Here is a 72,089-nt window from a genome sequence, read left to right as displayed (position 1 = left end):
ACTGATTGACAGATTATGTGCCATCAAATCATTTTTGATTGCTAGCAACTACATAGATATTCTTCCTGACAATCTATCCCAATCACCAACTATTATTTCTCTTTGTCTTCTTAAAGGGGAAATGGTACATTTCCCATCCTAACTTTTAATCTATAATTTTTCCTCGCCTTGTACATATATATATATCCCAACTAGACTGCGTTGTTTCTCTGTGTCATATAATATATATGGGTATATACATAATTTTGTATTTATTTATTTTGTCATGTTTATGTAGTGTATATTGGAGGTGGTGACCCTTTGAGAGCTATATGCAACGAAATTTCATTTTATTGTATGCTGACTAGTATACATTCAAAGTGACAATAAAGTTATTAGTCTCTTCTATTTTCTATTCTATTCTAGTATTTATTCTTCTATTATAAAATGCTAAGACCTCTTCTAACTTCCAGTGGTACATAATATATTCTTTGTGTCCTACTACTCTTTATTACTGTTATCAATTGCACTTGTACCTTTCCTAACTTTCCTTTTGGAGATTTGTAAACTATTCTAGTGCTTCATTTCTTGGATGGAAATCTTCATACTTTTGAAGTGTGGACATTAATTGCTTCAGTTTGTTGCCTTTGTTGTTGTTTTTTCTTAAGGATTAGGTTTTGTAAGTGTGAGCAACTGCAAATATACGCCAGGATGTACTTCAGGGAAAAAACCACAAACATGCCACAAGCATTGCTGGTCATTGATTCATCTTCTTGGATCATCACTAGTATAAAATCTTATTTTTCTTCTTGTTTACTTTTGTCTCTTCTGTTAGCCAAGTATAAGCAATTAATTTAGAACATTTTATCAGGACTGCAAGTCTCTTACCAAGCTCTACAAATAGACTCCAGGTAAATGTCCCTATTTGCTTGTTTTGTAAGGGTTTTTCCCCTATTGATACCAATCTATCTTGTATTCCTCTTACCATCTTTGTTTTTTTTTTTATTGCAAAAGTTTTACAATTACATTTTCACCCCTTTCCCCCCCCCCCCTCAACCCACCCCAACCTTCCCAACCGCCCTAACCCTCCCTAACCCTCCCCTCCCCCCGGACTTCCACACAGTATACTCATATCAAGTAAAAAAAAAAAACCCTTTGTATAAAACTTATATAAAACTTGAACCCCTCCCTCCCCCTTATAATTTTCTTCTTTTATCTTCATTACATTAACATTCAACACAAACCTCAAAATTGTCATACTGGATTCATTTATTTAAACCAGAATGTTTTACACACAGCTAGACTTTTAACTATGAACACTACCACATGTCACATTTGCATCACTCCTGGATTAGCTTTTCATCCATGTGAACCCATATTCCATTCTTTTTCTTTGGCAGCTGAGTTGATTCACTTTGGACCCAGTTGCAATGTAAAGAAATGACTTTTAAGTCAGTTTTCTCCTAGAAATGCTTGACCCTGAGGGATTTTATTTCTCTATTAAAGATAACTATTTCTTCCAGGCTTTTAAATCAAGCTACCTAGCAGGTTCTGTTAGAAAAGATGAATTTTCTTGGTATTCTCCTGTGGTGACAAAAGTTCCTTGTGATGTCACAAAGTGACAGTCATGGTTTTTGAAAAGAATCAGTTAGTGACTTCTTCTGAAGAAAAGTATATACACACAGCTGAAGAGGAGGCAGAGCAATAGTTAGCAGACTCCTCTGAAAAACCTGGGACAGTCTCAATGGATCCAGAAAACAGTCTACATTTTGGTATTAAGACCATTAGAAATAATGACAATAAAAAAGAAAGCTATGGAAGGGCATGAATCATTCCCCTCCCCATTTCTGTAATGATCAACTATAATTGGAATTTGGGACACGTGAAGACAAAATTTTCAGGAAAAAGTAAAGAGTATGTTTGAGCTTAGTGCTTTATGCATTTAAGTGGCAGTAAATTTCATGTGACTTGATACTCACACAGTATGCTCAATCAATTAAGATCAATTAAGAAGTGATAGCCACATTTATAAACACACTAGGTTAATGTTGGTTTTTTTGTATCTTAATCTAGTGGAAAATCTAGTCCAGTGGATGAATTATGGTTCGACTTATTGTGTAGATCCAAAAACATGTTAATTCAATCATCAAGTTAAGCATGGAGGCAGCCTTATACAATTCTGACCCCTCTCTTCAGAAATTCTTATGATGCCAAATAAAATTGGGTTAGGGTTAAAAATTAACAACTGGTTGAACATGATGGGTTCCTAATTCCAATTCTCATCTGCATATTGTTCACAAATGTTTGAAAAGTAGAAATGCAAGTTTTAATCATTTTTAAACCTTCAACTGTCATATGAAAACTGACACACCTTCCTCAGTTATTAGTTGTTGCTTAGGGAGAAAGGACAGTGGCTGAATTTTCTTTTTGTCTGACTTGCACAATTCCTGAAGTATTGAGTAATTCTCATAGATATAATCATAAGTTAAAACCCCTTTGTGTAATTACTGTTTAAAAGATGAAAAACTGCTGTAAGGGGTGTTGGGTTATGGTAATACTTGTAGACACCATCTTGATAGCCAATATCTGGAAGTGGAAGCTAGTGAACAGAAGGTATATTCCTATATTTTGTCCACACACATAACATATGTGTATTGTACTTCTGCTTTTCCCATACTCTTGTTCCGACTCTTTAAAGCACTACATAGCCCAATACTTTAAACAAAAAGTGTGCAGAAAAAAAGTCAGAGGTAAACTGAATTTACTTTTCTACTGCTATTGAATGCATATCAGACACCAAACACACAGCAGCAATTGATTTCCTATCAACACCATTTCTGAATGTTTAAATTAATTATCTGCCCTCAGAACTGAGACCTTCTTGTGTTTCAATATGAGTTATTGATTGTTTTTCACAGGAAAGATGTCAGGGCAGAATTATGCCTTATGTAGAGAAGATGATGACTACCTCTTTCAAAACCGAATTAAAAGAAAAAATTGTACTTCTGCTTTTCACATACTCCTGTTCTGACTCTCTAAAGCATGTGTTTCTCTGATGATGTGTGGGTTTTAACCATTTCGAAACATCATACTTGTAAATAATTTGTCTGGAAATAAATCTCCAATTTGATCCCTCAGGACATTAAGTATAAGCAAATAGCAATATAGGATATCCCAATCTGGGTGACATCTGTATTGCATAAGAAAGAATTTAAATATTTTGCCCTTCCTTGAGTTCTTGACCTGCAGGAGGTCTAGTATACTCACAACTTGCATGGGGGGGGGACATCCTCTCACAGTAAAGCATATTAGAGATTTTTGTCTACTTTAAATTGCAAACAAGTGGAGGCAACAGGATCCCCCCCCCCCCCCACTTAAAAGTCTTGATTTGGATCCAACCTTTAGTCCCTGAACTTTAATGCCTTGTATGTTGGGCAAAAAGAGTAGCTTACTCCTTCATCACTTGAAAATCGTGACATAAATAATTAGTACATTAATATTGTGAGTATACTAGATGAGCCATAGTTGGAGGTTCCCTAATGCTGAGGAAATGAACATTAGCTATTTTCAGTTCAACATGGCAGTTAATGTAGTGCTTTACCAGTTTCTGATTTCTTTCTCCATGGATAAATTTCTTAGTATTCTTTTTGGCAATAATCACTACAATGATGAATTGTACCTTAAAGAGGATGTAAAATATCAAAAGATAAAGTCAACAATGTACTACAATATTTTGGTTGTATAGTAAATGATGGGAACAGGACAATTAAATGCTCACTAAAAGAGAAGTCAATGATTTAATTAGAAGGAAATTTCTAGTGATAGAGATTGTGGCCCTGAAAGGACTTTAGAGACCAACAAGTAGTACTGTATCTGGTAGTATCACAACTGCGCTATTGAAATTCCAGAGTAAATTACTAACATTGAAGTAACCCTTGAATACTGGGGCTCAGTTTGCCCTAAACTGCCCTCACAGAATTGCCGAAGAATGAAACTATTGAAAAATTCTACAGATCTGGTAAAAATGCATCAATTATTAAAGGACTTATTTACCATTATTTCTGATCATGTGCAGAAATGCAAGATACACCTAACATTTTGGAGGAGTCATTATTGGAGTCCATTGTAAAGGAGTCACCAATGATAGCAAGTTTTCTTACTACAGGGTCTGGTGGTGATGAAAGCAATATGGTAAGTTTTTCTATCGTGTGCTTAAAAATGAAAAGAAAGTGATGAATATTTTAGGGCTGTTAGAAAATAATGGATTATACATATTACTTGATCCTCAGTTGATTGGTTCTTCCAGATGAATACAGATATAATAAGGGACTGAGATGACTCCCTCACTGACTGGATAACCCCATGACCAGGCTCTTATTATTCCAATACTTTGTAGCATGTCCCCATATTGGTTGCAATTTATTTAAGGACATCCTGTTTCCTACAGTGAATGCTGAAATAGCAAAAATCTTGCTTTAGTTTCCAATGTGAGATCTATGCCAATATCTATATACTATACTGTATGCTATGTCACCCAATATCCAATTCCTAAGATCTGGCTACATTAAATCTATAAATCTATATATTAAATAGGATAAGAAACTTCTAAGACAGTGGATACACTAGCAGGTCAATTTTTTTTATTACAGATAGTCCTCAACTTACAACCACAACTGAGCCCCAAATTTCTGTTGTTCAGTGAAACATTTGTTAAATGAGTTTTGCCCCATTTTATGACCTTTCTTGCCACAGTTGTTAAGTGAATCACTACAGTGGATAGGTTAGTGACAGGGTTTATAAGTGAATCTGGCTTTCCCATTGACTTTCCTTGTCAGAAGATCACAAAAGGTAACCTTGGAATTACAGCAACGGTCATAAGTATGAACTAGTTGCCAAGCATCTGAATTTTGATCACATGATCATGGGAATGCTGCAACTGTTGTGTGAAAAATGATTATAAGTCACTTTCTTCAGTGCCGTTGTAACTTTGCCACTAATTGAGCTGTTGTAAGTTGAGGATTAGCTGTATTATAAATTCTATCAATACAATGATGAGAAAGACAAACTGACAAGGGGTGGCCTTTTCCAGAGCAGCATACATTAAAATAATACATTTCTAGAATCTTGCAATGCACCTATCTTCAATATCCTTTTTTTCTGGAGTATTAGGACTTATTATTGGTCCCACAGGCATTCTTAGGAAATTAAATTTCTAAATGACTACATAGCCCAATACTTTAAACCAGTGGTTCTCAACCTTCCTAACGCTGCGACCCATTAATACAGTTCCTCATGTTGTGGTGACCCCCAACCAGGGGTGGGTTCTAAAATTTTTTACTATCGGTTCTGTGGGTGTGGCTTATTTTGTGGGCGTGGCTTGGAGGTTATGTGACTGGGTGGCCATGGCTAGCTGGTCATGTGACCGGGTGGCCATGGCTATGTGTATAGGGACTACTCAGAGGGCTGAAAAAAGTCATTTCTGACAGATCCTCGCACTTTTGACTGGTCCTCACACTTATGACCATCCTCACATTTATGCCCGTGCAGCATTCCATGTGCACAAAAGGACTACCCAGAGGGCTGAAAAAAGTGATTTCTGACAGGTCCTCACACTTTTGACCGGTCTTCGCACTTATGACTGGTCATCATGCCCATTGTAGCATTCTTAACAACCGTGTCACTCATTTCACAACTGCTTCTCTTCACCATGGTGACAAGATAGGGCAAAAACGTAAAATGTGAGGACAGTCGTAAGTTCGAGGACTGGTCAAAAGTGCGAGGACCAGTCAAAAATAACTTTTTCAGCCCTCTGAGTAGTCCATATGCATAAAAGGATACAGCAATAGAGAGGGATGAAGGAAGGGAAGGGTAATTAGAGTAGGAGTGAGGGTAAGAGAGGGAGGAAGAGAGGAGGAGGAGAAAGGAAGAGGAAGGAGGAAGGAGAAGAGGGAGGGAAGAGAAAGTAAGAAGGAAAGAAAAGAGAGAGGTGGTAGGTTTGAGGAGAAAGATTGCTGTACAATAAAAAAGATGAAAGGGAAGAAAACCAACCCCAAACAAATATAAAGATATTAAGATAAAGAATGAATTATTAAACTTTAAAGAATAAAAGAGAACAAATATGAATAATTAGCAATAATTAGAATCACACATACAACGTATTTTCTTTGAACAGAGTATTTGGCCGGTTCACAAATTTAAACAGTGTTTAGTCATTTCAATTAAATTTACAATTTCTATATTTTCTTTTTGCCATATTTATTCCTCATCTATTTTTTTAAAAAACCAATATTATCCTTCATCCTTATCTCTAATCTTAATCAAATTCAATTTTTCCCTTCTATTCTATATTATACCCCTTCTCATTGTCATCTATTTTTATATCCATCCTTACATTGGTTAATTATGTAATTATGTAATACAGTTGTTTAATACAAATTCAACATTTTTTTTAATTGAAAAAGTTTTTCAAATACAATTTTTCCCCCCTTTTCCCCCCCCTCCTCCCTAACCCCCCTCCCCCTCCCCTTCCCCTTTGACTTCTTCATAGTAAAACCCAAATTCATAACAGATTATATCATACTTTACCATCCACTTACTCCATCTCCATATGCTGACCCTTTCTTTCTAATAAAATTATCATATCCCCCTTATACTATACTATAATATACATTTCAAAGTGACATTCTATTATAACATTGTCTAATAACTCCTAATTTAACATAATATTATTATATCTCCCAATTTAACGATTTCCGCTCATGATCTACCCTTTTACTACCCCCCATACGATATAACATTTCAGAACATACTTCCACTATAAGACTATACAATAAATCCTAATTTAACATTTATTCAGTTCAGCTACCCATTTCCTTCCCCCCCATCATTATGTCTCTTAGCTCAAATCTTTTACATATATTCACATCTAAACATAATATCCCTTTTTTTTTAAACTAAACAATCAATAACCTAACCTGTCTCCACCCACTTTCCTACAAAACTACCATGATTGTTCTTAATATCTTTATTCTTCTGCCCACTCCACTAGAAAAATATTCCCTTATATAAATAAAATCCTAAAAGAAAAAAACTTTAGACTTGTAATCCATATAATATCTTCTGTAATGTCTTTCAACTGGATAATAAACTCCATCGCCCATGTTAGGGTAACATCGCATCCTAATTCCAACAGTATTTTCAGTATCTTCAATTACCATCTGCCCCCATCAGTAACAAATATCTTCATATTGCAAAAAGAAAAAAAAAAAGAACACAACAACCACCCGAGTGACTTTATATTTATATTCCATATAATGTCTATAGAGGTGTCTTTTATCCAGATTATTAATTCCAACCACCATAATAGGGTAACAACCAGATCTTCTGCGTGCCCCAATCCAGTAGATCTCTTGCCATATAACTCAGCATACACGTAATATATTTATCAAGAAATCCAAAAAACAAACAAGATATTTCCAACCATTCAATTTAAGGCCTTTTTCACATCCCAAAAAATTCAGCACTGCAGAGATCTGTCACTCTCCTCAGGATAAAATAAACCAATACTTTGCCCATTATCTTTTCGTATATTCAGTCCTCTCATAAGTAACTGGCATTACACTGTTGTTTAGTTTAAAAGTTTTTGTTTTTGTGAGACCTACTTCTTCTTTTCTTGACTTTTTGTGGGTTGGATCTCCATCCTAAATTTCTTTCTGTAGATTGTGTATCGACTATTTGGTTTTCATGCTGATCTATAACTTGATCTTGTTGGTTTTGTTTTTGTGGCTGAAATCTTTCTGGTTCTGTAAATTGTATATCGACTGATTGACTTCCATGCTGGTTTGTGGCTTGATAAATCATTGCGTTAGGGTCCGGAACCACCTCTCTTATATTAAATAATCCATCTGAGACCTCTGAGAGAGAATCCAAAAGCGGCTCATCTGTGGAGACCTCTATAACTTGTTGTTTCTTCATTACTTCCATCTCCTTCTGCTTTTCTTGAGTTTCTGACTCTTGTTGATTTTGCTTTTTAAGGACCTTGTAGTAAAATTCTTCCGCTTTTTCAACAGTATTTAACTGATATCTTACTCCTTGATATCTCAATATTATACCCACTGGGACATCCCACCTGAATAAAATATTTTGTTTTCTTAGCTCAGTCACCAAAAGTCCAAATTTCTTTCTATCTCTTAACATCTTAGGCGGCAATTCTTTATATATCCAAATTTTTCTCCCATACAGTTGTAGAATAGAATTAAAGGATTTTTGCACGATGTCATTTCTTATTTCTTTATCTATAAAATAAATCACCACATCTCTAGGCAGTTGCCTTTGCTTTGCAATCCAAGAATTTACTCTATAGGCCTTATCAATTTTACAGAATACCTCTTCAGGATGAACCTTTAAGATCCCAGCCAGAACTTGAGCAGATGTTTTTCTTAGATCATCACTGTTATTTTCCTGTAAACCTCTGATTCTGATTGCAAATTCTGTCAGCCTGTATTGCATCATTACAACTTCTCTTTCAATTCCTTGCTTTATATCTTCTGCATTATAAGTCTCGTGACCAGCTTCCTCTTTAGACTTTATTTCTAAACTATTGTCTTGAATATTTATTAAATCCTTTTCAATTCTTAATATTTTATTGTCCAAATTATAAATCTTATCATCAATTTTCTCCATTTTAGACTCTAGCACTTTAATATTTGTATCCAACTTTATAACAACTTCTGAAAAACCATTAGTCACTGTTACAATCTTTTGTTGCAAGTTATCATACTTTAGTTGTATCATTTCTTTAATTTCCTGCCTTAATTTTTCAAATTTCTGGTTCACAGTCTCATGATATTTTGCCATTTCCTCCTGAATAAATTCTTTTAAATTAAAACCATTCTGCAGAGTCTGTAAGCTCAGAGCTTGTTCAAACAGTTGTGAGTGGGGGAGCACCCCCCCCTTTCTTGTCTATCAGGCTTTATTAGTAACGCCATCCTGCCAGCAAACTTTTTTTTTCCCCAAACAAGATCAAGTACAAATCTCCAAGAAGAGAGGAACTTAAAATAACTAATTTTCTTCCAAATTGTAGCCAGCACTATATATTCCGCTACTTTGAATCTGTTATGGAAGGACTCTCACTTTCGGCTTTCTTCTACTTCCCAAGCCTCAGCGGTCGCCATTTTAAATTTTTTTTTTCTCTTTCACTCTGAAATGCTTATAAATTCATTAAGGATACTTGCAATTTAGGGTCCCAAGTCCAAGTCTCATCTTTTTTAATAAATCCATCTGTTAGGTTCGTTGATTAATCCGGTTCCAGCGCCTAGCTCTGCAAAAAGGCAGAGTGCGCCCGATGCCCGGAGCAACGGCGAGGGGAAATAGGGAGCCTCAACCTGCTTGTCCCCAAGAGTTAAAAAAAACCTCTGGGGACTTCGCAGAGGGCTCTACCTGCCCTCGCCTGCTCAGACTCACATTTCTGTCAAGAAATGGAGTTTTTCGAGCCGCCTTTCAGGTGTAAAGGCGGCTCTTTACAGGCAACGGGGCGGCGGTCATGGAGGACCGTTTGGCGGCGCCGGAAGCCAGACAGGAAGTCAAATTCAACATTTTAATATAAATCAATTAGTTATATAACTATCTTTTTTATATATCAATCAATATGAACATGAATATTCCAATTATTTCCATGCAATCCAATTTCTTACAAATCAATTAATTATATTTACCAATAATAATAAACCAAATAATTTCCCCATATATTCCTCCAAACCACAACTTAACCATTTCTGCTTTCAACACAATATGCAATTAATAGTATCTCAATTATTACAATTCCCTAGTTAAATAGAGCTTTTTTTCTTTTGTGTTTTAAAATCTTGAACCTTCTCTTTTGCCCTAAATTTCCCATTGTTTGCAGTTTTGCACCTACCTTTTTTGGTGAGGAAAAAGAAAAAGAAATCTCTCTCTGCCTCATTTTGTCATGTTGCAGCAAAGACCCTGCTTTACTTTCAGTTTCGCTTTTTCAGCATAGCTAGGGGGAAAAAAATCTGCTCCTCTCCTTGCAGCTAGCAACAGAGCCCTCCGCAAAACAGCTGAGAACAAATCAGCTGAGAGTCCGGAGGCTGATCAAATCAACTTATGGTAATTAACCTATGCTGAAGCTGAAAGGGGCTGTTTTTTTTCTATTTTTGCAGGCACTGGTCTTCTCATTTGTTTCCTTTTAATGCTGATCAGCTCTAGGGCGGCCCTTTGAAGCCCCGCGGCAAGAATTTAAACGGTTTGTTTCTCTCTAGCCATCAGCTGGGACTCAGGAGGCAGCAATAGATTGGGAGTGGGCGGGGTAAACGAACGACGACCGGCGATCCAACAGAGGCAGAGGATGAGGGTTAGTGAAGGCATGGAGGGGGGGCAAGAGAGGGCTTTGGCGACCCCTGTGAAATGGCCGTTCGACCCCCAAAGGGGTCACGACCCCCAGGTTGAGAACCACTGCTTTAAACAAAAAGTGTCCCCAAAAAAAGTCAGAGGTAAAATGAATGTCAGCCCTGAAGCCCATTTTTTTTCTTTGGATCTTCAGGGCTGCCACGCTTAGTGCTGTGGCAAACTGGGAGGGGGGATTGCATGGAGTAGCAGAGACATCTAGCCATAATACCATTCCTTTCTCTGAGAGTCAAGGACATCCAGCCTGCACCTGGAATGGTGTGAATGGGAGGCATCTCCAGTTGGGACAGTGCATTGATTGGACCATGTAATGGACATGTGGGTGCAGGGGGAAGAGACTTGGACTTTCTTTTGGGTGAGGAAAACCTGGAAACTTTTAGATTTGGGATTTTTCCCAGATGTGCCAATATGACATCTCTAATAAACTGGAACTCTGAGGAACTTCTGGCCTCGAGACTTTTTTTGTTGGGGGTGTTACTTGGAACCCTGGCAGTGAAGGCCATGGTAAGGAACATCCTAGCTAGTTTATATTCTACAAATAAACTTTCTGGCAGCTATTTTGTGAATGGGCAAAGGCAGCTCAGCTTGGGAATGTACTTTTCTACTGGTATTGAATGCCTATCAGACACCAAACACAGCAATAGATTTCCTACCAACACCATTTCTGAATGTTTAAATTAATTATCTGCTCTCAGAATTGAGACCTTCTTGTGTTTCAATATGAGTTATTGATTGTTTTTGATAGGAAAGATGTCAGGGAAGAACTATGCCTTATGTAGAGAAGATGATGACTACCTCTTTGGAAACCGAATTAAAAGAAAAAATGAAGAGACTGATATTTAAAAAAAAATTATTGGCAAAAGAGGTAGGGGTATTTGTTACTTATGATGTTAAGTGATCTAGGTCCATACAAGTAGCCCTCGCCTTAAACAGTTCATTTAGTGACCATTTAAAGTTATAATGTCACTGAAAAAAGTAACTTATTTCACACTTATAACCATTGCAGCATCCTCAAGGTCACATGACCAAAATTTGGATGCTTGTTAACTGATTCATATTTATGACGGTTGCAGTGTCCCCGGATCATGTGAACACCTTTTTGACCTTCTGACAAGTAAAGTCAATACGGAAGCCAGATTCACTTAATAACTGGTTTGTTAGCAACTGCAATGATTCACTTAACAACTATGGCAAGAAAAGCTATAAAATGGGGCAAAAGTCACCTAACAAATGTTTCACTTAACAACATAAATTTTGGCTCAATTATGATCATAAATCGAGGACTGCCTGTAATCGATACCTTATGTTCACATGTGTCTTCTAACACTTCAGTTGTAGCCTCCATAACTCTTCCAGAACTCACTACCAAATTCTAATTTGTAATGCCACTAAAGTCAAAAATGTATTAAATGCATGACAGTTAATATTATTTGTAATTATCTTAATTTATATCATAATTCAGATTAAATCAAATTTTGGCTGTACTGAGACCAACTCTATACTGTGGTTTTGCCTGTTTATTAGAAAGTACCCCAGCAAGCTCCTTCTGTCTTTCAAGCATTATGTCCTTCTCCAGAGAGTTATCTTGGCTTAGTGTGTCCAAAGTAGGATAATTTGAGCCTGGTTATTTACACCCTGAGTGACAACTCTGATTTATATGATGGTCCATTTGCTTGTTTACTTTGCTGTTCACAGTATTCCCAGGAATTTTCTCCAACACCAAAGTTCAAAACGTCAATACTGTCTATCTTGCTTCACCAACTTTTGCTTCCATGGAATATCCCAAGGAAAACCAATGGTTGCACTATTCTGATCATTCTCTTATGTATAACATTATTAATTTCTAGTTACAAGAACATAAAAAAGAGATAGCAACTCTAAGAGAGATGATTATTAATATGAAATCATCTGAAGAGCATGATTTTGAGGTGAGTTCATAATGGGTATTTAATGAAAAAACAAAATAGAGGAAAATCAGGGAAGATTGGGATGTGATTTCTGTTTAACAATATGCAAAATTTAACATGATAGATGTGGGAGGGGGGAGATGACTGTTTTTGTAAAAATCAACAAGACACTACAGCCTCTGTGTTTTCAAAATCAGATCTTTGTTTTTTAATAAGGGGCAAAAAAGTAGGAGCAAACAGCAGAGATGCTGTAGCAAAGCAAATCTACTTTGTGGAAGTTTGTCCAATCTTCTGAGAGGATTCAACTAGCCATGATGATATAAAATATTGAATATTGAAAAACAAGGTTTTTGTTAGTGAATAAGGTGTTCTGTGTTAACTTGACCCCTTTATCTGAGTTCAGAGGATATGGTAAACCAACTATAAAGGTGGTTTAGAATATTATCAAATACAGTAATTGGATTGAAGAAAGTAGGGAAAAAAGCATTTAGGAATTGTGCAAATTGATAGAAGAGACAGTATGCTGGGAAAATAAAGAGAGAAAGTTGAAGAACTTGCCCTTCTATTATAATTTATAATTTTAAAAAATCAATGTTCTCAAGTTAATACATTATTATTCATTACATTTATATGCCACCTGATTTTCTACAACTATATTTTCATGTTTTGAACTTTTCCAAAAATATATAATAATTTAAAAATAGTCTTTTTGTACACACAAAAGATTAGTCTGAGTACCTGTTTTTATTTATTAACACAATTCAGCACTGTTTAGCAGAAGTTATAATATTAGCTATAATGAACCATAAACTTGTTGATGGTAAAGATTATTTTTTATCTTTCTGCTTCAGGTACACAAGGAAATAACTAAGTTCATGCATTCTCTAAACAGTAATGTGATTTGTCTAGTTTTGGCTTATGTATTATGTAAAGCTGGACAGTTTGGTTTATAAACTATGGGCTATAGCTAGCATGGGTTATATGTGAACTCAGTCATTGGGGATTACTTGGCAAACTTTAGTTAAAATAAGCCATGATTTAGCACAAATGTATGAACTCAGTTATTGTTTCCTTCAACAGCTGTGTAATACAGTCTGTTTCTATTTTACATTAAATGAATGAAATTGGGTAAAAGCATCTTACTCAAAATTGGATAAAGACATGTTACTCAAGGTTGCTTAGTTTCCATAGTACATCTAAGAATGAATATGAGGGATTCCCATTATTTCAGAATATTTATTTACTTATGTATTTAAATGATTTGTATAGTATGGTTGCCCCACTTGCAAAATATAACTCTGGGTGACTACGTTATGGTTAAAAGCAAACAAGGTAAACAATAAACATACAAGAACCATAATACAGTACAAAAACAGGGCCCCAAAGGGCCCAAAATATATTAACAATCCTAAAGCAATTTTCCAGTTGGGGTCATCTTTGATCCTAACCAAGGGAACAAACAAACAAACAAAAACCAAGTATTTAAAGACAGCAGGGACACGCCATCCAAAGTGAAGAGTGAAGGTACATTTTTTTTTTATTGAAAAGTTTTACAAAAAAGAAAAAAAAAATTTCAAATATTTCCCCTTTCCCCCCCTCCCTCCCTCCCTTCCCCCCCTCCCCCCCCCTGGACTTCCCAGAACAAAATACAGGGTAAAACAATTAACAATCATATGCTAAGTTAAGCTAAGCTAACTACAGATTCCTATCCCCCCCCTCGACACTTTAACTCGCCTTTTACTTAACTAAATATACATACTCTTAACTTTTCTATTCATTCATAAGATATTTGATACTTTTTAGTTCGATATTTGTTTTGAATATAATCAGTCCATCTTCTCCATTCCGATATATATCTTTCTTGTGAATGATCTTTCAAATATGCTGAAATTTTCGCCATTTCTGCCAAATTTGCCACTTTTAATGTCCATTCTTCAATAGTAGGCAATTCTTCCTTCTTCCAGTATTGCGCCACCAAAAGTCTAGCTGCAGTTATTAAATTTAAAATCAATTTAGTCTCTATAACAGTACAATCTGTGATTATACCCAACAAAAACAATTGTGGAATAAACTGGATCTTCTTTTTAAGAATATTTTGGATAATTCACCATATTTTAATCCAAAATGCTTTAACTTTTTTACAAGTCCACCATATGTGATAATAAGTAGCATCATCACAATCACATCTCCAACACTTAGATTGCAAATTCGGATACATACAAGCCAACTTTTTAGGATCTAAATGCCATCTGTAAAACATTTTATAAAAATTTTCTCTTAAATTTTATACTTGCGTAAATTTTACATTTCTAACCCATATTTTTTCCCAAGTTTCCATCACAGGCATAACCTAGATGATCTCTCATTTAACCAACACCATCTAACTTTAGAAGTGTGGAAGGGCTTAAATATCCAGAATAAGCCACATGCAAACATTTGTTACTTTGATCATTTTCCCAAAATATCAGGATGACAGATAAAGGGGAAAACATGGAGGAATGAGTTTGTTACTATATATGCATCTCTCTCAACAGAAGGGGAAAACCTTTTACAGATAAGTTACAAACAGAGAAAAAGGCAAATAAACAATTTGTACAAGAAATTTAACACGTTCTGTGCAGTGTCTTCACTTTGCTGTCATCATTTGTACAAACACTTCATAGTTTACTTGACCATCACCATCAATATCTGCTTCTCTAATCATCTCATCAACTTCTTCATCTGTTAGCTTTTCTTCGAGATTTGTAATCACATGACGAAGTTCTGCAGCACTAATATAACCGTTACCATCCTTATCAAATACACAGAATGCTTCTCTAATTTCTTCCTTACTGTCTGTATTCTTCATTTTTCTTGCCATCATCAAAAATTCTGGGAAGTCAGTTGTGCCATTACCATCAGCATCTACTTCATTGATCATGTCCTGTAATTCTGCTTCTGTGGGATTCTGACCAAGTGACCTCATCACTGTCCCCAATTCTTTTGTTGTTATTGTGCCATCTCCATCTTTGTCGAATAGTGAAAAGGCTTCCTTGAATTCTGCGATCTGCTCTTCTGTCAGTTGATCAGCCATTTTGGCTTTTGCCCGGCCTGGCGGCGATTACTGCAGGCTAAGGATCACGACTGGTGCCGCCTTGTTCACCACAGAAGACAGGAGTGGCGCGCCGTCTGCTGCCTCTTCAGCTCCTAATACCCAAACGCCTCTGCGATTCACCTCACACATATGAAGGCACATTTCTTAGGTCCCATTAGATGGCGCTATTTCCTAGAGGCGCCTAAAGTATATTCTGTTTGTCAGATCTTGTGGGATGGGAGACATAGAAACTATAGCTTATGGCCTTGTACCATGCAGGGCTTAATAGATAATAATCAGTGACTGGAATTGCACCCGTAAGTCTATAGAAAGGCAGTGCATCTCGCAAAGTAATGGTATGGTACTACTTGCACCTCTTCATTCTGAAGGAATTACAACTTCCATCTTGTCTTAAAAAATAATCCCCATATGGTGTGATGCAAATACTGTGTGGAAGTGAGTGACGATAAGCAGAAACGCTCCCATCTAGGAATAACAAGATGAGGCTGTGTAAAAGGGTCTTTTGACTTCAGTTGCCACCAGTTCTTCAAACAAATGGATTAAGACTCCTAATTGTACACCAGATCCATCTGAGAGAGTGCTACTCTATTCAGAAGTCAAGTAGCCAGTCGGTCTTGCTTGAACTATCCTTTCCCATTAAGACCTAGATTGCCAACCAGTCATTGGAAAAGAACTCTGACAGCATCACATGATTGTTCTGGTGTAGAAATATAAAGGTTACATATATTGATGATACTTAGTCCCGTGCTGATGGACCCTAATTTAGTAGCTTCCTATAGAAGTTAAATAATAGCAAAGAGAGTAGAAACCTGAGGAAACCACCCAAGTAGGAGTCTAAAGCTAAATCTCTCTCCCCTCCCCCGAAAACTCAACACAAATTAGCCATAGAAAATTGAAGAGAACCACTTCAGCACCATGCCCTACACTCCCAATTCTAGAAACTAATCTAGAAAAACACCATAATTAATGGTACTAAAGCTGCTAAAGAGGTTAAGGAAGGCCTGGATGGATGCATCACCTGCCCTGATGCAGGTCATCTATCAGTAAAAAGAAACATTGGACAAAACAAAAATTGTACAGAATTGTTGGATGTGGAGATGGTTTCTTCAGGAAGAAAGACTGTACCATCTTTTTAAGATCCAGCAAAATGACTCCTTCCTTCAATGATACATTCATTACCCCCTGGATCCAATTACATGTCAAAGGCATTAACATGTAATTAAACAGTCAAGGGAGATATTAATTTAACAGAAAGGTGGCCATAATTACAACCCGAGGACTCTGATCACTTTCTTGGAACTGAGAAGCTCAAACTCTTCCCAGGTAATGACAGTTGGATTCATGCCCAGTTCAGACCAGATCTAACATCAGTTACAGAGCGGGTCTTCTACTCTGGCTGAAGTGGAAGTCCCACTCTTCACAGTTCTTTCAGCTGTAACAAAACTGCTGTGTCAATAGGTTATCCAAAGGGGATTCTAAGACGTTCCAAATCTTCCTCAGGATTTTGCAACTTCTGCATATCCATATTGATATGCTTATCCAACCACTAAGACATATCCTGACCACATGCTTGAGTGCCATTACAAAAAATAAAAGCCCTCTAGTCATTCCATCCACTGACATGATGGGTTTTAAAAGTCACATCCTTTTCTTTCTTTCTTCTGTAAAAGTTTAAAACTACAATTGGTTTATTTCTTTCCATATTACTTTTTCTTGTTTATTTAGAGTGACAGTTGGCCTTAACATCATAAAAATTCTCTTCTTTAATTCTTTACTTTCTTTCCATTTTTGTAAACTCTGTAGAATTGTTCAACAGGACACTTATACTATTGTTATTAGTGATTTAGGATTGCTGGTAGATGAATATGGTTAACAGTGACTTAATTCTCCGCCATGACCTCCACCCCTATGTTCTGCTCAGTCCTTTTCTGATAAAATAAGTAGGATATACAATGATTTCAAATTCACTTCATGCTAAGTAAGAGGTTTTTTTTAAGAATATAAATATTTTCTAGAATGTAATCTGAGAAAAGTGTAGAAAATAATTAAGTATTTAGATATTAAATCTAAGATATTTAGATAGTAAGATATTAAGTAATTGCTGTTGTTTTTCATAGACAAAGAAGAGATCAGTAGGATCAGATGAGTAAATATTACAAGAAATATCACCCTTTACAAACTTAGTTATTCCGTTTTTTTCTCTTATTTTTGCTTGAATTGAGAGCTGCGCTGAGAAGCAAATTGACTGAGAAGACTATGAACCGCTATGCTATGCTATGCTAAGTGGGTTCTGAGAACATTGCTAAACTGCACTCCTACCTCCTTTTGAATAAAATTCCTTTTAAACTATAAAGCATTATACTTTTTCAAAAATGCTTCCATATGCTTTCCATGATGTTCACTACTTTTGTTTTTTTACATTTTGTTAAATATGAATATGGCTTTTTAAATTTATCCTGATTAGAACCCCTCATAAGGTCTACACAATGTTCTGTGAAATATTCTGAACATTAATTTCATTCTTTGCTACATATATGTGGCTTTATTTAGGACACACATTGACTAGTTTATAAAGCACTGGGTCACCTAATTTAACTAGGGCTCAAGACACAAGATGCACTGCTCCAGATAGAAGGCAGAAACAATTCATCAAAGGAACCTGAAGATGTCCTCATTATATCAGAAGCAGTCAAGTCATTGTTCAGTAATCTGGCCTTTCTTACTCTGTTTTACCATCTACTGGGTATTTTTGCAAAATGCACAAGACATTATCGGGTCTTTAACTAGAAGAAGAAATACACACAGACACAAAATTTATTTTTACTTCAATCTGCATTAGAGGTTTGTTTCTAGTCTCCCCATTAACAGAATCTGGATTAGATTCACAGAAGAAAAATGACAATTACCAAGGTCTGAAAACCAAATATCACAAAAATAGTGTAAAGGAACTGGGAATATTTAGTGTTTAAGATAATAAAACTGAGTGGGGCTATGATAATATCAAGTATCACAAAAAGAGCATAAAAAAAAAAGATGTTTCAGCGTTCCAGAATGCTAAATATTTTTGTTGCAAGAAGGTAGATTCCACTTGAATGGTAGGAAAAACTTCCCAACAATAGGCAGTTCAACAGCAAAGGTAATTTATCTGATAGAGTGGGCTCTCTTTTGCTGGTATGTTCAAGTGGAAACTAGGAAATCTTTTGCCAGAGATATTAAAATATGGATTACTGTACTACACACTCAGTGACCTAAATAGCTCATTCTAAAATTAAAACTTTACTCCATTAATTCTGTCCATGGTGTGGCGGATAACTTAAAAATCATGTTTGAACACAGGAAAAGGGTGGCATTATGAGGATGTATAAATCTTGGTGTTGCCAGTAAATTCTGGGAGACACAGAAGCCAAACTCTCTCTGAAGTATGCAAGTAAAAAGGTTCTTTTAGTTCTTCTGTAGCTGTCTAGTACAAAAATCAAGTTCCCACTCCTTCTTTCACCATTAGACCTTTTAATTCAGAATCTTTGGAAGGACTGCAGCCATGACTCTCAGTAGAAACAAGATAGGGGCTGAAAAAAGGACAATGACATTTCAAGGCAATATAATTTTACCACCCAGTTTGGTGGTAGATTGATAAATCCTTGGTTGCACAAAGTTGCTCTCATTTTATCCCCATCCTGTAAGTAAGAAAATCTTAAATCATCAGCTGTACCAGTATAACAGTGGCATTACCTTTCTTATTTCATTACTGTCCTATTATAGTTTCAAGTGTGTAAAATCTATACTATCTTAAAATGCATAGTAAGGGAGTCCAGTTTTTATTGATGTGTAAGTTTGGATATATCAAAGAAACGTCTACAAAAATTAAATATTGATTTGCCATAAAATCAATCTGAGAGAAGCAAGCTGGCAGAGGAAAGGTTTTATTACCTATTTTCTTTTATTTTATATCTGCCCTATCACGGCTTCAAAGGCTGTAAAACCTGCAATGCTTGGTCATCTATTATCTCAGTCTGATGATTTTTTTCCTCATCAGCTGGAAGTGTACGTGAGGCAACAAAGTTAGAGGAAAACTCTTTCCTTGTCCACTAGGAAACAAGAAACTATCAATTGAGGGTGTCATGCCTATGGCAGCATAGGGATGAACAATGGAGGCAGCAAATATTACACTAGTATAGTTTTATTTTGGATCATGGATGGGTGGAATCAGGCAGCATTTCAAGGAAACTTCAAGCAAAAAGCATTACAGTATCATGGAAAAGCCATCAATCCAACCAAGAGCCTTTCATTTGTGCAATCACACACTGCAGTGTGTCCTTTTTCTGTGATCTGTGATCTGCAGCCAGAGAGAGGAGCAGACCTTGAGGTAACTGCTGTCGTTCCCTCTCAATGTGTTTTGGTACCAGCCATTCCACTCTCCTAAGCACTTTTGCCATACAAGTAGGCCTCGACTTACGACCACAATTGAGCCCAAAATTTATGTTGCTAAGTGAGACATTTGTTAAAGTCAGTTTTGCCCCATTTTGTGACCTTTCTTGCAGCAGTTGTCAAGTGGATCGCTGCAGTTCTAAAGTTAGTAACACTCTTGTTAAGTGGATCTGACTTCCCCCATTGCTTATCAGAAGGTCACAAAAAGTGACCACACTCGCCACCGTCATAAAGATGAGTCAGTTGCCAAGCATTTTAACTTTGATCAAGTGACCATGGAGATGCTGCAACCGTCGTTAAGTGTGAAAAGCAGTCATAAGTCACTTTTTTCAGTGCCATTGTAACTTTGAATGGTCACTAAATGAACCGTTGCCGTCGAGGACTATCTGTACTCTCCTGGAAATTTAAGGGCCTGATACCCCATCAGAACAACCTCTTGGTAATAAAGGACAACATATTTCACAGGAGAGTGGAAATGTAGGCGGGGGAGTTTCCTTTGGCATCTTGGGGTGTTGCTCTGCAAAACACAACACAATGCCACAAAACACACGGAGTCACCTCCAGAGACTTCCTGACAGAGGTTAAGGGCGGAACTGGAGGAGGGAACAAGACCCAAAGATCCAAGGGGCTTCTGTGCCCGTTCTTTACCTAATAGCCAGTGTTTCCTGGCCGGCCTGCTTCTCTTCTTTCCAAGCTTCACGAGGTAGATCGATATGGCTTCGGGCGACCTAGAAGGAGCGCTCTCAATTCAACGTCCTCGGCTTCAAAGTTGCCCTGGGAGCTTGAGAACAACAGCGGGCTCAGGAAAAATGCCGCAACTTCTCAACAGGCGAGCCTTCCCGGGATCTGAGAGCGCCTCGGCTGCCTGCGCGAGGCCCGCTTGCTTACCTACCGCTGCTGTGATCTCTCCGGCTTCCTTCCCCGCTCGCCTTTTCTCAAGCGATCCGCAGGTCACCCGTCCGCCAAGACCCGCTTGGATTTAGTCGCCAATTACAACGGCGCGCAAAGGCCAAACTGGCCAAATGGCTCAAAGTCTGCGGTCTCGGTGTTTCTCAACCTTGGTGACTTGAAAATGGTGGACTTCAACTCCCAGAATTCCCCAACCAGCCAGCATGCTGGCTGGCCATGCCCGATTCCCCTCAGTAAGTTTATCGCAGTGAAAGTTAGCAAACCTCCAGCCCTCCCCCCCCCGCCTTCACTTTGGGAACCATTTTCTCCGAATGTAGGCTGGTAGGTGGACCCCGCTTCCAGCCCTGCTGCGCTGCTTTTCCTCTTCGGGGTTTCCCAGCTTCTATAGGCGGCTGGACCTCGTTTTCCAACGCTTTTCTCTTGGCCGAAGTTTGACCCCGGCATCTGGGTAACCGTCTCCGCGAACAACAATGACACCCCCCAACCCCAGTACCCCAAGTTATTTCTGTTGTGTTGTTGGTTTCAGCTCCGAGCTGGGCGATTTGGTTGCAAACGTTTCATTCCCATTCGAGGTGACATCTTCAGGGCGCACTGAAGATATCTCCTCATCGAATGGGGTCGAAACGTTTGCAACCAAATCGCCAAGTCCGGAGCTCAAACCAACAACATAACTACCAATCCGAGCTACTACTATTCAAAGGCAGCTCAACCAAGTTATTTCTCTTTGGCTAACTTCCTCTCTCTCGCTGCTGAGGTGAGGAACGAGGTGTATCTGTAAGCAGCGAAAGACGGCGTCGGAGAAATGTCAGGGAAATCCAGCATCCCGGCATAAGGAGACATTTGCCTCCGATCCATTTATCCTGTGGGCTGGCGGACCCCCGAAATCCTAGGTTGCATCCTTTCTATAGCCTAAATTGTACAGTATAGATAAACTGACTGTGCAGAGGGTGGGTCATCGCCATAGTATTACAGTAATGGCAACTGCTTTTTCTTTTTTGGTTTGCTTAAACTCCCGATGTTGTCCCAAATTGCTTTTTTTCAAGAGGCAACTGGACTTTTTTGGTTTTTCTTTGAAGACGTTTTCCTTCTCATCCAAGAAGCTTCTTCAACCCTCTTGAAAAAGCACCTTTGGACCTGGATGACTGAGAATCTCCATAGACAGCTCCCGATGTTGTGCAAATTGTCGATCGCAAATTAGCTTTATCGAATGAATGAATGAATGAATGAATGAATGAATGAATGAATGAATATCAAAGATATTAGTTTAGTGTCAAAGGTTCCTATATCAATAGGCTGTCTTTAATTGTTTCAGTAAACAAGTTTTAGAAATTGCTTAATTCTTTAATTGGTTCCTATGTCAATAAACTGCCTTTCATTTCTTTGTGGTATAAAAATTCCCCTTCTATCTAAAAAACATCCATTGAAAACTGACTCCCTTTTTCTGGGAGTATTGCAACCAAATCTACAAGTATTACAGTATTATCTTTGCTAGTAATAGCCCTCTATAAGTTTTGACGGAAAGATTTTGAGAATAATGAGATGTGGGATCACAGGACTTGCTTTGTTGGGAATACAGATATTTTCTTGCTCCCCCTAAAGCCTTTTTGTATAGAAGTATAGTTGGTATACTGTAGCCAACTCACCTGCAACCCATTTCTAGAAAAAGATCAGACAAGATTTCCCCTTCAAAAGACATTTCTGCCATTTCCTCCTGATACCCTTCTATGCTTCCCTCTCATCTTCATGAAATTTATTTCTGACAATTCTATTAGCACCAAACTGATCGGTGTTACAAATTATGAAGTCTTTGAAATACCTCTCCTACTGGAAATACAGCTGAAAATACAGAAGTCTGTAGGTTTTTCATCTCCACTGTATTCTTCTCTGTTTGAACTAGCTGCAATACTTCCCCCCATTTCCCCTCCTCCAATTTCTCTTGTGAAACATAGCAATAGTATTTATACACTGCTTCATAGTGCATTCTCTAAGCAGTTTAGTCAGTATATTGCCCCCAATAATCTGGCTCCTCATTTTACCAACCTGGTCAGGATCGAACTCCTGGCAATGGGCAGAGTTAGTCTGCAATACTTGCATTCTAATCACTGCACCACATCAACTCCTAAAAAAGGCACATTAGTTAAATTGCTGGAGGAAGATCAGCGAGATCCAGGTTCAAGCTTCCACATCGTCACAGAAACTGTAACTTTGGTCCCTTCACTCTCTTTCAGCCCAGGTTATTTCACAGCATCACTACTATGGTGGGATAAAATGAAGGGAGTTCCCTGTGTAAACAACTCCTGGAGGAAAGGTGAGATATAATTCTAACAGACTTTTAAAGAATTATCTTCAGTAATGTCCAGATATTGCTAGGACTCCATTGTTTCTTTCCACTTTGTAATCTATCCCATTCTAGAATGCACCAAGTCTAATACTAGGCTCTCCCAGCTAATCCACAAAAGTCTTTGTACTACAACACCTTCATTCTAGGTGTACTGTTATAAAATGAACACAAACACTTCAAACTGCCACATCTTTTCTTATTCAAAATTTCTTTTTTGAACATCTTCTTTGGAACATGAGCTCCATGTTCCAAATAATTAGAATTCACCAATGTAGGAACATTGGGAGAAGGTCTTCTAGCCTAAGCTCTGCTTAGAGGGATGCCTGTTATTTAAAGTCCAACTGCAAAAAGTGATGGTTAAAAGTTCCTACAGTCCTTTGTTTAAATAGGTTTGCCTGGATATTCCAGAAAATGCTGTTATAACTAATGTGCTTGAGATAAACATACTGTCATTGAGCTAGGCTGATCAAAAACTACATTTTCATAATTAGTTATTATCAACAATAAGTTGATGGGAATTATAGGAACCCAGTCATCATCTTACCATGTTGTGTGAATCAGACAATTATCTTTAGCCATGATATGTTTTCTCTGAGTATTGCTGTTATTGACTCCGACTATTTACTCTGATTAACCTGAGTTTAAGTTTTACAATGTTATGCGAACCCACGTATTGCTTTTGGCTTAATTTGCTTAAGCTTTTCCCAAATTCTCTAAGAAGTTGCCATGCACATTCCCAAACAAAGGGCATACATTTGAGCCATTTCATTCATACTGCCTCAAAAAAACAGCAACGGGACTCCTTTTCTACAAACTGCCCACCCACATCAAGATGACAAATGTTTTCTGCCCCATTCAGAAGCACATGCAGTACTAACAACAACACAGCAGAACAACTTGGAACATTAGACAGACACCGAAAAAGGCTATTGCACCTCTTTTCCTGTGCTTTTATTAATTTGTTGTAATAATGAAGACAGATTCAACAAGGGAGAGAAAGCAGTGGAAACAATAGTTTGCACAACAGTGGAAGTAGAACCAGCTCAGAAATTAATGGTGGTGGATGACATTAGGGTGGTTGATAAATCATCCACACCTTTAGATCTTCAGTTGCTCAGTCCCACTGCAGAGAGCTCAGACTTTGGCTTGGTCAATTCAGCTGCAGGGCAACTAGCAATTCAGGCTCCAAGGAGACACCCAAATTAGGGTTCCACAAGTGAACCCCACAGAGTAGAAGACATGCAGGCAAGAGATGTTGGCAAGGTTATCCAGGAAGTAGGAGAGAGACCGGAGAGGAAGAGGGCCATTATTTCCGAGCACAGGCAGGGCGTGCACTTTCCTTCTAGCGGTACCTGGACACCAGCACCCTGGCGACTTGGTCAAGGAATTTGTCAAGGGACAAAATCACTTCGGGTTTGAGGGGCCCACCGTTGTGAGCGGCGATGGTTACCTCGAGGCAGTGGGCCAGCAGCTGCAGACAGGAGAGGGGTGCCGTTAAGAGAGGCAGAGCATAGCCCGCCCCGAGTCGCCGAGCGGAAAGACGACCACAAGGATTCCCCCGGCCCCCCGAAGGGAAAGGTGAAACGGGCGCCCCGATTCCGCCGGGAGAAAGCCACTCACCTTAAAGTTGACGGGATCCACGCGGAGTTTCTGGGCGTGCAAGTCGCTGAGCTTGGAAAGGGCTCCCGCCACATCGTCCAGGTTGTTGACGGCTTCGGTGATCGCGTCGATCACTTTCTTGCCGTGACTCTTGAGATCGCTGGAGCCGGGGCTCACGTCGAAGTGGTGGAAGTAGGTCTTGGTGGCTGGGTAAGCGGCGAACAACCTGCGGGGGAGAAAAAGGGAGAGTGAAGGGAAGCCCCGGGGGCAACAGCAGCAGCATCGCCCAGGCCAGCTTCGCGCAAGCCGCAAGTGGAAGGAAGGGAGGGGAGCGGCTTACCTAGAAAGGGTCTCAGATCCGTAGAGTTCGGCATTCTTGCTCACAGAGCCCCAGCTGGCTCGCACCCTGGCCTTGTCTTCCTCGGTGAGCACCATCTTGGCAGGTTCGTGCCCTCGACAGCCGGGCTGCCCTTTTATCAGGCCGGGGAGGCCCAGCCGAGCACGCCTTCCCCCTCCCGCCCAAGACACCACACCCCTCCTCACGGGGTGGGGGTGGGGGGTAAAGGCGCTGGCGAGCTTTCTCCGGAGGGGATCCCAGCCTCTCGCTTGGTCTTCTTCCCCCGCCTTGTCCTAAGCCATCATCCCACCCCTCTGTCGTGCCCCTCTGTCTGGAAATGGTGCGGTTTTCCCCCCCCCAAAAGGGGAAGCCCCCATGTCTACCCTGAAGTGTCCCCCCCCACGTCAGAAGAGATCAGGAAGCCCCGTCAGAGACCGCGATGGGGAGTTGCTGGAGAACGGGGTTTGGGGAAATTAGGGGTGGGGGACGAAGGAGGAGAGCAGGTTTGACAGAGCCTTAGTCTCTCTCAAAGAGAGGGACAGTTGAAGTGAGTTCAGACCATGAAGGCAAATCCAGTTTGGGGGGTATGGACGAAAGTCTAGTTCGGAGACAAGTCATCCTATTCCTGGCCACCCCCCACTCCCCACCCCCATCTCCAAGTATTCTACAACCAGCCATTGTAGAGCTGGAATTATTGAGACATTGCCCATTGAGTATGGGTCCTTCTACTATTGATGAGAGAAAAATATCCTTTCCTGGAGCTTTTTTTTTTTTTCAAACTACTCACCCCCCCCCTCCCTCAATTGGGGGGGCTTTGCTCGTTGGGGGTGATGAAGATGCCCAATTCCAGCAGCAGCCAAGAGATGGGGAGAGGCTCCTCCTCTTATCTACATAAAGCAGCTGCAGGGACATAGCTGCCCCTAGGCAGTGGCTCTGGGTGGGGCAGCTGAGCCTGATAAGCAGCACAGCAGCCTTGAAGTCTCTTTCTAAATACTAAGCCCAGAATGAATGGATGCCACTGGCTGGATTCGCCTATAGCATGGAAACCAGCATCGGTTGCCTCATATACTGCACTAAATAAGTCACCACAAATAGAAATATATTTCATTGAATATAGTGTCCCTATTCAGTAAGTTACAAGCAACATAACATTGAGCACAAAACCCAAACAGTTACATTATGGTTCAGCATTTTGCACGAATGAAGCCATGATGAGTGTGTTGGGGGATACATTGAAAGAAGTTTCTTTAGCATTAGGTATGTGACGTCCTTCAATAGAAAAGTCAGGTCCTTTCTTTGGAAGGGGCTACCTTATCTGATGGGGTGATCCTAGGAGGAAAACAAATGCTCACTTATAGTGGAAACAGAAACTTTGAACTACCAGATCTGGACTGCTGAGATGTTGACAAATGACAGCAAAGAAACCCTATTTCTTTGTTGCCATCTAAGAGTCATTTGGATTTTTGCAGCCCAGGTATGATAGCCCTACTTTTGCAAAAGCAGACATGCCCCATTACTTCCAAATACAGTAATCTGCCTTGAATTTGTAGTGGGCTTCCATGATTAACATGGTTTGGAAACATTACACTACAGAGCTCCTAGAGCCTAGCTTAGAAGGACTAAAGGAGAATTGTTCCTCTTTGCCTCCTACTCTGTATCAGGGTATGAAATTAAGTGTGCAGCTGTTTCTTTTTAGCATTCTTGCTGGTATAACTTCAAATGGCCCACACATCTTATCCTCTTTTGGGTTGAGTCCTTTAGAACCTAGGCATTCTTTGCATCCAGTTTTGCTTGCCACAATATAAAAAAGATGTTGAGACTCTAGAAAGACTGCAGAGAAGAATAACAAAAATTTTGTTTCAAAATAGTGGAGTTGAAGTTAGTTGAAATACAGTGCAATTTATTAAGGACCAAAGGAGATTCTTATATATGGCTATCTGCTGTTAAACAGAAAGGCACAAGTCCTTTCAGGGATAGATTGCCCACTCTCTCTTACAGCAGCTTTCATGCTGTCTCTGTAGGGCATGCAGCTACTCAGAACTTAGTGAAGGTATTATATGTATAAAGTAGTACATAAGTAATTTTCTGCATATTCAGAGAAAAGAGCATAGAAGGAAGCTAAAAAGTGTCATTACGTTGTTGAAAGAAGCCAAGGTATTGTTTATTTACATCCTAGCTGTCTCTTCAAACTGGCACTCATGGCAATAAAATCCCTTTAACTAACTAATGGAAAGTCCAAGAAATGCAAAACAAGTGTTTTGTTTACCTTATGAAAAAAGTTGTAATAATAAATATGGCTATTACAACCAGGTCCATGGAAACTTTTAGTGGACCATTCAGCGCCTCCTTGGCTTGCATTCAAGTCTGTCATCCAACCTGTGGCTTAGAAGAGTTGCATCTGAGTTGAGGATTACCTGCATTTACCTTCAGTGCTCTTTTGCCTTGCAGGTTGCTCTTGGAAATAATTGTAGCGCCAACAAAAAGGATAAGGGGGGGTCCTTCTCAACCATTATTATTATTAGTCCTTCTCCTCAAGATTAATGCATGTGACATTTATTTATTTTATTAGATTTTTATCCTGCCTTTATTACTTTATAAGTAAGATAGTGAACTGCATAATATTCCTTCCTCTCCTATTTTCCCCCACAACAACAAGCCTGTAAGGTGTGAGAGAGAGTTACCCAGCCAGTTTTTCATGCCTAAGACAGGACTAGAACTCACAGTCTCCTGGTTTCTAGCAGCACCTTAATCAGTAACTGGTTCTCTTTCGCTATCATGAAAGGCTTCCTTATCCCCATAGCCATTTTTATATAATGGGAAGATTGTCAGGATGATTGACATCAGGCATGTGATTCCAAGGAAGAAGACAGCAATACCTAAGCATGACTAGAAGATGGTGACACTACAGAAGAAAGCGAGGGCGGACACAAGTTTTGAAAAACCTCTCCTTGGTCTGGTTCCTTCAAAATATTACAGGCAGTCCTCACTTAACAACTTGCTGCTTAGCGACCATTGGAAGTTACCATGGATCTCCCCAGAGCTACTTATGACCTGTTTTCAAAGTTCTGATGGCTGCACCCTCCATGGTTTTCCATGACTGCATTTGAGTGCGGGATAACCAGTTTGCATTTATGGCCGTTTGCAGCATCTTGCAGCATATGTGACTTTGACTTTTGGTGGCTTTTGCTGTTTCCAGCATTTACTTCCAGTTTCTGGCAAAAAAGGTGCAACTGGGGAAAACAGACTATTTAATGCAGAGATCCCCGGTCTGTGGCCTTGTGCTGGGTCTCAGCCCATTCAGAACAGGACCACGGAAGTGATGGGCCAGTGCGTGCATGTGCATGTGTGCTCACAAAGCTGCATTTATGAAAGTGGTGTGTGAAACCATCCCTCCCTCCCCCCCCCCATCGCCACCACTGCCTCTCCTCCACTGGAAATGTTGGAGATTGTTGATTTAATTAACATGGCATTTGGTTGATGCCTACCACAAAAAAAAAAAAAAAATCATAAAACTGGTGGAATCACATGGTGACCCCTTAAGGACTGCCAGGAGGGTTCAAACAGCAGCAAGGCAAGAGACTCCAAAGGCGAAAGTCAGTCTATGGGGATGCAAATGTGATTCAGACTGGAAGAGTTAGCTCCTCTTGCCCTTCTGATTCTTCTCCCATAATCCCCTTTAGAAACTTTTATCCATTACTGAGGAATAAAGGGCTCTTATTAAGGCTGGGAGGAGGTCCCTTGGCTAGCAGGGACGGAGGGATAAACTATCACTTCCACAAACCCTATTTTTCCTCTCTTTTCTGCACTAATCCCAATTCAATTATCTAAGATATTGTAAGTGCAAAGTATGGAGTGGAAAGAAGAGAATCTCACTTGGGGAGTTTTGGCTATACAGAGGAGGAATGCTTCTTTGCACAAGCACCATTGCTCAGAGTCCCTCCTTGAGGGAGATGGATGGTTTAGAAATCTGAAATATAAATAAATACAACAAATAAATACAACAAGCAGATATTTCTGGGGGACAAACTTCTTCACCTGCCCACATATCCCTAATGCCTGTCTTCAGTCATCAACAGAGTCCCTGCAACTTCATGGCAAAATGTTAGTATTACCTTTTCCCCTGCCTTATTCCCAGTTCATGATCATAACACTTTATAAGCTGCCCTCAGGGCCACAGATAACACAAATGGCTCCCCCATCACTATTTCTGTGGATACGCATGTGCATGATCTGCAGGGCATCAGCTATAAAGCATACATGATGAGGATGAGATTCAGGACTATGCTAACAAGGCTGAATAGAAGCAGAGTTCCCCTAAGAATTTGTAGCAAGGGGAGGCTTGTCTCAGTGCCTGGGCAGTGGCTTTGGGTTGGGCGGTTAGGCCCCTGATAAGCAAGCAGAAGTCTATTTCCCAGGCATGAAAGGGTATGGCTGCCATCGACTAATTTCATGCATCATACTAAACCATCATTAAATGAAATAAACTACAGCTAGCTGGGTTCATTCTACCTGAAATCCTGAAATATACTTTAGATTATATTAGGAGTGTCCAACCTTGGCAAATTTAGGATCTGTGAACTTCAGCTCCCAGAATTACCCAGCCAACATGTCTCAGTCTTAAAGATTGGACACCCCTGTATTAGATTAAACCTTATGGTACATCTCAGTATATTGAGTGAACACATCTTGGGAGAGGGGGTGGTGGTCAGGGAGAGGGACTGTGAGAGAAAAAAAACCTAGATTGGGTTTGGAAGTTGGAATCCTGGATTAAATTTTCTTTCTGAAAAGTTTAACATTTTTGGCACTTGTTGAAGCACCCTGCTTCAGTCCCATGGAAATTAATGGACAAAAGTACTCTTTAAGGACTGGGGATACTTGGGATTTCTATTTCATTTGCTGATCTTATCCAAAAATAAAAAATAAATTTAAAAAATCCTATTTGCTTCTAAAGCGTCATCTTTTCTCCAATCAGCCTATCTGATATTTCTCAGTTTGCTTTCTATTAGGCACTACCACTGTCAAAGCTGTCTAGCAAAATATGGTTTTCTTCTGTGCTTTTCTAGCTTTGCAGTTGCTCTAGGAAATCTCTTATGGTGAGAGTCAAACATTGGGATGTGGTAGCAGTGCCAGGTTCCTGCTCCTTTGTATTCTTGATATTAACAATTGTCTATAAGGCTAATGACAATAATGCAAATATTTTCATGACCTCCTGAACTCTGGAGGATTTGAAGGTTCCTGACATTTACAGAAAGGCAGGCTAAATTGTATTTTCTTGCAACAGTTATATTTAAAAAAACCCACTCCAGTACAGTACTGAACATTTTACATTGCACATTTCTGACATCTTTTATGGTCAGCTGATGTCAGTATAGCAAGTGACCTAAGATAGATCTTAGACTGTAAATTAATTCTTCACCACTGTCTTTACTTAAATTGTCCCATCTAGCTCTGGATTGCAGAAATATAAATACCCATTAAATGGTGAACACAGAAATACTGAAAATTTTGCTATCATCTAGTCTAGTGGTTCTTAAACTGGGGGTAATTTGGACCTCTCCTGACAGTAATGATATAATTTGTAATTGTGCTTGTTTCTAAGACTAGGATCCAGGTGGGATGCTACTGCTAAGCCACTTGTGTAAAATAACAGAGTCTGTGATTGTGTGTGTGTGTGTGTGTGTGTGTGATAATAACATTTGGGCTTGGGGGAAAGGGGTCATTGGTTCAAACAGTTTAAGAAACATTGATCTACTGCTTCTATTCTTACTGTCATCTAGTATCATCCAGATTTTTGTAGTCCAGATTTGATAGTCCTACCTATGCCGGAGGGATAGTTTTTTTAGGCAAAACCACAGGATAAATTCCAGAACGTGCAACCATTTCAATGAGAAACAGAAAGAATTAAGAGCAAAACATGCATTGGAAGATTGTAAAATAATGAAATGGTAAAATAATGAAATGGTAACAACTGTAGAAATGACATATTTATGAGGTAATTTTTCTTGAGCAGAAACTCCTCTGCAATCCTTCATCCCCTTCTTAATATCCCTTCAGATAATCTGCAGACTATTGTTGCACAAGAAAATTCTGAGATTATTTTGAGATGGTGGTCACTTTTGTCTTTCTATCAACTAGATAGAGATTATGCCTACCAAACAGAAAAAGGCAAAGCAACATTGTTCATCAGGAACAGGATTAAAGTGATTTGTCTACCTTCAGCAGGCAGGAGTTGGTCAATCCAGCCATTTGTGATTTAGTCAATTAAACCATAGTTAGTTATTATGTATTTGACATTGGAACATGTCAAATACAACTTATGAACTATGGGTTAGGGTTATTGTGCTGAGTGAAACCAGTCAATTGTGGCTTTTATTTAGTTAGGCAAATAGGTCTAAACTTGGCTGACGACAGCCATTCCTTCTTCAGCCTCCAGGCAGTAAGAAAGATACTTCCAGGCCCCACCTGCTTATCAATGGCTCAGTTGCCCCACCCAGAGCCACTGCCCAGGAGTAGCTGTGTTCCAGGCTGCTGCTGTGAGCAGATAAGAGAAGGAGCCTCTCCCCCATTTTTTGGGCAGTAGCATCAGTGGGGCACCTTTTCCATGGAGCAGAGCCCCTAATAAGCCCACTACTTGTACTATGAGAGGGCCTCAGAATGAGATTCAAAATTATTAAGGCTTAGGCTTTGTGTTCGGTCTAGACACAACCCCAGATTTGCCTACTCCATCTTGGAGAAGGGAAGGAAGACAGAGGAGGGCAGATCCCCTTCTAAAGCAGAATATGCTGAAAGTGGTACATATTCTAAGTAGTTTCAATTTAAAATTAATATAAATACATCATTTAAAATTAAGCATAGAACATAACTATTTCTCCGATGAGGACATTTTACCCACCAAAAGAAACAACAACAAAAGAAAATAAAAATGATTGTTCTCTGCACAGGAAAATCTCATTCCAGTCAATCCATACATCAATTAACCTTTGCCACCCAAGATATTGCTTTGCACAATTAACTTCAGGGCCACCCCAAATCATGCACCCACAAGCTCCATAGACTCTCTTGAATGTGGCTGGGCTGCACCTCAGCGTAAATTATACTCTTGACACATTCCAGTCAATTCCCGGTGCTACCGGTTCGCTACTGGGAGTACGCTCATGCTTTGCAGGTGTGCGCTTTGTGCGTGTGCGGTGCTTCTGCATGTGTGTGGTGCTTCTGCACATGTGCAGAAGGTTCTGCGCATGCGCAGAGCATTTTTGATGACGGATGGGCGGATGGGCAGAGCCTCCCACCACCGCCACTACCAGTTCACCCGAACTCAGGTGAACTGGTAGCAACCCACCACTGATTCCAGTGTGGAACCCTTAGTCAAATAATACCTTTGGCTACCCAAATCATCTGCTCATTTTTATTTTATTTATTTATATTCTGTCTTTTTTATTTAGACATATAACTCAAGGTGGCAAACATATCCCTAATCTCCGTGCTTTCCGCCGTGCCCTCAAGACCCTGATGTTCCAACAGGCGGGGCTAAACATACGAACATGTGAATGATTTTTTAAATGTTATCTAATTCTGGGTTTTATTTGATTGACCAAACTAAGTAATAATTTTAATTAGCAATTTTATGATGTTTGTGTGTCTATATTTTTCTTGACTGTACACCGCCTTGAGTCCTACGGGAGAAAGGCGGTATAGAAATATAATAAATAAATAAATAAATAAATAAATAAATAAATAAATAAATAAATAAATATCCAATATACCTTTCTTGTCCTATTTTCCCCACAGCAACAATCCTGTGAGGTGGGTTGGGCTGAGAAAGAGTGACTGGCTCAAAATCACCCAGCTGGCTATCCAGATGATCATCCTGAATATATCCTGTCTTTCATCCAGGCCAAACATTTGCAAAATACTGTAAAGTTACCAGGCTATTTTCCCTCCAAATAAATAAACACTAAATAAATAAATGGATTCTTTCCAGTCAAATCTGGTTCCTATGACTTCAAAGACATTGGACCTTGTAAAATTCTTAGCAGAGATGTTTCCTATTACTGCTTCTGGATATATATTTTTTTCTGATTTCCCAATCTTGGCAATAATAATAATAATAATAATAATAATAATAATAATAATAATAATAATAATAATAATTTTATTTCTATACCGCCCTTCTCCCGAAGGACTCAGGGCGTTTAAAAACACAAGACACAACAATAATTAAAAATTAAAATAATTAAATAGATTTGGCCGATTTAAAACCCTAAAAATTAAAATACCCCAATTTAAAATTGACAGCCCTGCCTGGCGGAACAACAGAACAAGTTTGGATTTTCTTGTTGGTCTTCTATTTGCATAGTCCTGAGATCCGACTTTGTTGAGCTTTTCAAAATTAGCGGGATGCAATCAAGAAATGGGCTTGAAGATCATTGTAGTGCTTGGATTATAGAAACATTATAATGATGATTCCCAATATTGACCAAGTTGACTCTGAAATTAAGGTCTGAGCCTTGGCTGAAGCATTGGCTGCTTGGAAGCTATAAAATTTGTAACAACAGAAGATAAGCAATGCCCCGCTGGAGAGGTGCCTATCTAGTCCAGAAGTCTGTCTCACAGTAGGCAATCATCTGCATAGGGAAGCCTACTAAGTCTTCCAGCAGATGACCTTCAGAGGGAGTTACACCACCTCCATGAATTGGTCCAACCCTTTTTTGATGCCAGCCAAAGTGATAGCTAGCACTACATTTCATGGTAGCAAATAGTGAACATGTTTGTTGCTTAATTTTTGAGGTGCTTTTATGAGGCTATCAAATTTGAATCACCCCTAGATAAAAGTTTAGACTGAGGCTTCTGTAACCTGTATCATTTTTCTGCCAACTAGTATTCCAAATTTTTTGCAGCCCAGAATTTCACCACTCTAGTTTATGTTTAGGCCACAGCTGTGAAATCTCTCCCTTAACCTCAATATTTAGCTGGACTGTCTGTTAAGAAGGAGCTTCTCTGAAATCACAATGGTTACAATCCTCTATTCTTATTTATCCATATTTGCTGCTCCAGTTTGGCTTCCTTACCAGATGGCAAACACAGGTTTTAAAACATTTTTTTAAAAATAGTTTTGATGCTTGGCAATTTTCCATACTGTTTTATGCTATATATTCAACTCTATTCTACTGGGCCTTGCTAATAACGCCCGGGGGGGGGGAATTGAAGGGTTTCTAAAACGAGGGGTGCGTGGAATTCTTAACTCATGTTGAGAAAACTTTCCAAATTGTAAATTTCCAGATACTTCTGCAGTAGTGTTCCAAGAGATAGTACAGCCAATTATCTGACTAAACAACAGTTGACTGCTTCCTATGCGGAAAACAGAAGTGTCAACATGTGTTCAGCTTTGACTCCCTGAACTACAATGTAACCAAGTAAATCCAGTCCATCATTGTTGTCAATTATGATTCTGAGTGTCATGCAAACCCCCAAACAGGGTTGAGTAAATTATGGCTCAGTAAGGATATTAACATCACAGATGACATATGCCATGATGGTCAAACTATTGTCAAAAAAAATATTTTATAGTATATTAAATATATTTATATATATGTATATATGTATGTGTATACACACACACTGTATATATGTATGTATGTATAATTTATATTTTATCACCCATAAAATATATTTATTTCACACTGCACTTATACTCAAAACAATGTAATCCTGAATTCCGTTGAGTATTCAAAAATTAAAGCACTCGACGTTTCATTAAAATGTTTTCCGTTTTCCCGTTTTTAAAAATTTTTTATTGAAGTGTCATTATAATAATAATTTAATAACAGGCATCTATATTCTTCATCCCAATTACGTCGGACTGCAAAGCCTCAGATGACCACGAGATGGCAAGAAATAACCTTTTAGTCCATTTCGCGCTCCTTCGGATATTTGCAATCCACATTTGGGGGAAGCTCCCTAATTTTAAGTAATCCAGGATGAAGAGTCTTTCGAAGCTCTCGCCAAAAATAATGAATGTGTCATCCGCAAATTCAACGAAAGCATCCGATACGTCTCAGCTGCGGTTCGGGAAACGCGTTCGTAAACGACTGCGCGTGAGCCTCTGGAGGAACCGTAGCTCGCAGGTTGTGACGCTTGGAGTCCGAAAGGCGTCTTGGTTCCGACCTCGTGGGTCGGAATCTTTCCGGGCGAGCCAGTCCCGAGGCTGGTGAGTACAATGCGCTTTAGCGCTGGATTAAAATACTTGGCAGTGTGAAGAGCGCAGGGAGTCCAGCAGCGAGCCTGCTTTTAGAGAATGGTCGCACTGGCTTCGGCACTTTGTGATCTGTTGGACGGTAAAGTTATTTTGGGTCGCTCTTAGGCTTTTCCATTCATTGGAAATGAATGAATGCTACCCTGTAGTTTAATTTCTTATTTGAACTCCCTTGGAAAGCTTCCCCCCCCCCCGGTCCTGAAAAGCGGAATAAACATAATACTATGTCGATCAAATTCGTCTCTTGGTGACAAGTCTTATTGGCGGAAGTGATTTGCTGCCTTCCAGAATGGTTTTTTTCCCCCTGCTTCCCAATTTAGTCTCAACCCGGGGATCCCCTGATAGGATCCCAGAGCTGATACTAAATTGGGAAGCATATGTATAAATCTATGTATGTATGTATGTATGTATGTGTGTATGTGTGTATGTCTGTATATATATAAGCATATGTATGTATGTATACACACACACACACACACACACACATATACTTATATATACATACATACACATATATGCACTGCTCAAAAAAATAAAGGGAACACAAGCAGAAGACATCCGAGATCTGAATGAATGAAATAAATGAATGAATTAAATACTTTGTTCATTACATATAGTAGTTTTGTGTTCCCTTTAGTTGTTTGAGCAGTGTATAAACTACTGTATGTAAAAAACAAAGTATAAGGCTATTTCATTCATTCAGATCTCGGATGTCTTCTGCTTGTGTTCCCTTTATTTTTTTGAGCAATATATATATATTTGTTTTCGTAGATTTTTAGGGGTACAGGTATGGAAGTCTTGGCGTATTTGGGTCTTTTCCCGTGTAAGATTGAGAGTATCTTGGCGACATTTCGACGAGGTCCCATTCGTCGAAGCCTGAAGATGACGAGTGGGACCTCGTCGAAACGTCGCCAAGATACTCTCAATCTTACATGGGAAAAGATCCGAATATGCCAAGACTTGTGTGTATACACACACACACACACACACACACACACACACACACACACACTGTGATACTAAGACGTCTGGCTAATTACAAGTCACAATAGCAATGGCCTATAAATCACTAGCGCAGAGAACCTCAACTTCCAAATATTGTATGCGGGTTAACACTGTTCCACACATTATGCTGTGAAATGCATTTTATTGGAATCCAGGTGCAAACGATATGAATGGCATATTGGTTTTATGATACAGGTCTCCATTGTACACTGCTGGGGATATTAAAAGGAAAGACAAGACTGCCTTTGGGACATAATGCCAATTCTCTGAAGACCCGCGCTGAGTATTGGGAGCAGAGACAAAAACTGAACTTTGTTGAAATTGGTGCAAGCTGATCAGCTTGAACTATGAATGAAGTATGAATAGGTTTGGAAAGGAGATGGAATATTGTAGGCCAGAGAAAAAGAAATTAATTTTTTGAAAAGGTGGTTTATGTTGCTTCTCCTTCAGGTTTCATTAAAAATAATTCTTATGGTTGCTTTAGTATGATTTCAGTATATACCGGCATTTATTTTTCCTGAAGAAAAAATGAAGGAAGAATAAGTATTTCCAGTGTTGGAATAAAGTTGGTGAAATATAAAGGGAAAACGTGATCATCTCTATGCCTCTTGCTTGACAGCAGATTACTGCTATTATCTCACCCAAATGCAATGGACACTGAAAAACTGGAAGTCCTTAATCAAGTCCTTGAGCTCCTTAATTATCATATCCTGCCCACCAATCTCTGTTATGCTTTCTTTGGGAATGGCTTCCAGAATCAGAGGTTCCTGACGCCAAAGGCTGGTTGAAAGGGAGGGGGGAATTTCATGTTGGGGTTTTTTCCCCTTGAAGAGTGAAGCCACTTCAGACAAAGTTTAAACATAGTCAGGGTAAGTGATTTTATTGCCTGAAAAAAATGCCTGAATTTCAGTTGTATAAAATCCTCTTTAGTACAAATTAAACGTATTAAATGTTTTGCATTAAACTTCGTGCCTAATAGGCAGCTTATATAGTGAGTTACATTTGACTGGTTATCCACAGATATTGTGTTGTAGTTACACATAACTCAGAACATGCAGAATTAGGGTCTGCTGCGTAAGGCATCACTTGCAATGTTGTGTAATCCATATATATCCATATATCATATACATTATAATGTACAATATGCTTCTATTTATAGCATCCATATATAAAAATACTTTATAGAAGACTGGGAGTACAGCACAGGACGGTATCGGAGATCCTGTAACAACAGTAATGAATTACAGAGAAGAAATTATGAGTTTGATAGTCCCAGGACAATTTGATGATGCTGACACTTCAGACAGGTAATGCAGAAATGCTTTTCAGGTTATAGAAGGCAACTGAGCTTTTTTAGATAAACCTTGCTCACTTTCTATTTGTTATTCTGGTCCTTTATTATCAGAAACAGGTCCCAGTTTTTTTGTGCACATCTAAGAAAATAATTACTTGATTTGCCATGTTTGCAAAGTGTTATTACAATGGTTTTAGATAAAAAAATACTATGATTGAAACAATGATCTAATAATAAAAAATGTTTGCACTTGTCATCTCAGTGTTCATGCCATTTGCCACTTTCGTCCTTTATGTGAGGAAGTTAATTTTGCGCTGTTCTTTATTAAAGATGTTCTATTTTTCATAACCAATTGGAGATAATGCGTACACAAATAAAATCCCCTAAATCAGTGTTTCTCAAACTTAGCCGCTGTTAACAGATGTGGACATCAAGTCCCAAATTCCCAGCCTGCATTCAGGAGTTGAAATCCACATCTCTTATAAATCCAATCAGATTTGAGCTATACATGGAATGAACTATATAAATGAAATGCTATAAAGCTATACATCGAATGGAAGATACAAATGGAGTGAACTGGAAAACAAAGAATAACTCCCTTTCTATTAGAAGAACCCAGAAACCTACATGAAGAGAATGTGTTAAATCACGGGTGTCAAACTCACGACGTCACGTTGTTACATGATGTATTGTGACTTTTCCCCCCTTCGTTAAACCGGGGGTGGGCATGGCCAGCGTGTGATGCATCCGGCCTGTGGGAAGCAAGTTTGACACTCCTGTGTTAAATAGTCAACTGAACTGAATTTTAATATCTGATACACCATCAAAGCTAAGGAATTATGTAAAGAGGATGTCATTAGATCTTAAGAGTATCAATCAACAGTGCCTCCATCTTGTCAGAATTCAATCTTAGGTTATTGACTGTCATCCATATACTGATCCAGTCCATGTACTCACCTGATTCAGGTGGAATGGAAAGAAAGTAAGTGAGGGATGGATACTATAATATACAAATGATATCTTGTTCCAAATCTTGAAATGACTACCTCCAGCAGTTTCTTATAGATCAGTTGTGCACAACTTAAAGTCTAGGTTGGCACATAGTTCCTGAAAGTCTTGGATATTTATAAAAGTTGCCACTAAAATATGGGTGGCTATAGTACAGTAAATTAAATGGGAAAAAATGCTATTCATATTATTATGTACCATAGAATTGTAGAGTTCATCACATCCCAACTTCCATCAGCCTTAGCCAAGTTAAAGGTTGGGGAGTGGGAGCTAGTCTCCAGCAAGTCTGGAGAATTCTGTTACACTGTAGGCCTGATACATCCATGCACCTTCAGACCCATCCCTTGGTGACCTCTAGGCACTATGACTTATCTGCCCTTTTAAATGTGTTTTTAGCTAAAACAAAGTAAAAAGGAGACTAAAAAGGTAAAGGTTCCCCTCGCACATACGTGCTAGTCGTTCCCGACTCTAGGGGGCGGTACTCATCTCCGTTTCAAAGCCAAAGAGCCAGCGCTGTCCAAAGACGTCTCTGTGGTCATGTGGCCGGCATGACTAAACGCCAAAGGCGCACGGAACGCTGTTACCTTCCCACCAAAGGTGGTCCCTATTTTTCTACTTGCATTTTTTAAGTGCTTTCGAACTGCTAGGATGGCAGAAGCTGGGACAAGTAACGGGGGCTCACCCCATTATGCGGCACTAGGGATTTGAACCGCTGAACTGCCGACCTTTTGATTGACAAGCTCAGCGTCTTAGCCACTGAGCCACCGCGTCCCTTATAAAAAGGAGCCAAATATACTTTAAAAACCAACATCACTTTATGTATTTGCATCAATACTTATGAATTTAATAAAGTTCCCACTGAGATTGTAGAAAGTATCCCAGGAGAGTTAGCGTCTTCTGGTAAATGGATGTTTTGTGACTAGTTATGCTCACTATAGCAGTGTGTCCACTGTATGTTGTCTCCATTGTTTTGAAACCATTATAGAGTCAGCCTATTAAGCCTTTACTAAATATTCTTCTTTTTAAAAAAATAGCGAAGCCTCGCAGGTTGTTCAGCCATCTCAGGAGGAGAAGGTGATGGTTAAAATGCAACAGTCCCATCTGAATGAGGAAGCTGATGCGGATGAATCATATGAGAGCTCTGAGGACGAGGAGGATGAATGGGATTGGGATGATGATATGGGAAAGCTGACAAAACGGAATCCAATGGCTGGTGGAAGAAACCTACAGGTGTGTAATAAGTGGATTTTTATGTATTACTTTTAGATGTATTTGCCCTGGTTCCTATAGACCAGGGCTATTAAATGTGCGGACTGGATGTGTTTCACGCTGGCCACGCCTATGCCAAGTATAGTGAAGGGGAAAAAGTTCTCATACATCATATGACGCTGCCATGGCGATGTGAGTTTGACACCCCTGCTATAGACTATTGACTTAATATGACTGTGGGTATAGCTTGTTTGGACCTAGTAGCAAATTGTAGTATAACATGACTATAAAACCAGGCCACTATCCTGGTTTACCATAATGAGTGGATTTAGTTTTTATGTGACAATGTATTCAGACAATGTAAGCTACACTTGTGGGCATTTTAATTTGAACCTTTAAAATTATTTTATAGGAAAGTAGTCACAGTGCATTGGGAAAGTCAGTAGTCTGAATGCTTAAGTATTCCATTTTGTTTTGAATAACAAAAAAATATCCTAGCCTCTTGTAGAGACTAGCTGATAGTTTCAGGAGTTTTTGCACCTAATACTACCTAAGGTTAATTACTGTCTTAATGTGTGATGGTGAGCCATAGCTTAGTGCTACTTGCATAAATGACAGGCATGCAAAGTATGAGGCTTGAGCATTTCCTTTTCTTTCCCATTCACACAACCCAGAGGAAGAGTAAACCAGAATTCTGTGTCATTTTAGCTAATTCAGCTTGTTATGCGCAAACCAAGTTGTAGTTTAAAATAAACTCTAGCCAGCTAAAGAATCTAGGAATTTTGGTGGTTTAGCGTATGTGCCTATATTTTATTTTAAACCCCAGTTCTTTGATGTGCATGCATTGCTAAGCCACCAACTAATTAAAATGGAATTCTGATCTGTTTTTTTCTGGCCACACAAGGACTAAAAAAGGGAAAGGAGGTGCATCAGTTAAAATCTTTGGGTTCTTTTTCACTGGGTACATTTCGTTATGCTGTGGCTCAGCACAAAACTCAGTGCAAAACTCCCACTGTCTTTAGCCTTCTAAAAGTCAAGTTACATGTCTTACTATACTTCCTGAATTTGATGAAATGTGTTTCTTAGGCTAGCTGGTATATATGCTTTTGCTCCTATGGCCTTAATCGTGACTGATGCATTTGGAATGGGCCACAGGATTCTGCATTCCCTCTTGAGACTCACCCTTCAAACTTACTCATGGATAAGGTTATAACAGCACTTGACTATACATGCTAACTAGTGTTTGCAGGCCTGGGGAATTTGCACATAATACGGATAATACTGGGGGACATAATCAGGCAGTTGCCTTTTTTATTGTTTTTCAGATTAAGAATCTGTGAAAGTGTGCCTTTAGAATGGTTTTAAAATGGAATTTGATTTAATAACATTTTTTTCAGCCAAACAAACAGATTCCCAGCAGCAGTGCAGCCAAAATGTCTACACCTACAGATAAAGCATTAAGAAAGTTTGAAAATAAAATTAATCTAGGTAAGTAGACCATTTAGAATTCCAGGATTCCAGAAGGGCTGAATCAGGTGATAGTTTTTAAAAGATGAAATTCAATGGATTAATGACTTAATCTGTCCTGGAAAACTATTAAAATGCCTCTGGAAGATGTACAAAAATTGGATTTATTTGTTTCTGTGATGGAATAAAGTTTTGGCTCATCAAAAATAGACTTATAGTCCCCTGTTCCACATTTCAAATCATATTTTACTAAGAACTATAGCAGGATTATAAGATTATGAAATGGTGAAGGTCATCCTGTACAGGTGCCTTTCAGGGTAGGCCAGTCTACATGTGTCTCAGCTTCTCTTTTTTCTGTTAGTCATATCTTTCCCTAAAGAGAAAGAAGGGATAGGAAAACACTACGATTTGCAAGTTGTAGCTGAAAAACAAACCACACCTGGATTTCCTGGATTCTACCACCATTATCAAGCTGTCCTCACTGTCATCTAGTCTATTCTCAGAAACCATTCCACCAGCCAACTAACTTAAGCAGATCCTTCTTTCAGGTCCTGGCTACTCTTGCTGGATCTCTAACTACAGATTTTTCCTCCTTGGTAGACGCAGTATCACCACGTCATACAAAAACAACTCCAGAATACACAACAGACCTATTCCTCCATTACATAATGCTTCCTTTATAAGTTTACAGCTAGAAAACAAGATGTTTTATTAAGCCATCAAGCTTATGACATTAAGCTTTATTCAGCCGCGGTGGCGGTTGATATCCCCAGGCTTATGGTCATGGGGGATTTCAACCTGCCGTCCGTGGGCGAGGCGTCTGAGGTGGCTCGGGAGTTCATGGCTTCCATGACAGCTATGGACCTGAGCCAGTTAATTCATGGCCCTACCCACACGGGGGGAAACACGCTGGATCTGGTTTTTGTCTCTGGACAGTGGTTGAGTGATCTCGAGATAGGGGATATAGTCACCGAGCCCTTGTCATGGTCTGATCACTCTCTCCTTCATCTCGACCTTCGAACCGCTACACCCTGCCGCAGGCAGGCGGAGCCGGTAAGATGGTTCCGCCCCAGGCGCCTGATGGAACCTGATAGGTTCCAGATGGAGCTTGGGCCATTCCCTGAGGCTCTGGCACATGCCTCGACTGGAGACCTAGTGGCCGCCTGGGATAGGGCGGCCGCTGGAGCTCTGGACCGGGTCGTGCCTTTGCGGCCTCTGACCCAGCGCCGATCTCATTTAGCTCCTTGGTTTACTGAGGAGCTGAGGGAGTTGAAGCGCCGGAAAAGACGCCTAGAGAGTAGTTGGAGGGCCAGTCGCTCTGAATCTGACCGGACACTGGTAAGATCTCATATTAGGAATTACGTAGTGGCGATAAAAGCAACGAAATGTAGTTATTTTGCTGCTCTTATTGCATCATCAGATAATTGCCCGGCCACCCTGTTTAGGGTGACCCGCTCCCTGCTCCACCAGGAAGCGCGGGAGGACCCCTTGGAGGGTAGAGCCGAGGATTTTGTTCAATATCTGTATGACAAAATCACTCAGATTTGGGAAGATCTGGACTCTGACTGGGTAGTCTCAGGGGGAGGGACTGGGGCAGGTCTTGAGAATGTTATCTGGGATGAGTTTGATCCTGTGACCCCTGAGGACGTGGACAGGATTCTGGGTAGACTGAACACGACCACTTGTTTATTGGACCCGTGTCCCTCCTGGTTAGTGCTGGCTTCTCGGGAGGTGACACGAGGCTGGTTCCAGGGGATTATAAATGCTTCATTGGGTGAGGGTGTCTTTCCTGCCGCCTTGAAAGAGGCGGTGGTGAGGCCTCTCCTCAAGAAGCCTTCCCTGGACCCGGCAATGTTGGTAAATTATCGTCCGGTCTCCAACCTTAGTTTTGTGGCGAAGGTTGTTGAGAGTGTGGTCGCGCAACAGCTCCCCCAGCACCTGGATGAAACGACGTATCTGGATCCGTTCCAGTCGGGCTTCAGGCCCGGGTACAGCACGGAAACGGCATTGGTCGCGTTGGTTGATGATCTCTGGAGGGCTCGGGACAGGGGGTGCTCCTCTGTCCTGGTCCTGTTAGATCTCTCAGCGGCTTTTGTTACCATCGACCATGGTATCATGCTGCACTGGTTAGAAGAGTTAGGGGTGGGAGGCACTGTGTTGCGGTGGTTCTCCTCCTTTCTCTCTGACCGGTCGCAGTCTGTGTTGACAGGGGGACAGAGGTCAACCCCGAGGCCCCTCATATGTAGGGTGCCGCAGGGGTCGGTCCTCTCGCCTCTCCTGTTCAACATTTATGTGAAGCCACTGGGCAAGATCATCCGTGGTTTCGGGGTGGAGTACCATCAGTACGCTGACGACACCCAGCTGTACATCTCCACCCCGGATCACCCCAACGATGCCCTTGAAGTGATGTCCCGGTGCCTGGAGGCCGTACGGATCTGGATGGGGAGGAACAGGCTCAGGCTCAACCCATCCAAGACCGAGTGGCTGTGGTTTCCGACGTCCCGATATAGTCAGTTGACGCCATCACTGACTATTGGGGGCGAATCACTGTCCCCCACGGAGAGGGCTCGCAACTTGGGCGTCCTCCTGGATTCACGGCTGTCTTTAGAAGAGCACCTGACGGCCATGACCGGGAGGATTTTTTATCAGGTTCGCCTGATTTACCCTTTCTGGATCGGGACTCGTTACGCACGGTCACTCATGCCCTCGTCACCTCCCGCCTGGACTATTGTAATGCTCTCTACATGGGGCTCCCCTTGAGGAGCACCCGGAGGCTCCAACTGGCGCAGAGTGCGGCCGCGCGGGTGGTAATGGGAGCGTCATGGCGCTCCCATGTGACACCTCTCCTGCGCGAGCTGCACTGGCTCCCGGTGGTCTTCCGGATGCGCTTCAAGGTTTTGGTTACCACCTTCAAAGCGCTCCATGGCTTAGGACCTGGTTATCTACGGGACCGCCTACTACCACCAATAGCCTCCCACCGGCCAGTACGCTCTCATAGAGAGGGACTCCTCCGGGTGCCGTCAGCCAAACAGTGTCGGCTGGCGACCCCTAGGGGGAGAGCCTTCTCTGTGGGGGCACCTACCGTCTGGAATGAGCTCCCCCCAGAGATACGGAGGATTCCGGATCTGCGCACCTTCCGCCGCGCTGTGAAGACTTTTTTATTCCATCAAGCGGGCTTGGCCTAATCTCCTCCCTCTTTTAATATGTAAATTTTAATCTGTTTTTAAATTATTGGGGTGTTTTAATCTGTCTGGGCCAAAATGATTTAATTTGATTTTATCTGGTTTTAAATTTTGTGTATTTATGTATTTTATTGCTTGGCTGTTCACCGCCCTGAGTCCTTCGGGAGTAGGGCGGTATACAAATCAAATAAACTAAACTAAACTAAACTAAACTAAATTAAACTAAACTAAACTAAACTAAACTAAACTAAACTAAACTAAACTAAACTAAACTAAACTAAACTAAACTAAACTAAACTAAACTAAACTAAACTAAACTAAACTTATTTGGGCCCACAAAAAAGAGTTTTGGTACCATTGCATCACCCCAAATTCACTGGGGCAATTCAACCTTCCACAATCCCCTCCAGATTTCAAGCAATCCCCCAACTCTGTTCTCTGTTAAATATGTCTTGAAGACCTGATTTTCTCTTAGCTTCGGGCCAAAGTAGGATGAGGACTTCCTCTAAGATGGTATTATATCCGTTCCCTCAGGATGACTCTCTGTCTCTGTGTCTGTCTCTATGTCTGTCTGTCTGTCTCTCACACACACAGCTTCCTTTATATTTTGCAGTTTTTAATTTTGCACATTTCCCAGAGACATTGAGAAGTTGAGTGGTTTCAGAAATATAAGGGGGGAAAACAGTTGACAGACATATATATGAATGGAAAACAGTGCTTACATTAAACCAGGGGTCAGCAACCCGCGGCTCTGGAGCCGCATGTGGCTTTTTCTGCTGCGGCTCCCTGTCACTCAAAATATGCGTCACAACCGCCAATGTGCAACACCCACAGGCACATGATTTATTGAGCTTTTCAACCTCCGGTAGGCCAGCCATGGATAAATCCAAGAAAAGAAAAGTTTCAGAAGAAACTAGAACATTTAATTCAACTACATATGCTAGTTTTGTGGCCGCTCAAGAAATAGTCAGGCACGGGAAGGGTTTTGTGGCTCCTGGTGTTTTCTTTTCTGTGGAAAACGGGTACAAATGGCTCTTTGAGTGTTTAAGGTTGCAGACCCCTGCATTAAATGTTATAAATGCATTGCTCGTTTTCTAGAAGTATGTTCACAATGAAATTATGCATGTTGTTTTTGGACAGCAGTGTTGAAGCAATTTTTAAAGAGTGGGATGTGTGTATATGTGTTTTCCAGACAAGCTGCGTTTTGCTGATTCTGTTATAAATAAAGTTACAGAGAAGTCTAGGCAAAGAGAAGCACATATGTAAGTAATATGGATGTGCAGAAATGTTGTAGAGAATATATAGCTGTTAATTGATTGACATGGGTTTGTAGTACAATTAATATAATAATACATTATTTTTTGATATAATATTACATTCTAAGAGAGCCTTGCAAAATTAACATTGCAGTCCTGCAGATGCCTCCTCAGACTTTTTTGCCTGATCATTTAGGACTAGGCATGCATTCCTAAAAAGCAGGGTGGATAAAAATCAATGATTTTTTTAAAAAAATCAAAAAAATCAGATTTTTTTGATTTAAATCGGATTTTTTTTATTTTTATCGAATTTATTTTAATAAAAAACTTTTGGGGTAAAAATCTATCATAAGATAGTTTTCTATTTAAGATGTGTAAATAATTTAGTTTATTCAGCATGAAATGGAGCTTAGTTATGTAGCATGAGGCTGTATATTCTGCAACACTGGGACTATCGGTGAGTCAACAGTGGGTCAAAGGAGTAGCAGAGATTACAGTTGCTGTTTAAAAATTATGATTTAAATCGAGTTGATTTAAATCAAGCCTTTTTACTAGTGATTTAAATCATGATTTAAATTGTGATTTAAATCAACTTGATTTAAATCAAATCCACCCTGCTAAAAAGTGAGGTTAAGATTGGTTTGGTAAATTAAGTTATTTCCAATTTTGTTTTGGCATGTTCTTATCTAATGGTGATACTGTTTTATGTTCCTGAAAACCACTCTAATATTGCTTGACTGAAGTCTCTGTGAGTTGCATTATGAAGCTCCCTGGTTTTAATTCCTGGAGAATGTTTTAGGTTTTCTGTCCTGTTTCTTGGCCCAGAATATTTTCATATTGCTGGCATGTAGCTTAAGTGTTGAGTTATTTGTATTTTATTCCAGTACAATGGATCAATACAATGTTTTGTTTCTGCTAGGTACCGGGTAAAAGATAAATCAGACAGGGCAACAGTAGAACAAGTAAGTGATGTGAATTATCAGTTGTAAAAAAATGTATTGTGAGAATTCAAAGTATTTATCCTTTAAAAGGAAACTATTCAGCTAGTTATATTCTTTAATAGCAGTGCATAACATTGTAATGTCAATGTGAAATCTCCCTTTTACATTATACAGTTATGCTTTATCTAGATGGGTTTTCTCCATTTCATCAGGTTATTCCAAAATCCTTTCTGAGAATGCTTAGAAACTTTTACTGCACTACTGGTCTGATGTTGGGAGGGCAAAATATAGGTGGAGACGTGTTTGCTTCCAGATCACATTGATGGATGCTTTTGGATTATATTCTGTCCAAGTTAATTATTATTTGGATAGAATAATAATAATAATATAAGCTTTCTCAGAAAGGAAGTTTTATTCTCCAGTTATATTCTCCAATATTTCATAATTATATCTCTCTGCCTTCAGAGGAAAAAAAATCAGTAAGATTTCAGGTGCTCTATCAGAGAATTATAGACTTCCAGTAATATAAACCATGATTAATTGGCTTCTTTAAAGAATTGCTTCAGTTGAAATAAGGTAGTCCTTAAGACCCAACACACTTATATGTGTATTTGTACAAGTGGCCCTCATTCTCTTGGGACTGGAATTATAGTCAGTAAGTGGTATGATCTTTTTTTTTTTTAATTTATTTATTTTTATTTGAAAAGTTTTTCAAATACAGATTTTTCCCCCTTTTTTCTCCCCCCTCCTCCCTACCCCCCCCCCTCTCCACCCCTCCCCCTGTGACTTCTTCAAAGTAAAATCCAAATTCATAACAGATTATATAATACTTTACCATCCCCTTACTCCGTCCCCCAAATACTGACCCTTTCTTTCTAATAATATTATTATATCCCCCTTTTACTATACATTTCAAAAAAACATTCTACTATAACATTATGTAATAACTTCTGGTTTAGCATAGTAATATTATTATAAGTAAGCGGTATGATCTTAAAGCACAGTATCACATGACTGTGTTGCTTACTGATGGCAGTTACGTCACTTCCTGCTGTCATATGATGTCATAAGCAAACCACCATAGGTGGTTTAGCAAAGACATCATATGGTTGTCATTTGTAGCCTCCTGTCAGCTTCCCCATTGACTTTGCTTCTTGATAGCTGGGAGTGAAGTTGCAGATTGTGATCACGTTACTGCAAGGTCACTGCAACAGTCACAACTACGAGAACAGTTCATAAGTACTATCCTTTCAGTGTCGTTGTAAGCTTGAATAGTCACTGAATGAGTGATCATTAAATGAGGACTGCCTGCATTGATCTGTAATTTCGTAATCAGACAATAATGGATAGAAACACATATTCATTCAAAAAGTTGATATTTCTCAGATGCTTCATGAATCCAACAGTGTTGGCCTCATTCTATAAAGGCTTATGATGTAGTCATGTTTTGCTCCTACATTTTAGTGAAATGTTATTTAAACTTTAAAGCATTTGCAGACTAAAAATTTGCAAAAGAAAACAAGTTGGAAAAAGAATTGGTATAAACTTTGTAGGAGAAAAATCTTGGCTTTGAACAAATAGGACTTTCTTAGATTTTAAACTTGAAAGTGATTTATCCACATCTTTGTAAGGATTTGATTTGATGGTGTTTTGTCTTTCTAAGGTCCTGGATCCAAGAACACGAATGATTCTGTTCAAGATGCTTAGCAGAGGTGTGATATCCGAGATCAACGGTTGTGTCAGTACTGGAAAAGAGGTTGGCTGAACCTATAGTTTGCTAAAAGTAATCTTGCAATTCATTTTTAAAAGTCTTGTGATTTGTATTACATGCTCTCTATAATTTTTCTGAAAAGTCATTTTGGAACAAAGAGGCTCCATTCTTCTGCATCGGGACTGGCAAGGATTCATAGATACCTAAGGTTTAGCTTTGAAAAGCTAAGATGCAGTAAGGCTTGGACTTGAAAACACTAAAACACTCAGTTTCAGTTGTCAGATGTAATGGTGTGTAGGAATGTCCTTGGGAGATAGGGCAACGAGACACAGCGAAGGGAGCAATCAGATGCCAACTTATCCTATAGCAGAAATGTGGATGAGTCAAAAGGCTCAGAAGAAACCCTCCCTCGTTTCTTAGGCTGTAAAGGGGATGGCATTTCGGGGGGTGGGGGGGAGATACTTTCATACTTGAAAGAATCTGTTAATATTATAATGTACAAAGTTATAATAAAGAAATATAATAAAGTAGAATTAGCTCATTTGACCATCTTTCCTGTCTGGTTTACTTTACAAGACTGACATGAGGAGAGCAAATTTTCTACCTCCATACTTTTCCTGTGATTAATTAAACACCTTCTAAATCACTTCTAGTAGTGACTGTAGAAGAGCAGGCAGCAAGCAGGTTTTGCTATAATTTTTTTTAATAATTTTTTTTTTTAAAACAAACAAACACATAATACATCAATCCTTCCATGTGTCTTCTTGGTGTTTCTTCTGTGACTACTACTACTTTTTATTACTCCTCCCATCTTCATTTCTCCTTGATAGTTTCCATTTCTCTGTTGCGATATTTTCCCCAAATTACAATACATTTAATATAACATTCTCCTTATTTAATTATCGCAATCTTTATATTTCCTTTTTAACCAATCATAAAATTTCCCCTATATCTTATAATAGTCCAGGTTTTGCTATAATTCTTTTTCTTAACACTTAACTATAGTTTCACAAGCTGGGTCCTGGGTTGCGTCCTCATAAACCAGAGCTTAATGTAATCTGTCTGTGTATTCTAGGCTTTTTTAAAATAAAAAATCCTGCTTTTGATGTCAGATTAGACTTGAGGGCTATCCAGGCAGGCTATCCCTTTCAAAAATAATAGGTATTAAAATAATGCCTGAGAAGACCGATGTGGAATGCAATGACATAATTTGCAGAATTACAATTTGCAGCTGTCATTAAATGCCTCTTTTCATTCAAGCAGTTCTGCGCCAAATCGAGGACACAATCCAAACAACTTTTTGTACATGTGGACATAAGTTTACAAATACAGAGAGCTATTTTCCCCTCTACACATAGATTATGCATGGTAAAGAAGTATTTATTTCAGGTCATTAATGCTATGCATTATTATTATAGGAGTGGTATATCTCTGCAAAATGATTCAAGTGTGGGCAACTTTTTTTTTCCATTCTGTTCAGGATTCACCTGTTTGGAAAAGAGTAAAGGCAATTTAAAATATGAACAGAGTGTGGTTTGTACCCCTGTGATCTATAGATTTAGCCTGGATGGTTATTGGATTCATGGGTCATGCATTTGGCCTTTGACAGTCCTTCTGTTTTTGTAGCCAGAGTACCATATACAGTAGATCTCAAAATTAATGCTAAACCTAATAATAAATCATGTTTAATAAACTATAGTGGCTAGGTTCATTAAACTCAGATATATCACAGTGTGAATACAGCCAGTGATCCAAAATAAACTCTATTACGTGTATTAAACTCTGTGCCATGTAGTAGTTAATTAAAACAAAGTAATTTTAAAACTATTGGTCGACTTCTCAAATAATATATATCAATCTATATAGTGACACATTTTTGTTATATTTCTTTGCATTTTTTCCAGGCTAATGTGTACCATGCCAGCACTGCAAAAGGCGAGAATAGAGCAATAAAGATTTATAAAACTAGTATTTTGATGTTTAAAGATCGGGATAAATATGTGAGTGGAGAATTCAGGTGAGTCTGTATTGCGTACTTGCTTCTGGATTTCACTTTTCAATTGATTTTTTTTTTTTTTTACAAAATAAACATTCAATCTCCCTCTTGCCATTCCAAGGTTTCGTCATGGATACTGTAAAGGAAACCCAAGAAAGATGGTCAGGACATGGGCAGAAAAAGAAATGAGGAATTTAACCAGGTGAGAATTGACATTCTTCCATTTTCAGCTTGACTTCAGGGAATGATTTTAATATTCCGGAAGTTAAAATAATAGCATTGCAAGTTTTTAAGAAGCAAAATGTTCAGGAGATGCAATTGTTTCAACTACTCATTTAGGCCCAACATTAGAATGCCTTGTTCAGGGATTTCTGCTGAACTCCAGAACAAATTTGTTCTTTTAAAAGCAAAATAATTTAAATACCTGTGTTTCCAGGTTTAGAACATTTTTTAAAAAAAAGAAAGCCATGAATTCTGTTTTTATTTTCTAACATGTACAAATGATCTACATTCAGAATCAGAAATATGGCAATGAAAGCAGGAAAATATACATATTGAGTGATCACATTCATATGTTACTCATCTTCAAAAACTGATATCTGACAAACCACTCCAGGCAAATGCATTTTTCAGTCATCTCTCTTTCCCAGAGTAAGGAGAGCTTTTGATCTTTTTTTTAAAAAAAAATAATTTTTATTATTATTTTTTCTTTAAAAACAAGAACAGAAACAAACACAAAACATAAATTTCCATTTTACAACAGTTTCATATCAGTCTTCTTTTAAATTCATGTTTTTCCCCTCCCCGTCTTTAGTTATATTTATATTTGTGGTTCCCTTGTTCCTTATTTATGTATATATTTCTTTATCATTATCATTATCATTATTATTATTATTATTATTATTATTATTATTATTATTATTATTATTATTATTTATTAAATTTATATACCGCCCTACTCCCGAAGAACTCAGGGCGGTGAACAGCCAGAAAATAAATTCATATAATACAAACGTTAAAAACCATTTAAAATACATTAAATCTTTTGGCCCAGAAAACAAATTTAAACACCCCAATTTATAAGACAAATTTAAAATTTAAAAAAGCAATTTAAAAGAGAGGTTAGGCCAGGCCAGCCTGCTGGAATAGGAATGTTTTGAGGGCACGGCAGAAAGAGCGCAGATCCGGAATCCTCCGTATTTCCGGGGGGAGCTCGTTCCAGATGGCAGGTGCCCCCACAGAGAAGGCTCTCCCCCTGGGGGCCGCCAGTCGACACTGTTTGGCCAACGCCACCCTGAGAAGCCCCTCTCTATGGGAGCGTACTGGTCGGTGAAAGGCTACTGGTGGCAGGAGACGGTCTCGTAGATACCCTGGTCCTAAGCCATGGAGCGCTCTAAAGGTGGTAACCAAAACCTTGAAGCGCACCCGGAAGACCACCGGGAGCCAGTGCAGCTCGCACAGGAGGGGAGTCACATGGGAGCACCACGTCGCTCCCATAACCACCTGCGCAGCCACATTCTGAACCAACTGGAGCCTCTGGGTGCTCCTCAAGGGGAGCCCCATGTAGAGAGCATTGCAGTAATCCAGGCGGGAAGTGACGAGGGCATGAGTGACCGTACTTAACGAGTCCCGATCCAGAAAGGGACGCAACTGGCGAATCAGGCGGATCTGATAAAAAGCCCTCCCGGCCACAGCCGTCAAGTGCTCTTCTAAAGACAGCTGTGAGTCCAGGGGGACACCCAAATTGCGAGCCCTCTTCATGGGGGCCAATGACTCGCCCCCAATAGTCAGTGATGGCACCAACTGACTATATCGGGACGTCGGAAACCACAGCCACTCGGTCTTGGATGGGTTGAGCCTGAGTCTATTTCTCCCCATCCAGATCCGTACAGCCTCCAGGCACCGGGACATCACTTCAAGGGCATCATTGGGGTGATCCGGGGTAGAGATGTACAGCTGAGTGTCATCAGCGTACTGATGGTACTTCATCATGTTATTATGTTATAATAACATATTATTGTATCTATATATTACTTTACATATATTGTCTGTTTAGTGGCATATTAGTAATCCTTCTTACTTGCTGTTCCTGACCTCTAGCCATTTATACCATTTATTCCATATTAAATAATATTCCATTTCATCTTTTTCTTTTATCTCTTTTGTCAGTTTGTCCATCTCTGCACAATCCAAGACTTTCCTTATCACCTCTTCTTCTTTTGGTATAGTGTTGCTTTTCCAATTCTGTGCATATGTTATCCTGGCTGCCGTTATAATACGTAAAATTAAATACCGTATTTCTTTGGTATAGTTTCTGGAGATATTCCCAATAAAAGTAGTTCCTGTTTCCAGTCTACATGGTATTCAGTTATCTCTTCAAGCCACTTTTTGATTTTAGTGCAATATTTTTTTGCAGATGCACACGTCCACCATAAATGATAATATGTTCCATAAGATTTCTTACATTTCCAGCAAATTGGTGATATTTGGAAACATCTTGGCGAGTCTTGCCGGCGGGAGATGCTATCTATAAAACATCTTGTACTGATTTTCCTTGTACACCGCTGACATGGTCAATTTCACATTTGTTTCCCACATTTTTTCCCATTTCTCCAGTTCAAGAGCTTTTGATCTTTAACAGCCAAGCAGTCTCAAAGAGTAGAGGAAGGGAAGAAGGATATTCCCTCCTTTTTTTTTTTTTTTTTTTACATCTAAGCCTAAAAGGGGCATACAGTTGACAAACAAAACATGAACAAAATCTTAACTGACTGGGGAACCACATTGATGTGTTTTCTCACTATTTGACAAGTAATGGATATTTGGCCATGGAATCCAAAAACTCAATTATAGTTCTACAATAGGCCCTTCTTAGGAATTGAGTAAAACTTAACGATGGGTATTTTTAGGTTTAGTTCTCAAGTGGATGTCTGAATAGAGGGCCTTAATTTGGAGTAAGTATCTGAGCTCCAAATTTAAATTGGCCAGTTTCTTTCACAGAATATTTGTGCTCAAGTCAATTCATGTTAACCCTTGAAACAAAAGGATTGTTTCTGTTTTTAAATTGAAGCACATATCCCCATTTGAGATTTTAAAAATAGTTTACACTGAAAGGAAAAGAGGCACCTCTATCAAAGACTTTGGGAAGAAAATAATTATTTGTTAAAAATTTACATACAATACTTAACATTTGGCTTCAAGACATGAGAATGAAAATGAAAATGAAAGGTGTCAGCAAGATTGGAATAGCTTGTGAGGCTTTCTTTATATATTTTCTTGCTTTATATACAGTATTTCCTGACTAAATAATTATGAAGGTAAGATCAATATTATTGGACTAAATGATCTTCTGAAAAAAATTTTAAGCTCTTTTCTGCACATAGAACTTTTTTTAAATAGGTGGTATCAGATATATCAAATAACAGCAGTTTTGTCTTTTTGATTTCTTGCTTGGTAGGTTACATACAGCACAGATCCCATGTCCAGAACCCATTATGCTAAGAAGTCATGTTCTTGTGATGGGCTTTATTGGCAAAAATGATATGTAAGTATATTCAAGCGCTGTGCGGCTGGATTCAAATTTTGTGTTAAGCCAGGATTTATTTTAATTACGGTATACTATGCAAACCATAGTGGCCAAAGTCACACAGAACATCTATAAACATTTATGATTTATAGATTCACATATTTAAACACATTCTTGCATACTTCTATAGGAGTTATTTAAAAAGTATAGCATGGGAAAGGGCTATATAGGAAGTCAAGTACTAATTTATTAGTGTCTTCCATTGCATTGGTCAATGTTTTATAAACCTCAACAACTTTAAAATGTGTGCATTTCAACTCCAAGCATGCTAGCTAGAGGAATATGGGGAGTTGAAGTCCACATATCTTAAAATTGCTGCAATTTGGAAACACTGGCACAAGTTTGTAGAATCAAAGCTTCAGAAGAATTGTTCCTCTAGTGCATTTCTCAATTCTAGCAAAACTAGTTAGATGGCTGATCAATACAGTACAGTCAGTGTGAAAGCAGTAGCAATGTGCAAAATGTTTCGACTCTGAATTGTCTCAAATTGAAAACATTCTGCTTCAAATTTAAGAGTGTTATTTTCAAAAGCGGAATAGGTTGATTCAGTCAGCCTGAAGCACTACTGAAATTATTACATTTCTAATGGGAAAGAGCTGCTTTTGGCTTGAAATATTTTTTCAAACTTGAAACCGGATGTTTTGACTTTGAAACATTTTGCACTCAACTGGAGGATTATTGTTGTAATGCTATCCATGTCATGGAAACCTTGAAGCTGATTATTTTTATCTGAGCAACAGAAGCCTCCAGTGTCGAAGTTGGATTTAATTTGAGCACCCCAAATTAAGCATTGTTCTCTGCAGGAAGATTGCAACCCTTTCCACAACAGGTTAATTGTTCTTGTTGTGACCTAGGCCCGAGTAGTGATTACCAAACACAATTCAGCCCTTATTTTATTATTTTATTAAAACTTATTTTATTAAAACAGCTGAGAATTAATTCATTCTCAGCTTAGTCCAAAACAAATTCTTCATAACCAGTCCATTGGCCTTATCACCAACCTTTGATGTCTTTGGTAACCTGCCAAAGGCTTTTCTTGGCAAACCCCCCCACAAAGTTCAAGAGACGCTGACAAGAAGCACTGGAATCAATGTTGCTTTTCTACAAAGAATCCAACCTTCGTTGCTGCTCTTTTAAGCCTTATGGGAGGGGCCAATCATCATCTGGCCTTACTCCCGAGTTGTCCTTTTTGCTTCAGATGCTCTTGCCTTCTGGCAGCTCTTCGCATATGTGCACTAGGAACACGCTCGCTCCGGAGTCCGTGCATCGTTCCCAGATGGCCCTGGCCCCATCTCTGCCTCCGATGCAGATCCCTCGTCCAGGCCTTCCCCTGACTCCAGGACTGGCCCATTGTTCTCCCCAGCCTCCTCACTGACCAACTCCACTGCCAGATCCGCAGGCTGCTGGTGGACCACAACAGTTCTGTTTCTGAAGCCGAAGAAAACAAATCAAGGATACTCAGTTGCTAAAGTGCATTTTTGTCCTGGAAACTAGATTGACCTTGGCAGCTGAGCATCTTTAATTTGTCTTTTAAGCTACCTAACACTCAATTAAATAGTGCTGATGCTTACTTTTAAATTAAAATGCTAGTTGAAATATTAGTTTAACAGGTCCTTTGGAGGAGGGGGGAGTTCATCCTTGATGTCCATTTAATATCCTGTTTCCCCCAAAATAAGACATCCCCTGATAATAAGCCCAATCGGGCTTTTGAGCGCATGGCAATAAGGCCAAGCGCTTATTTCAGGGTTCAAAAAAATATAAGACAGGGTCTTATTTTCAGGGAAACACGGTAAATTGCTTTCTTCATTTTGTTGTACATTGTGTAATAAGATCTTCCCATGCATGAATTAAAGTACGACATATAAGCAGAGTTTTTTTTAAAGTGCATGTCTGAATTACTTTGGATGCAAGTACAATTACTTTGGATGCAAGTGCAAAGCAGGTAGACTGATGCACCACGCTTAGATGCAGGCATGCGAAAATTGAGAAAAATAAAGAGTTTTTCACTTTTCCTCCTAAATGTTTTGTTTTTGTCGTATGATTCATATTTCTGCTTATGTGGGAATTTATTTTGGCCTTATGTAATTCTCCTTACAGAAAGACAGCGATTGCAGTATTTAAGGAAAGGGACAGTTGGAGAGATATATAAACATTGTATTCTTTGTTTCTTTTCTCCAAGGCCTGCTCCTTTGTTGAAAAATGCCCAGTTATCAGAGTCAAAAGCCCGAGAGTTGTATCTGCAAGTCATACAATACATGAGAAGAATGTACCAGGACGCCAAGCTTGTTCATGCAGATCTCAGTGAATTTAATATGCTGTATGTCTTATTTTTGTTTTTCAACTTTAACATTGGGACTTGAGACATTTGCATAATGACTATGTGTGGGTTACAATCCTCCCCTTAAAATAGGTATTGTTTAGCAGAAAGCATATCCTCCAGTCAGTATCTCTCTGGGGACCTCTTAGGGCTACTCTCTGGGACACTTTCTGGATTCCCAGTGTAATTTAAGCCATCTGCTGCTGAGTTGTGAATTCTCTGGATGCATTCTGACCTGAGAGATGACATATTTTCCTCTGCCCAGACAAGACTGCACAGAAATTAGTTCTTGCATTGCAGGGATGAAGAACAGTTGATACCTGAACTGTTGCAGAAATGAAGAAGCGTTTGTTAGTTATCCAGCCCGATCAATTTGTACACCATCTCACTTTGCAAAGATCTCAATTTTCAGGAAAGTTTTGGAAGTCGCTCCAAATCTAGGTAGCCTTGGGTTTCAAAATCACATACTGGATATTGGTAGAACAGAGTGATAGGGAAATAAGAGTTGAAAGTGTTGAAGAATTGAAACACTGCATATTTGCCTCCTGTCTGTCCACTTTTTCTGTCAGGGAATTGCGCAGCAGGTATCCAAATGAAGTCAGAAACACTGACACAAACTTATACAGGTAGTCCTTGACTTAAGTTCACTTAGTGACCGTTGCACTGAAAAAAGTGACTTATCACCATTTTTCACACTTATGACCTTTGTAGCATCCCCATGATCATGTGATCAAAATTCAGATGCTTGGCAGTTGACTCATATTTATGACCGTTGTTGTGTCCCGGGGTCATGTGATCACCTTTTGCGACCTTCTGACAAGCAGAGTTGATGGGGAAGCCAGATTCCCTTAACCGTGTTACTAATTTAACAACTGCAGTGATTCGCTTAACAACGGTAGCAAGAAAGATCATAAAATGGGGCAAAACTCACTTAACAAACTTCTCACTTGGCAACATAAATTTTGGGCTCAATTGTAGTCATAAGTCGAGGAGTACCTGTAGTTTTATATAAATAAATAAATTTTACATCAATATTTACAGCAGATAAGATAGTCAGGCAAACAGGAGCCTCATGAAATGAACCACAGAGCATGCCGGGCGCACACAGAAGAAAAAGGCAGGAAAACAGAGAAACTTTCCTTCCCCACCTACAGCAACTAATCACAGCACAGATTGCCTCACACAGGAGCTAGCACTCTTCAAGCTATCAGCCACAACTCTGTTGTGGCTCACTGCACAACCCTGCTGCTCCAGCTGCTAAATTTAAATGTCTTAACATCTTCTTTCAAACTGACTTGCTAGATTGGCATTATTTAATTAGAATGACAGCTTCATTACAGCAATTAAAACTCTGTGGCATTCATTCGTCCAGATGTCTCCCAAAGACTCTGATGTTTTCTAAAAATCCCATAATAGATATAAGATACGGTATTTGGAAATAAATGTATTGTGGTTTGTTTTTTAAAATCAAATTTTATTGATTTGTTCTTTCACACACACACACACACACACACACACACACACACATTTTGTGAACAGAGTATTGACCGTATCATATCTTACACAACTTGTCATATCCAAATATACTTTACATAGTTACAGTTTCTGCCAAAATGTTCTTTTTCCCTACTTTTTTATCTTATCTTAATATTTCTATGCTTATTATATAAACTGCATCACCATATGCCCTCAAATCCTAATTTCTTAACATTATTTCAGTTAGTTATCTTATCCATTATTAATCATATATACAGTATTCTCTTTTAACTTTCATATTAGTTCGTTCTTCATCCTAATAAATTTAAACATGCTCGAGGTTGCCTTTCTACCACTTCATCTCCCTTGTTTTACAACAATCCTTCTTCTCCTTCTCCTCTCTTTCTCTTCCCACCCTTCTTCTATCCTCTTCTACTTTTTTCTTTCTTCCTCTCCTATTCTTCTCTACTTCCCCTTCCTTCCCCCCCCTCCTTCCTTAATACTAATATATTGTGGTATTGATGGTTTCCCTTTTTCCAGGTATCACAGTGGTCAGGTATATATTATAGATGTGTCCCAGTCTGTGGAGCATGATCATCCACATGCTTTGGAATTCCTGAGGAAAGACTGCGCCAATATCAACGGTGAGGAGATAATATTTATTTATTTATTTATTTATTTATTTGATTTGATTTATATGCAGCCCTATCTCCATAGGACTCAGGGCGGCTCACAACAATAAAATATCTGAATAAAAGCGTGTTAAAATACATGTTAACCCCCCCAGTCCAGGCTGAACAGCCATGTCTTTAAGTCGTGGCGGAAGGTGCGGAGGTCAATAATATTCCTTGTGTGATTTAGCTATTCAGTAGAATTGATCATATTTAAACTGCATAATTGGATATTTCAATTTTAAAAATAATCCTGATGGTTACAACTAAGATCGTAATTCTGATGTGCTTGGAGTGGGGGTGCTTAAAGATGGATTATCCAGGAAAGCTTTTTGTAGTGCCATCCAAAGCATCTGCCACATAAATGAACTTCTAAATCTTGTGGGACAGTTTGGAAGCTGAACTGGAGCCAACAAAGTTTTTTGTAAGTAATAATAATTTTAATGTCATCTTTGTCCTTTCTGGCAGATTTCTTTTATAAGTACAATGTTGCGGTGATGACAGTGAGAGAGCTCTTTGAGTTTGTCACGGATCAATCTATTACGAATGAGAATATGGATGCCTATCTTGAAAAGGTAGGGCTTGGTTTATCTTTTATGAAAATATATTCATATTGAAGGTTCAGGCAGGTAATTCTCACTTAGCAACCACAATTGGAAGCAGTAACTTATCCATTAAGGGAAGGGTCACTAAGTGAAACCATTCTCATGATCTTACCTCAGTGTTCCTTTGCTTTACATGCCTGCAAGTCATAATTACAAGGATTGATCATAAAATTACTTTTTCATCACTGTCATAACTGAATGATAACTAAATACAGTTCCTAAACAAGGACTATATGTTTGCTGCCTTGAGTTATTTGTAAAAATAATAGAGGCAGGATATAAATAAATAGGACTATCTGTATTGATATTGTACTTAATTCACTATTTGTGAGGGGAAAGTATTTGTTTATTGCGGGTAAGAGAAGCTGGCTCCTCTGAGACTTTCTATAAAGGTAAAGGTTCTCCTCGCACATATATGCTAGTCATTCCCAACTCTAGGAGGCGGAGTTCATCTCCGTTTCAAAGCCAAAGAGTCAGTGCTATCTGAAGCCATCTCCCTGGTCATGGCTGGCATGACTAAACATCAAAGGCGCACGGAACGCTGTTACCTTCCCACCAAAGGTGGTCCCTATTTTTCTACTTGCATTTTTTACGTGTTTTCGAACTGCTAGGTTGGCAGAAGCTGGGACAAGTGACGGGAGCTCCCGAGGGTGGGTTCCTCCCGGTTCGGCCCGGTTCTCCCGAGCCGGTAGCGGTGACAATATGACATAGACCAGTACCTCTGCTAAATCCTAAATAATTGTCACATGACCATCAAGACATGCCCACAAAATAAGCCACGCCCACAGAACCAGTAGTAAAAAAATTTAGAACCCACCCCTGAGCTCACCCCATTACGCGGCACTAGGGATTCTAACTGCTGAACTGTCGACCTTTCAATCGACAAGTTCAGTGTCTTAGCCTCTATAACATGCTATAAAAACTGATTTCCCCATCTTGTTTATGAGATCTGAAGGAAGTGAATCTTTTGAAAATGTCCTTTTTCACTTGCAACCAAAGCCATTGTGTAAGAACAGTAATGAAATATGTCGATAGCTGCTACTATTACTACAGTCGTGTTGGGAGACCAAAGCACTTCTGGGTTGAAAGGATTGATTGGTGACACTACCATTGCCCGGGGGACGCCCCGTCATAGGCTCCTTTCGTGTCCCCGTTAAGTTGCCCACCAAAGTGGTACCAATCTATCTACTATCTGTAGCTGCTGACTTTATCAAAACCTTATGGGGCTATCTGGAATCCAGGGGCATTCTTGGAGATAAAGATGATTTAGAGGACTGATGAGCTACAGCCTGCCAGCTTCTCATTTTGTTTAAAATTAAGTGAAATTAAGTTAACTGCAGTGGATCAGGCAGTCTGGTGGACTTAAGGAAGCTGTGCAGTAGCTCATTGGTGTCCATGAGCATTGTACCGAACATAACACATTAACAGTTTTAAAGGTCAAATGTGGCATTATCTATTAAGCAAAAGCCACTTTGGGCAAGATCCAATGAATCTGGTATAGAATTTAAATTATGTGTCCTGATCTGCTGCTTTCAGAAAGTATCTAACTTCCACATTTTAGGCTAGTTGAAGTTCACTGACCGCTTTTAATGTACTGCAGTATTTTAGTGTAGAAATGATAAGCATGGTTGGTTGGCTGACGTCCTTTCTATCTGCTTCAGAAAAGACATAGTAGGTAAGTCAGCTCAAATTAATACAGTGCACTCCCAGTCATGTACCGTACTAAGAGTACTAGATTCTCCAGTAATTGCAAGCCAGCTCCCCCCCACAATCTGTCCCTTCTGCAAACATAAGATCCATGTGCATTTGCTTCAGACTGAGCAATTGATTTCCATTTGCCAGTTTTGCTTTTGTATCCTGAGCATTCTGATATAAATGATGCCCCATAAATGAAGCAGCAAATTCCTTCAAATACTGTTCAAAGGTCCTGTTTCTCCAGGTCTGTTATGGAGCCAGTGATGATCTAGTAGTGGCAGTGAGCTATACAACATCAGAGCTTTTTTAAAAGAGGCATTAACACTTGGATGGGAGAATATGTGTCATTCTCTAAGAATTGGTTCCCAGACTGATAAACAACCAGTTGCAAATTTCAGTAGTATTGGGGGGGAGTGGAATTGGTTTTCTTGCGGAAGGCAGTTAGAGAAATAGAGTATCTCTATCCCAGTGTGCATGGAGATATACTGCTTCCAAATTAAACACAATTAGTTGCTGGGAATTCTTCTAACCCATCCATCTCAATAAATCTTGCTAAAAAGAACTTGGTAGAAATTGTGCTTAGGGGAAAAAAACACTTTGGTAAAGGCAACTGTCAACAAACCTAACTAGCTCTTTTGAATGAGTTTTCTGATGTTAAGAATTTATTTGTCAATATTTTGTAGGTAATGGAAATTGCATCTGAGAGAACAATGGAAGAAATATCCAATCAGAATAATGTAGATGAAGAGGTAAGCCAGTGGCCTAAATAAATATATCATGTCTCTTCTGAAAGAACCTGAACTATTCCTCTGTATTTTGATAATATTCAGGAATATGTTTATTTTCAAATGATTCATCAAAGGTTTTAACAGAGTCTGTATTTTTATAGCCTTCGAATAATTGCAGTAATTTATTCCACCATTATAAATTTTATGTTTAAATAATTAATAAAGTGCAATAAAGATTCCATCCTGGAAGTATATTTTATTTAAGTCTCTTCTTGATCGCCATAATTTTTGTGGTCTTTTTTTAGTTCTAAGAAAATACCTTTAATTTGCAATAGAGTTAACATTTTATTTATTTATTTATTTTATTTTTTAAATTTTTATACCGCCCCCTCTCCCGAAGGACTCGGGGCGGTGAACAGCCAAAATTAAAAACACACAATACAAATATTAAAATACATTAAAACGAAATTAAATTTATCTTTGGCTACCCCAATTTAAAACCCCTTACCCATAAAATTCCCCAATTAAAAGATTTTTAACCCAGCCTGGCTTGCTGAAATAAAAAAGTCTTCAGGGCCCGGCGGAAGGTCCGGAGGTCCGGGATCAGTCGTATCCCTGGGGGTAGCTCATTCCAGAGGGCGGGTGCCCCCACAGAGAAGGCTCTTCCCCGGGGGGTCGCCAGCCGACATTGCCTGACAGACGGCACCCTGAGGAGGCCCTCTCTGTGGGAGCGTGTTGGCCGGTGGGAGGTTATCGGAGGCAGAAGGTGGTCTCGTAAATAACCGGGCCCTAAGCCATGATTAAATGAAAGAGTGTAATATGGTTAATACAGGATGTTGCTTTCCATATCGGAATGGTTCCAACTACACTTACAAAATGATTTCAGAAAAAAAAAGCCATTTAAATATGTCCCAAAGGTACTTTTCAAAAGGCAACTGGACTTTCTTGTTGTTTTTTTTCTTTGAAGATGTTTTCGCTTCTCATCCAAGAAGCTTCTTCAGTTCTTAAACATGTTTCTGCTTTTTCAAAAATGAATCTGAATTACACTTTAGTCCATCCTGGCAAGCATATGAGTGAAAGACCTCTTATGTCCTCCTCTCTTAGCTGATCAATAATAACTAGAGAAAACATAACAAGTGATTTATCAGATTATGCTTAATTCGTCTTCTAGGTGTTCCGGAAAGCTTATATCCCTAGGACTCTGACAGAAGTTAAGAACTATGAGAGAGACGTGGACATAATGATGAAGCTGAAGGAAGACGATTCAGTCCTCAGTGTGCAGCAAGATAATGTAAGCAATACTGGATTGAGTGGAACATCTAAAGAAATATGCTTATTTATGTGTGTGGAATTGATTAGTGTATCACATTACATATTGGGTTGGATTCAGACTGGCTTGAACATAAGGGTTATGCTCCGAGGGTTATGTTGGGAATCAGGCAACAAAGAAATTATTATGGTTGGCCATAGAGACAGGCAGATGTTTATACTGGATTTTGTAGGATATACGTGTTAAAAAGGTGCTTCCTTCTGGAGGAAAAGTCTCCTTTCTCCCTGTATTCCCTGTATTTGTTTCTCTTGTTGCCCCAAAGGGTCCCAGTGTTGTAGAGATTTTCATGAGACATACAAAGCTATGGGATGAGGAAGAGTTGTAACAATTATCTTTTCTTCTTGGATAGAGATCAGGGGTGAAATCCAGCAGGTTCTGACAGGTTCTGGAGAACCGGTAGCGGAAATTTTGAATAGTTCAGAGAACCAATAGCGGAAATTTTGAATAGTTCAGAGAACCGGTAGTGGAAATTTTGAGTAGTTTGGAGAACCGGCAAATACCACCTCTGGCTGGTCCCAGAATGGGGATTTTGCAGCGTCCTTCCCCTGGAGTGGGGCGGAAATGGAGATTTTACAGTAATCTTCCCCTGCTACGCCCACCAAGCAACACCATGCCCATCAAGCCACGCCCACAGAACCAGTAGTAAAAAATTTTGAATTTCACCTCTGGTAGAGATCCTCTGAATACCCCACTGGAGTCACTTTAATACTGACAATGAAAACAACAAATTTGCTATTAAGAGTTTTAAATTAATCTCTTCTCATTTCTCATTTTTTAAAGAATCGTTTGGTCTAAAAAAATATTAGAGTAATAATTTGAGGGTTTTTTGGACAGAAGCTCAGAATGCAATGGCTGCAACCCTAGAAGCATGTTGAATGGTAACAGCAACAAATACTTTTTTGGTGAAGTAATTGGTGCTTTCCGTCTCACTAGAATGTAATATAGTGTAATGCTGTATACAAGTCAGATCTTTATTATGATCATCGACCAAAGATTTGAAAAATCCACATTCAGATTGTTTTGCTATTGTTCTTTGTTTTGTGCAGATTCTCTACCAGACAGTGACAGGATTAAAGAAGGATTTATCTGGTATTCAAAAGGTAAGATGGTGATATTTCAGGGCTGTGTTTTTCAGTAATAAAGGTAGTCCTCGGCTTACGATCACAATTGGGCCCAAAATTTCTGTTGCTAAGTGAAACATTTGTGAAGTACGTTTTGTCCCATTTTACAACCTTTCAGCGAATCACTGCAGTGGTTAAGTTAGTAACAGGATTCTTGCGTGAATCTGGCTTCTCTGTTGACTTGTGTCAGGAAGTCACAAAAGGAGATCACATGACCCCAGGACAGTGCAACCGTCATAAATATGAGTCAGTTGCCAAGTGTCTCAGTTTTGATCATGTCACCACGGGGATGCTACAATGGTTATAAAGATGAAAAATGGTCATAAGTCACTTTTCCCAGTGCCATTGTAACTTCGAATGGTCACTAAACAAACTGTTGTAAATCGAGGATTACCAGTATTCTGATTACAGTTAAACCTCTCCTGACTAGAGTTTAGATTCAGGATCGTGCTAAGCCCAACCTTAGTGTGACTTAAAATGATGTGCAAATATAATCAGTGTTTGTAAATCTAGACTTATGACTAGCTATTTTTAATTCTTTAACTATGTTTTTGGAATATCCTTGCTGGTCACCTGTCTACAGCTATGTTAATGGTTCAAACATATAAATCCGTGATGGCCAACATGTGGCACGCGTGCCTGTGGGCATGCGCGCCATCGCCAGCTGCTCTTCTGCTTTTCGGCGCATGCACATGTGCTGGCCAGCTGATCTTTGAGTTTCCGGGGCTCGGGCGCACGCACGTTTGAGTACTTGGTGTCAAAAAGCTTTGCCAACACTGATACAGATTCTCCTTTGACAGTCCTTACATTCTTAAAATCCAACTTAGAGCAACCTTTTGGAATTCTTTGTATGTCTTGGACATTGGCTTCCAGTAGTATTCAGCTCTCGGAGAACATTGTGAAGGCTGACCTTCACATATCCAAAGAATTTCTGATGGAGGGCAAGATTGAAGAAAAAAAAATGAATCTTTTGGTTTGTTGTAGGTTCCTGCACTCCTTGAAAATAATAACGATGAGGCAGATTCTAATGATGAGGATGAGGATGATAGCTCTGACAATTCAGACTCATGTTGTAAGGAAAAGGAAGACTCGGGGCTTCTTAAAGACCAACCTGCTGAAACAGGTGTTGACAAAAAGGTTAGTGGGACAGCTTTCTTCAGTTGGAGAAAATATTTTTGTGTGAAGGGGAGGCTGCTCTGAATACCGTGTTCATCGCTATAGAAACGTCCTTGCTGTTCTTTTGTTCTTTAAAACAGAAAAAAAGTTGATTAATTGATGTTTCTTACTTGGGTCTACTTTTCCAGGAAAGGAAGAAAATAGTCAAAGAATCTCAAAGGGAGAAGAGAAAACACAAGATTCCAAAGCACGTAAAGAAGCGAAAAGAGAAGGTAGCAAAAATGAAAAAGGGCAAATAAATTCTGGTGATCGTTTTTAAAAGTTTTTCTTGTTTGAGCGAGTCACTATTTTGGAGCAGAGTCCATTCTGATGCATATCAACAGAGCACCATGACAGGCTAAATTGTTACCAGATTGACTTGCTCTTGTGTACTCCTGCAGAATCAGAAGCTCCCACTAAGAATATTTCATGTGGAGAAATGAAAACAATTTCACAAATGTGTTTTTTAAAAGAAATCCAGAGAAATTGATGCTACATACAAATGTATATTTTGTACTTGCATAGTGACCCCAACATGTAAATAATTCCTTTCTTGTTCCATGATCAATTATTTGGATAGATACATGGGTAAATAATGTGTGGGAGGAGTTTACATAGTCTTGTTCATTTAAGCCAGGGATGTGCAGTGGATGGTCCTGCAGACATTGGACCCCACCTCTTAAAATTTCTCTTTCCATGCTGATGTGAAGGATGATGGGAATTGGAGTTAAGCAACACCTAGAAGGCCAAACAGTAGCCTGTTTGTGATGAAAACTCTTCATTCAATTTCAGTGAATTGTCTGCATGAAAGATCATCTTGTACTAAGAGGAAGAATTAATGAAGTCTTGCTAGCAAATATATTCCTTCTCATCCTGTCCCTCTGCAGCATTGACACTACATTTGGGAAGGGGTGGGGTGGGGGGAGTTGTTTTCAGAGGAAAACCACACTTATAAATAACACGGTTTTTATCACTCTCATCTCTATCTGGATCTGTGGCACAGTGCTCCACATGTTACTTCTTGGATTCTGTTTGTCAGTCAGTCTTGCCTGTTTGGCTACATGGGAGGGAGCTTCAGTAGAGTCCTGTTGCCTAGGTAACAGACTAACAGATTTCTCCTTCTCTTTCGGGAAATGTGATTGTTCTTTCTTCATTGTGCAAGTTTATGAGTAAGAGTGACCTTTCTGTGATCAAGAGAATACTTCTGTAACTGTTCTTGATTTGAGTTCAATTTGCTTCACTATGGATGAAGCATTGTAAGGATACTTACAAACTGAGTTGACACCAAAGATCAATAATTTACATTCATTACTCAATTGTTTTTAAAAGTTGAAATCAAGTTCAATGACAGGGCACTACCATCTCCAAAACATTATTAATTAACTTTCTGAACTATTAATGGAATCACTGAACTTTATCAAATTGGTTTTATTCTGATTAAAAACTACAAATTTCAATTCATGGCTCAGATGTTTAAGGGGCAGCAGTATTTTAACAGCTGTCAGTGATATAAATCCATTGCCACTGGTGTCATTTTCTTTGAAAATAAAACTCAAAACATTCTGCATTATGTTTGTTGATTTATAAAAAAAAACTATCACTCTCTGCCCAGTTTTATAGGAATAATAACAAAGTGGTTTCATATAGAGATACATTTGACAGCATTGTTTTCATTTTTAAAAAAGTTTGAATCCCCTGGTTTGAGAATAAATATAGGGGACTGTGGCATTTTGGATGTTTATGTTGAATGAATACCAGAAACCCAGCAGCCAGCATAGCCAATTCAAGGGAATGCTGAAAATTAGTTCACCAATATCAGATATCCCATTCATTTTTTAAAACTAGCATAATATAATTGTGATGCCAAACAAAAACCAATAGTGAAACCTGTGACAAAGAATATTACTTCAAACATTGAGTTATGGTGCCTTATTATGAGGCGTGGTGGTTAGAATGCAGTACTGCAGGCTACTTCGGTTGCCGGTTGCCGGCAGTTTGAATCTCAACAGGCTCAAGGTTAACTCAGCCTTCCATCCTTCCGAGATTGGTAAAATAAGGACCCAGATTGTTGGGGGCAATATGCTGACTCTGTAAACTGCTTAGAGGGGGCTGTAAAGCACTGTGAAGCGATATGTATAAGTGCTTTTGCTATTATAGATTATTGTTAAACCTATTAAATATAGTTATCTAGAGATTCTTGGTTTAAAACTATTACAGCGTATTTCACTTGACTGTTCTGAGCTTAATGTTGTACCCATTCTTCTATTTCATGGGTACCTAGCGTAGCCTTTGAATAAGTATCCAATTTGCAGAACAATAATAGGAATAGTTTATCCAGGCTGCAGAATTCCAGAGGACCAATAGATGGCAGCAAAGAGATAGAGATATTTTATGTTTCCTACCACCTATGGGTAGTGATGCTTTGGATTTTTGCAGACCAGATGTAGCCTGCATATAATAAAAGATGTCCGCTAGAACCATCTTTCCAATTCAATGCTTTAACCACATTTCATATTCAGTTCATTTTACTGGCCATGTATCAAAGCCAAAACTGAGAATGGTATTTCTTCCAGATTGAGTTCTTTATTGTTTCACACTAGACAAAATCTTGCCAGACTGAGGATTTTACTAATTGCATCTACAATATACTCTGTGAACTACAGGGGCTGTGTTCACCCTCGTTCTTTCACACATAAATAACTGAGCTATATTGCCACTTATTCCTCTGGAATGTGCCCCCTCCCTCCTGGAGAGCCACCTCCTCACTACATTCCATTATGCCATGTCCTCCACAAAGTAGAACATATGTTTTTATGACAATCAGGAATCACGTATGATTCACATGTGTATTAAATGCCATTGAATTGCCAACTAGAATATCTCCTCTTAAAAATGCATCCCTTTTGCCTCTCCTCAGCTTCTGCTGGCAGTAATTCTGCTAAATCTCTCAATTGAATGGGATTGGATCATACAGCAGGGTCATCATTCCTCCTTGTCAGAAGATTGCTTCGTCAGAAGGTCGCCTCTGTTAATTGTTCTGTCTTTCCTCTTTCACTTTAGAAGACCAGCTGAGAATAATTATTCTGAGCCTGGCTTCAGATAGTGTATTATAACATGGCGGAGGGAAGGTTAACCATGGTTTGCCAAAATGAAATTGGACTGATTCATATAGAACACTAAATTGACGTTACAGACCTTAATTGTAGGCTTATCAGTGAAACAGAACATTTGGTTCTGTATTCAGAATAATACTGCTGCACTCAAACTGTTCAGTCTGGTATGCTTTGTGCACCCCTGCACAATTCCTCGTATACCAGGGGTCCCCAACCCACGGGCCACAGCTCTTTCGGAACTGAACCACGACCCATTCAGAACCAGGCCGTACAAAGGGTGGGCAAGTTCATGCATGCAGCTCCACTTGTGTGAACGGCAAGCGCACATGCTCGTGCATGAAGCTCCATTTGCGTGAGTGGCAGGTGTGTGTGCCCGCCACTTGTGCAAGTGGAGCTGCAGGCAGTCGCACGTGCCTGCCACTCACGGAACCATCGCCTCTCCCCTCCCAGCAGTTTGCTAAGCCGGAAAGTTTGGAGACTGCTGATGTATATTATTACTTTGTACCTGTTCGCATCTGTTACGGTGTTTTCCCAAAAATAAGACCCTGTCTTATATTATTTTGAACCCTGAAATAAGCGCTTGGCCTTATTGCCATGCGCTCAAAAGCCCGATTGGGCTTATTATCAGGGGATGTCTTATTTTGGGGGGAAACAGTATTTTTTCCATGAATCCATGCATCTGTGGTGAACATCTCCTTTTTTTTCCATGCATACTCTCCCGTTTCGGTTATGAAAAGGACTGGATTAAGATAAAGTGAACTTTGCAGTATAGAGGACATTAATTAATTAACCCAACAAGGATGATTTTTATCTTTCCTGAGGCGCAAATAGTCCCTCTATTTCAAGGCTACCTGAATGAATGTGCTTCTATTATTTACTAGCCATAGACACATTTTTAACCTGCTCTAATACTCTTATTAGCAAGCTGGTGATCTTCAGAAACACAGCAGGTGGAGCCTTTGTCATGTTTTTATTAGGCTGCTACTAACTGAACTCTCAAAGAGTTGAGACCGAACTGATGTCTACTTTAACTAGAGAACATTTTCTTAGGCTATCTGCAATCTGCCTTCCTTTTCCCATCCACAACCAACATGCCAAGGACAGCAGTTTTGTGGAAGCAGTGAACAAGGAACTTAACTGGAGGTAACACTGAAACGTACCTTTTGGAAGCTATGCACAAGGTTGGGCTGATGATATTTTTTTAACAAGCCATCAAATGTTTTCTCATATTACTTTCCAGAAAACGCCCTGGGAAAATCTGTGAATGATTTTCTTCCATGTGAGAAACTGAAGAATCATCATATTATTTATGTGTTAGGCGAGAAAGGAAATTGGAGCAGAATCAGAAGAGTTAGAATCAAGAGATTGAGATTGCTTCACGATCTTGTCTGAACTAGCAAAATTACCTTCAGAGATAGTTAGCTTATTTATTATTCCTTTATTTGTTTTACATGGAGCTAGCTCTGAAGAAAGAAAATCTCTGGATGAACGCAGGAAGAAAAAAAGGCTCATGGAGAGAGATTTTTTATTTATTTATGATATCCAGCCTTTATTATTTTTATAAATAACTCAAGGTGGTGAACATATCCACCACACCTTCCTCTTCCTATTGTTCTGACCCAGCCTTAGCAGAAACAAGAAACAGATTCCTTGTCATGAAAAACCCCTCTTTATTTACCTCTTGTGAATTAATTGCATTCACCCATCAAAAAGTCCAGGCAATAGTCCTTCAAAGCGTTAACTGCAGTAAAGGACCTTATCAGTTCCTTGTGATAATTGCAAGGCCGTGAGCTCCCAGCTGAAAGGCTGCAAATTAAGTTCTGGCAAGCAGTCTTTGTGGCATGAAACACAATGAGCAAAATCTTCAGAAATACGAACTATTGTCTCCTATGACAACTATTCCCCTTTCCTTCTATTTATTCCTCAGCCAGGAAGAGGCCATTCAGCGTCCACGTGTACTTTGCTTCCCTAGTTGACTCCTTGTCCTCCATTGTTCCCCTCTCCTAACTGCTCTGCGCATAAGTGCATCTGGAACAGGCCCAAGCTGTTCTTCCTCCTCACATATCAGCCTCCAAAGGCAGCTGCCTCTCTGGTGGCTGGGAAATGTCGGTTGGCCCTGACTCTTATCTCTGTGTCCGACACAGAGCATCCATCAGAGCCTTCCCCAGACTCCAGAACTGGCCTAAGTTCCTCCCCAGCCTTCCTCATCATCCGAATTTGCCGCCAGCTCTGCTGGCAGCTGGCAGGCCACAACACCTATCTCCCCACAACAACAACCTTATGAAGTGAGTTGGGCTGAGAGAGAGTGACCGGCTAGGTTACCTAGCTGGCTTTCGTGGCTAAGGCAGGACTTGAACTCATAATCCCTTGCTTTCTTAGCCTGGTGCCTTAACCACTAGACCAAACTTTTAAATTACTAAGAGTGTGGCTTTATTGAAAAATCCATCTAGGTACAGCAGAAGCAAAGTCAGTTCTGGGATTTGGCCACAAAAACCCACATAGATAAAACCTTTTTTCCCCTTCCTATAGTTCATAGTTCACCAGTTGGGTTCAGTATTTTTTAAATAGTTTTCTGTTTAAAATAATTACAGTCTACTATGAAATTAATTTATGGCATCTGCTTTATGTCTTACTCTAAGAAGCACAGGGACATATAGATGTTGCTCTCCTCCTCCATTTTATCTTACAATATCCAGGGAAGATTAGCTTTGGCTAAGAAATATAAATTTTGGACACTGGAATACAAATTTTCCCAATCTTACTCTAGCATTATGTTTGCTAAACTATCACTTATAAGGGTAAAAAATAGAAAATAATGAATCAGAGTAAATTGTTAAATGCATTTTACATTACTGAAGATGGAAAAGAGCAATTATTTTCGTTTGTACATAGCTCTTCTTTCCAAAAGAGGATAAATAGGATATTTTCAGCACATAGTTGTTCCCATTGCTGCATTGCAGAGGATAAAAAATATATTTAATACTGTATTCCTATTCAACTCCAATATTTCTGTGGAAGTCAAATTATGCCATGAGCTTGGACTCGCACATGAGAAAATCTATGAATTTTCCTTCCTGCTTAAATTTAAATGCAAGCCTGATGTTGAAATTTACTTCATAAGCAGGCAAAACATGTATTGGAAGACTTTTAAGAATAAAATAAAATAAAGTTGGGGTCAGTTCTTTTGTTTTAGGCAAAGATTGTCAGTGTTGCTCAAACATTTCATAACATGACCTTGGTATCTAAATGTCTCACTGGCGACAGAAGGTTCTCCTGCATTCCGGAGCTTCCCTCCCTCCTTAAGAATTCTCCCACTCACTCCCGTTGCTGTTTGACAAACTGCGGAGCGACAGCAGGTGCAACTATGGAGTCGAGTCAGGTTTGACATGCAAGCTTGCTAACCTCCAACCCAGCATCCTAACCACACGAGCCACTTTTGAATTGGAGCTTCAAAATGCAGCCATAATTACATTTGTAATTGGCTAGAATAGGGAAACTCCATTCCTGCCCTCAAGAAAATGTGGGCAGCCTCTACTGGTAATAGAACAAACAGAAAGATCCAATGTGTCATTTGCATTTGAAGGGTTCACATTTCCTGCTCCCCTGCAATAACATAGGACATGTCAGAATAATGATTAATCATAAAGCAAAATAACAAAAGATAGTTTGAAAGAAATAGGAAAGAGTCCTGAGCATATTAAGTACAAAGATACCTTATTTTGGTGCCTAAACATGATCAGATTAGAAAACCTGGCTGTTTAGAATGATTATTGGCTAATGACAATATCAAGTATCAAGCCTTATAAATAGGTGGATGGTTAAAGATTGGAAATCATTTTAAAGCAAAGGGCTGATTTGCAAATGAATGAATGAATAAACAACTGAATGAAGTTGATATCCGCCACTTATTAATTTTAAAGAATTCAAAAACAAGACAAAACTGCTAAGCACTCTCCTA

At 39.2% G+C, this 72,089-nt stretch overlaps 3 protein-coding genes across 4 annotated transcripts; 1 reads left to right on the top strand and 2 right to left on the bottom strand.

Annotated features, from left to right (window-relative positions):
• Positions 1-14,789: 14,789 nt before the first annotated feature.
• Positions 14,790-15,520, bottom strand: LOC139315983 (calmodulin-1-like). The gene has a single exon (XM_070942522.1). The coding sequence runs from the start codon at positions 15,382-15,384 to the stop codon at positions 14,938-14,940; it is 447 nt and encodes a 148-aa protein (XP_070798623.1). The 5' UTR covers positions 15,385-15,520; the 3' UTR covers positions 14,790-14,937.
• An 8,496-nt stretch (positions 15,521-24,016) lies between these two features.
• On the bottom strand, positions 24,017-25,136 carry LOC139314813 (hemoglobin subunit alpha-A). Its single transcript, XM_070940717.1, has 3 exons — positions 25,020-25,136; positions 24,701-24,905; positions 24,017-24,551 (listed from the first exon to the last, which is right to left on the bottom strand). The coding sequence occupies exons 1-3, from the start codon at positions 25,112-25,114 to the stop codon at positions 24,423-24,425; spliced, it is 429 nt and encodes a 142-aa protein (XP_070796818.1). The 5' UTR covers positions 25,115-25,136; the 3' UTR covers positions 24,017-24,422.
• A 9,849-nt stretch (positions 25,137-34,985) lies between these two features.
• Positions 34,986-66,583, top strand: RIOK1 (RIO kinase 1). Of its 2 annotated transcripts, none has more exons than XM_070942520.1 (18): positions 34,986-35,223; positions 37,433-37,580; positions 39,610-39,805; positions 41,182-41,272; positions 45,626-45,695; positions 46,609-46,651; positions 48,294-48,386; positions 50,246-50,358; positions 50,459-50,539; positions 53,792-53,878; positions 56,100-56,237; positions 58,254-58,357; positions 58,853-58,959; positions 61,368-61,433; positions 62,584-62,703; positions 63,789-63,842; positions 64,848-65,000; positions 65,168-66,583. In XM_070942520.1, the coding sequence occupies exons 2-18, from the start codon at positions 37,510-37,512 to the stop codon at positions 65,276-65,278; spliced, it is 1,698 nt and encodes a 565-aa protein (XP_070798621.1). In that variant the 5' UTR covers positions 34,986-35,223; positions 37,433-37,509; the 3' UTR covers positions 65,279-66,583. The 2 variants fall into 2 exon arrangements, with proteins under 2 accessions (XP_070798621.1, XP_070798622.1); XM_070942521.1 differs by lacking the exon at positions 34,986-35,223 and adding an exon at positions 37,071-37,142.
• Positions 66,584-72,089: the final 5,506 nt, after the last annotated feature.

The sequence above is a fragment of the Pituophis catenifer genome, unplaced genomic scaffold (assembly GCF_029215685.1).
Source record: "Pituophis catenifer annectens isolate HBS135680 unplaced genomic scaffold, rPitCat1.0.hap2 SCAF_3, whole genome shotgun sequence".
Lineage (NCBI taxonomy): Eukaryota > Metazoa > Chordata > Lepidosauria > Squamata > Colubridae > Pituophis > Pituophis catenifer.
The sequence above is the reverse complement of the archived record's forward strand: the minus strand, read 5'-3'. Positions and strand labels throughout refer to the sequence as shown.

Coding starts and splice junctions, on each gene's coding strand:
- LOC139314813 (XM_070940717.1), bottom strand. CDS start 25,114: ATGGTGCTCACCGAGGAAGACAAGGCCAGGGTGCGAGCCAGCTGGGGC. Junction 24,906..25,019: donor GGATCTGAGACCCTTTCTAG/GTAAGCCGCTCC, acceptor TCTCCCCCGCAG/GTTGTTCGCCGCTTACCCAG. Junction 24,552..24,700: donor TGGATCCCGTCAACTTTAAG/GTGAGTGGCTTT, acceptor TCCTGTCTGCAG/CTGCTGGCCCACTGCCTCGA.
- RIOK1 (XM_070942520.1), top strand. CDS start 37,510: ATGAATTACAGAGAAGAAATTATGAGTTTGATAGTCCCAGGACAATTT. Junction 50,359..50,458: donor TATGTGAGTGGAGAATTCAG/GTGAGTCTGTAT, acceptor TGCCATTCCAAG/GTTTCGTCATGGATACTGTA. Junction 58,960..61,367: donor TGGATGCCTATCTTGAAAAG/GTAGGGCTTGGT, acceptor AATATTTTGTAG/GTAATGGAAATTGCATCTGA.
- LOC139315983 (XM_070942522.1), bottom strand. CDS start 15,384: ATGGCTGATCAACTGACAGAAGAGCAGATCGCAGAATTCAAGGAAGCC.